This window comes from Trachemys scripta, chromosome 1, assembly GCF_013100865.1.
Source record: "Trachemys scripta elegans isolate TJP31775 chromosome 1, CAS_Tse_1.0, whole genome shotgun sequence".
Classification (NCBI taxonomy): Eukaryota; Metazoa; Chordata; order Testudines; family Emydidae; genus Trachemys; species Trachemys scripta.
The window spans coordinates 340677852-340749594 of NC_048298.1; the positions used below are offsets into that span (position 1 = coordinate 340677852).

Below are 71743 nucleotides of genomic sequence, written 5' to 3' on the forward strand. Positions count from 1 at the left end.
TACAAGTTCAGTGGCTTTGGGAAGTAATACTGCTGCTCTGTACAGGTCTCTCTTTGGATTGTAGCAGTTGTGAAACAGCATTTCCCATGTCCAGAATCTTTCTTTGGAGCCCAATGAGAAAAACAAAATTAAAAATTTCCATTAATTTCTTTAATGGTGAAGGCTCATAAAATTCAACCTCATTTTTGTTCAGGAGAATTATTTCTGTGGGTGCCTTCCTTGTGTCTAAATACTGAATCTGTGACGAAGGAGTGATTGATACTGGTTGTTGATCAATTGTGTAGTCAATTCCTTGACCAAGCTTTCATTTGTTATGAAATATGTTCACGAGGCCAAATGATCAATGTCAGGTTTACTGCTCTAACCCCATAATAAAATAGTAGAGGAAAAAGATTTTATGTGATACCAGTCTCTGGGAAGCCAACTCGTCCAGAGATCTTACGTTCCTCTTATGCAGAAAGCATGCTCTCAAAAGTTACACATTTCAGCTTTTATCGCTTATATGATGATTTCACAAGTTACACATCTCTTTACACGTCACTAAAATCCAACCCAATTAGTTTGTCCCATTTCCATAATGTAAACTGGGGAATGGTCCCTCTCTTGTGGGGAACTTTCCTGGCTTCAGCATTACCCCAGGATAGGGTGACCAGATCACTGAGGTCAAATATCGGGACATGGGGGGGGGCGAGGCGGAGGGGGCGGAGGAAAAAAAAAACGGCGGCAGAGCAAAAAAACACCCCCTGCCTTCCTCCTCCCTCCGCAAGCGCTGGAGGGAGGCCCCAGAGACGCAGGGGGAGTGCGGGGCCGGGGTGAGTGAGAGTCCGGCCTGGCCCCGAGCGCAGGCAGGACTCAGTCGGGTGGTACCTGGAGGGAGAGTAGGGGGGCGGCTCACGGGGCCAGGCGGTGGCTGTTCTCCCCACCTGGGCAGTGGAACTCGGAAGCAGCCGGCTCTGGCGCCCGGGCCCGAACCCCCCGAGCCCGGTCCTGTTGCGGGGACCCAGCAGCCCCAGCCCCCCCGTCCCACTCAGGTCCCGCAGGGGAACGAACGGGGCTGGGCTGCCGATGCCTCCGCCCCGGGGCCGCTGCGGGATTGCAGCAGCTGGGCAGCCAGCCCAGACACGACTGGCCAGGGGCTGGGTGCGAGCAGTGTGCACGCTGCTGGGTCCCCGCAACAGGCCCGGGTGGAGTTGGGGCCGGGGGGACGCGAGCTCTTCCGGGCTCCGGAGCCTTTGCTTGTTTGTCCAGTGTCCCGACCTAACATTGGTCGGGACGTGGGACAAACAAGCAAATATCAGGACAGTCCCGATAAAAACAGGACGTCTGGTCACCCTACCCCAGGAGAGTTTGCTAGCGAAAGGATCTGAATCCTCACTCCAACTCCAGCTCCCTTTACGTGGAGGCCTGCCTGACCTCGAGGACTCCCCTTCCATTCTCCCGTCCCGATAACCCTGACACGGCAGAGCCCAGGATTCCTGGTGGGTTGACTAGGGCCAGCCTTAGGGAAAAAGCTGTCTTGAGCAAACTTGTATTTTGGTGCCCTTTGAGTTAAATATGTAACAGTATTACCAAAACATTTCAGAGATAAAGCTGCAATCTCAAAAGGTTTTTTTTTTATAATTTACTAAAAAAAAATAAAAAAGGAGAAATGACACAAAATTCAATTAAATGAAATTCAGTTGTATTCAAATAATAAACTATGTCATAAATATAACATTATAGCTTAGTGACAAATGAACTAAACATTAAATTAAACACTAAATTAATAAATAACAACAACAAATAAAAAATGTTGTTCTGCAAGATTCTAAGACTCAGAAGGCAACTCTGCGTGATTTTGCTGCCACCAATTCTGATTAGGCTTGTGACAGATTTACATTTTGAGACACACAATGAAGGTCTTTACAGTGCTTCAGTAAAGTTTCTTCGTCATTTTGACACTAAGGATGATTTTGGATTCAAGTACAAGAGTTTGCAGAAGAAACAGTAAACCTTGTCAGTAAAGCAGCCAGCGTCGCTGCAGATCTTCGCCATTTTCAAGCTTTCTGTAGAAAAACATCATAGAAAAATGGTGATTCTGCTTATCCAGAGGAAAATCCATGTCCTTTACTTTTAATAGCCTGTTGGTCACTAGGACATCTCGAATTTTAGGCATTAGATTGGGCCATCAAGCAGGATCACAAATGTCATCACCAAGGGTCTCTTTGTTTCTCTTGAAATGATTCTTGAGTGTTGAATTGTGGATCACCTATGCATTTCTCCTCTGATGTCTCCGCTGTGACCTTCTCGCTAATACTGGGAGAGTTGCCGTTAACAGATTTGAAGTATTTTTTCATTGCATCTTCACCTTTCTTCATTGAAGTCATTTCCTCAGGTTTTCGTGTCCTGTTCTACACACCTGACATCTTCTTTTTATGTACTGGTGACATTTTGTTTCCTTCCAAGTTTCATAAAATACCAAAAAATACCAAATAACCACTAAGTTACAAGACATTTGTCACACTATATCGCATGTTTGTGTTTTAACATCTGTAAAGCTTGAACTCTTTGAATTTCAACTTCTACTGCCATGAAGAAAATTATCTGACCTCCCTCCATAATTTCCCACAACTGTGAAAAATAAAAAATTATAAAACTACAAAAAAGCTTTAAAATAAACAGTTGATATTATCCATCAGTTAAAAAAATATATAAAAACTGAATTCTGAGACGCCTGTTTATAAGCCACTAGAGTAACAGGGTTGAATCATGGGGAGAGGGGGAAAGGTGAGGGAAGAATCTATGCCCAGTAGAGTTATCTCGCTGTTTAAGGGCCTGAAATCTGTAAATCACAATCCCATATTGTCCTTACACTAGCAGCAGGAACCCAAGCCACTTCCAGAGGACAAAGAAGGCCTGTAGAATATGGGATTAAGTCAGAGATGGGAGTAAAGGAAGGAGTTTGTTTATTCTTCATGCAATATAGAAAAGTGCAGCGCTTGGCCCAACAGTGTAGCCAAAGTCTTGCCCCAGGAGTTTCAGTGTTCTGTGAAGTACAACTGGTGGAAACAGAAACAGTTACAAGCAGAAAGCCTGAGAATGGCGATAGGCAATCAGGGATTGAAAGAAAAGGAGACAAGTTTCAGGGACATCACAGCAGGCAGGCAGCACCTACTTAATAGTTAATCTCTCATTGTTGGGAACATCCCTAGGACAGAGCACAGCGCAGGGGCAGGGAGTCAGCTTTCTACTCCCCTACCCACTGTGGCCCCCATTCCCACACCTGTTCAAATCGGGGGGAGGCACATGGGGGAGCTGATCCCATATCCATTGATCTCCATTTATTTGGGGAGGCAGCCCCTGGGACCAAGCGAGTGAAACTTCCGAGCCGGGGAGCAGAGAGGACCCTTATCTGCTGACAGTGGGAGGGAACAATTTGAAGGTCCCCCAACAGCTCAAATCATTCCCCCACTCGCCAGGCAGCTTCCTCCTTACCCTCATTTCCCCTATGGGAAAGCAGTTGTTCCTCCCCTACCTCTCCCTGCAGAGCTAAAGCAACCGCCCCGCCCTGCGGCTCCCAGCTATTTGGTGCATGTGCTGTTTGCTTACCTCTCTACATCCCTGGCTCCAGCAAGTGCTGAGCGGGACGGAGGAGGGGAAGAAAACTGGGGGGGTTATATGACCCTGCATGACCCCCCCATGTGTCACCTCTCTGCTGGGAGGGATGGGAACAGGCTGCAGCATCCCTGGTTAGCGTGGTGCTTAACTGTGCAGAACAAAGTGTGTGCTCCCGTACCTGCTGGGAGTGCAGGGAAAGAGCAAGCCCTTCCCTGGGCAAGTGTGGGGCTGTTAGGGGATGATAGTGCAGGGCCACCTGACCCCTCGCAACCTAGACAGCAGGGAGGCTCCAAGCCCCCAGCCAGGACACAGAGCTGCTTGCACACATACCCCTCCTACTCTTCCCCCACACATACCTCAACCAGCCATCCAGAGATCAGATTGGGAGCCACTTCCAGCCCAACCCCACTCCAGGCATGGCTTCTAACACAGGGGGCCATCTGTCCTTGGAGAGTGGGGAGCCCTGAGCACCCCGCCTCCCACTGGAGGATTTTGCTGGCTTAGTGCCTGCCTGGTCAAGCTGAAGGTTGGGACCACTGTTTCCAGCACTGCAAATCTCTTGCCTATCTGGCTGGTTGCCTGCCTCCACAAGCCGAGCTGGTTCTTGGTCAGCAGTTCAGGTCACGTGGAAGATACCAAACCATGCCCCCTACAGTACCTAGCATTGGACCATCACTTGCACCGCCCACGTCAAAGGCCGGTGTTTGGCTTGACCCCCAGTCCCATTGTGATCACTTAAGACAGGTGCTAGCGTGGCCTCAGTCTGGGTGCTGTCTTCGCACCAGCCACTTCCCTAATCCACTGATCACTGCATGATGTTCAAACCACATACAATTCATCAAACAGCAAGGGTAAGAAAAATAAAGAAAAAAATGGAAAAGTTTAAGGGAAAAAGGAGACCCCGCTCTGTGGGCCTGGGGACACCACAAACAGCTGTCTCTGGGATGTAAGAAAAGTTCACAGTCTGCTCCTCATACATCCCAGGCCTCCCTCCCAGGCCCTAGCTGCACTGTGCTGATACATGGGGTCAGAAACCTGGTCTGGTGGGGGCCACACATCCTCAGGTTCTTGGTGGCAGAACACTTCTTCCCAGCATCTGTCCTCCCATTGTTTTCATGTCCTGCCCTCTCAGTCCAGCCTTCAAGGGCCTCCTGTATGGTAATGTCTCCCTGCTCTGGGCACTCTGCCCATGGCCCCACCTTGCTCTCCCCAGCTGCTCATCACGTTCGGCCGCCATATAACTTGTGCAAAACCGGCATCCACTATCCTAGATCTGGCCCCGCAGCTCCTCACTGTAGTTCAACCCTGGCTCCCCATTGGGGCAGATGGTTTGTGCTGCCCCATCTCCCGACTGATCCACTCCAGCTGCAACTCCCCAGCTCTGCCTCGTCACTGCTGCTCTGCCTTCAGCCCAGCTCTGCTTTCTGGGCTTCTTCTCTGGCCCCTCTGGTTCTGGCTGGGGTTGCCACATTTCCACTGCATTATATCCCAAAGTCACTGAAAAACTAACCTAAAAGTAGCCCAATCCATTTCTTGAAATGAAGGTTTTGTTAGATACCTATTACAGATTTGATTTAAAAAAACAGCTACAAGCCCCAGCAGAAGTTTGTCCACGTTAGCAACAAAGCTATCAAAGGCTAATAAAATTCAAATTCAAAACCCCAGTACTGGTACTTGTTTCCTGACTGAGGGTTGGCAGGAGTTTCAAACAAACTATGGCATCTGATGGTGTTAAAATAGCCCCAAAGCAGCTCAAAATATATGTAGTATAAAACCAACAAAAACATTATTATAGTATTTATTTCTAATTGCATTCAATGATGGTAGTCAATATCCACATTTTGTGTTGAATTAGTTGTTAGTGTTAGTCTTTATATGGTTTATCCTCCAGGTTTCCTGAAGGATTGGACGTAAAAATTTGCTTACTGAATAAAGAAATTCAGCATTGTAGATTCTTTCTTTTCTGTTTGGCTATCTGATAGTATATCTTCTGTTCATCAAACTGATCAGGAATCCTGTTCACACAGGGACTAAGAGAGAGTGACCTTGCATCAAAAATCTGCAGTAGCTTCTGGTAGTCTAGGATTTACAGGAAGGCCTTTGACATGGTGTGTGGGGTTGAGAGCTGGTGGGTGACAATGAAAGAGGATGGATGATGGTCAAAGACTGGTAATTTAGCAACAGAGAGTGCAGTGCTTGGTGATGGAGTGATAAGACATTAGATGAGAGGAATTTCTCAGACTGTGAACTTCCAAAGTGCTGAGCTCAGCCAAACTGCGACAGAGCACACTGGATTAATGAGGAGGCATCCTTTCACCCTCTTGTCACACAGGCTGAAAGTCAGTGACCTCCAATGATCACCTTCTGCAAGTGTATTTGCCCACTTTATCACGCAGCTCTTGGGTTTTGACCCCGTAAATGATGGGGTTGAGCATAGGAGGAATGAGGTAATAGAGGACATTCAAAATGATGCGAACAAGCGGAGTGATGCCCCCACTGAACCGGATTGTCAGGGTGGTGAAGAGGACGGGAATATAAAACATTAGCATCACACAGATGTGGGCTGTGCAGGTGTTGAGGGCTTTCTGGTGGGCTCTCTTGGAGGAGATTCTGAGGACAGCCCTTATGATGAGACCATAGGACAGAGCAATGAGCATCAGGTCTGACCCCATGAGTACATATGGTACCACAAAGCTGTACATCCTGTTGAAAGTGATATCCCCACACGATATCATTGCCAAAAGCATGTGCTCGCAGTGCGTGTGGGGAATAATGTGATTGTCACAGAATGGCAGCCTGCTAAGTGTCAGGGGTAGGGGCACCATGAAGAGTAAAGCTCTTACCAAACCCGCAAGCCCTAGCATAGCTATTCGTTCATTGGTGAGGATGGTGGTGTATCTCAGAGGATTACATATGGCAACATAGCGATCAAAGGCCATTATCATGAGAACAGCAGACTGCACGAAAGAAACTGAGTGAAGGAAGAAAATCTGGGTGAGGCAACCATGCACAGTAATGCCTTTCAAATTGAACCAAAATATACACAGTGCCTTTGGCACGACTGTGCTAGACTTGGTGATGTCTGTGAGCGCCAGCATGGAGATCAGCAGGTACATCGGCTTGTGCAGGGTCTCCTCTTTCCATACAACAAACAGAACTATGAAATTTCCCAACAGGCTGATAATGTAGGAGGTAGAGAAAGGGATGGAAATCCAGATGTGGGCATCTTCCATGCCAGGGACACCCATTAGGATGAAGATTGACGGGTCAGAGTGGGTGAGGTTCAAAGCTGCCATGAAGTTATCAATGTGTCGATCAGGCTCAGAAATGCTCAAAGTACCTGAGAAGGGAGAGGAGCACAGTGAAAGGGATTACAAAGTTTATACAATAATTAGTAGGGTAAATCTTTTATAGTTATTACCAATCTAGAAATGGGGGTGAGCAGTGAGGTGACAACATTTGTAGATGGAACCAGATTATTTAGGTCATAATCAAGTACAGAGAAGTTCTCAGAGGGAGCTAACCAAGCCATGTGAATGTGCAGCTTGTTGGCAGATGAACTTTGATGCCAATAATTGCCTCGTGTATGCCCATTGGAGGGAAAAACTTGAATTCCTCAAACACCTTACAAGGTTCTAATATAACTGTATGCCCTCAGGACAGGGATCTGGGTGTCATGGTACACAGCTCTGTGAAACCCTCCTCACTGTGCAAGCACAGACAGAAACTAAGTAAAATATTGGGATCCAGTAGGAGGGGGATGGGGAATCATACAGAAAATACAGTGTCCTGAGATCAGTCAGTCAATGTTTCACCCTCCTCTGGACTCCTCTGTGTAGTACCAAGCACCCTTCTCACATAGAATATTGCAGAAATAGGGGGTTTCAGGCAAGGGGAACAAGAATGATCAAGGGCCCGGGGAAACACTCAGAAGGAGAGAGGTTGAAAAGACTGGGATTATTACCTTACAAAGGAGATGAAGAAGAGGGGATATGAAAAAATTCTATAAAATACTGATTGGTAGAGAGTAGAATCATAAAATCATAGAATACCAGGGTTGGAAGGGATCACAGGAGGTCATCTAGTCCAACCTCCTGCTAAAAGCAGGACCAATCCCCAGACAGAGAATGTGATCTCCCATCTCATTACACAATATTAATAGGACATTGGATTAAACTGAAACATGGCAAATTCAAAACAGGTAAAAACGAATGCTATCTTCACTCAATCCCTAATTAGGCTGAGGAACTTGTTGCCACAAGAGGTAGTTGAGGCCATCAGCTAAGCAAGAATCAGGAAGGGTTTGGACTTTCAGATGGACAGTGAGACTATCCAGTTACAATAGTTATGGCTAAATAAATATTTTGGAAAGTCTATATGCCAATGTGATTCAGGGCACGAGCCAGTCTCTAGCTTTTACACATTAGGGTGAGACCCTCCTGATGGTCAAGTCACCTCCCCAATCCATCTACTGCTTGTTTTTTTATACATTCTTCTGCAACACCTGTGGCTGTCACTGTCACAGAAAGGACATTGGACTAGATAGACCATAGGTCTGATCCGCGATGCAGTTTCTATATTGGAAAGGAGCCAAGTTTTCCCCATGGAAAGAGACTTTATCATAGAATAAAAGACTATTAGGGTTGGAAGAGACCTTGGTAGTTCATCTAGTCCAATGACCTGCTCAAAGCAGGACCAACACCTACTAAATCATCCCAGCTAAGGCTTTGTCCAGCCAGGCCTTAAAAACCTCTAAGTATGGAGATTCCACCGCCTCCCTAGGTAACCCATTCCAGTGCTTCACCACCTCCTAGTGAAATAGTGTTTCCTAATATCCAACCTGGACCTCCCACACTGCAACTTGAGACCATTGCTCCTTGTTATGTCACCTGCCACCACTGAGAACAGCCGACCTCCATCCTCTTTGGAACCCCCCTTCAGGTAGTTAAAGGCTACTATCAAATCCCTCCTTACTCTTCTTTTCTGCAGACTAAATAACCCCAGTTCCCTCAGCCTCTCCTCGTAAGACATGTACCTTTGCCCCCTAATCATTTTAGCTGCCCTTCGCTGGACTCTCTCCAATTTGTCCACATTCCTTTTGTAGTGGGGGGACCAAAATTGGACACAAAATACTCCAGGTGTGACATCACCAGTGTCAAATAGATGGGAATAATCACTTCCTGCACTCTGCTGACAATGCTTCTACTAATACAGCCCAATATGCCATTGGTCGTCTTGGCAACTAAGGCACACTGCTGACTCATATCCAGCTTCTAATCCACAGTAATCCCCAGGTGCTTTCCTGGAGAACTGCTGCTTAGCGAGTCAGTACCCAGCCTGTGACGGTACTTGGAATTCTTCCTTCCTAAGTGCAGAACTCTGCACTTATCCTTCTTGAATCTCCAAGGACCTTGTTGGCCCAATCCTCCAATTTGTCTAGATCACTCTGGACCCTATCTCTACCCTCCAGTGTATCTACCTCTCCCATCAGCTTAGTGTCATCTTCAAACTTGCTGAGGGTGCAATTCATCCCAACTTCATAAAGATGTTGAACAAAACCAGCCCCAGGACTGACCTCCGGGGCACTCCTCTTGATACCGGCTGCCAACTAGCCATCGAGCCATTGATCACTACCCATTGAGCCTGACAATCTAGCCAGCTTTCTACACAACTTATAGTCCATTCATCCAACCCATACTTTTTTAACTTGCTGGCAAGTATACTGGGGAGACCGTATCAAAAGCTTTGCTAAAGTCAAGATATATCACATCCACCGCTTTCTCTATATCCACAGAGCCAGTTATCTCATCATAGAAGGCAATCAGGTTGGTGACTTGCCCTTGGTGAATCCGTGTTGACTGTTCCTGATCACCTTCCTCTCCTTCAAGTGCTTCAAAATGGATTCCTTGAGTACCTGCTCCATGATTTTCCCGGGGACTGAAGTGAATCTAGTTCCCCAGGTTCTGGGCTATGACTTTGTGCTGGGCTATGACTTTGGGCTCAACAGAATGGGCACGGAATGCACAAGGCTCTTGGTATTTAGTGCTACAGGCCTGCACCTCTGTTACTTCCCTTGTTTCTTTTAGTGAGACGATTTCTTGCAGGCACTCATATGTCTCTTGTCTGAGACATAAGTTAGTGGAGGTAACTGACAAGTGTAACAAAGACTCGTGTCAGCAACTCAGCCACTTATCCTCCAGATGTCTGAAAATCGATGAAGTTTGAAGATGACACAAAAATTCGGGGATTTTAAATAATGAAGAGGACAGGTCTCTGATTCAGAGCAATCTCTATTGGTTAGTAAACTGGTTTGAAGCAAACAATATGTGTTCTCATATAGCTATGTAGATATCTACATCTAGGAACAAAGAATGTAGGTGATGCTAATATGGTGGGGGATACTCGTGGGAAGCACAATGACTCTGAACAAGATTTGGGGGCATGAAGGGGTAATTATTTAACATGAGCTCCCAGTGTGACCCTGCAGCCAAAAGAACCAATGTGATCTTTGGATGATAACCAGGGAAATCTTAAGGAGAAGTAATTTTACCTCTGTATTTTGCATTGGTGTGACTGCTGCTGGAATCCTGTGTCCAGTTTTGATGTCCACTATCAAAGATGGATGTAGATTCATTGAAGAGTGTTCAGAGAAGAGGCACAAGTATTATTAAATGACTAGAAAACCTGCCTTATGATAGACTCAAAGATTTAAATCTATTTATTTTATCAAAGATGTCTATGAATTAACTTCTTAAAAGTCTGTAAGTACCTAAACAGGGAACCAATATGTAACAATACTCTCTTCAGCATAACATGATCCAATGGTTGGAAGTTGAACTTAAAGAAATTCTGACTGGCGATAAGGTGTACATTTTTTAACTGGTGAGAGTAATTAACCTTTGGAACAGTTTACCAGGGGTCTTCAGGCATTCCTCATGACTGAAAATGCTTAAATACAGGTTGGATGTTTCTCTAAAAGATCAGCTCTAGGAATAATTTTGGGGAAATTCTCAGGCCTGTGTTATAAAAACTAGATGATCACAATAATCCAGTCAGCTAGTAGAATTTTGGATCCAAGATCATACCTGAAGTTACTGAAGGCATTTTTTCTATTCATGACCCTGCTGAATTTAGCCCGGTGGGGAGAAATTCTCTTGTGACTGTGGTGGCTTGGAAATGCTACACTGGGTGTCTATTTCACGAGGCCGAGGGATCCCATGATGCACTGCATGTATGAATGTTTAAGGTGAGAAAAAGAATGACTTGTACCCATATAGTCTCTGCACTGAGGGATGAATGTATAACAACGCGTGGCATGAATGACTAAGAGCTGGCTAGCAAATGGTCCCAGAGCACCCTGAGTTTAATGTCACTGTTACAGTCAGCAGCCAGTGGCTCCTTCACGTGGCTCCTCTATTTATTGAGGCCCTAACCTGTCCCACAGTTGCCCCCTCTCATTATATAATTTGCAAACTTCTCAGCTTGTGAGTTGTTCTTGTGTAGCAAACCTTGAAGTACCATGGTGTGCATGGGTATAACATGAGAAGCCCACTGGTGCCTGCCTCGGCATTTGCCACTAATGAGATTTCTAACCAGTGAGATACATTCAATGATTGACCCCCAGCCAAGGGAGCAGGTGTGATGGGAGGCACCTCACTCCCCAGAAAGGAAAAGCTGTAGGTAGCGTGGGGCAGCTCGGAGGTTGTGGGAGCAAGGGATGACCATGGAGCATGGAGAAGACACTGGTGATAAGTGTGCTGTTGGAATTTGGGCAGCCTGGGATGCAGAAGTAGAGTATGGACAGGGTTCAGAGTATGATGGGAGATTGAAGCAACTGAGGAGCAAAGGTCAATGGTTCTTTCCACTGGTGAAATGGCTTAAGTTATGTAAATAATATACAACAACAACAACAACTGTTGGAAAGAAAACTGTGTAAAGTTTGTGACACCCAATCTGCAGTTCTGTGGCTTGACAGGGCAAAGAGACCCTGAAACCCCCCACAAACACACTCGGGGCCAGGAAATGTCCCAGTGCTGGCTTTGGACTAACAGTCACAAAGAAAAATTTAATTTCAACAGAGCTGCCCACCTGTCTGTGTACATGCCACTCCATGCCCCCACAACACCCAGAGCTGTTTGCGTGTCCCTGTTCACCCCTTGCCTCTCCCACAAACCTCAGCGCTGCCCACCTGTCCCTTTACATTCCATTCCCAGCTCCTAGAAACCACCAGCGCTGCCCGCCTGTCTGTGTACACCCCAATCCCACCCCCAAAACTCCAGCACTGCCCCCCTTCCTTGTAATCCCCCCCGCCTGCCGCACAACCCCCAGCATTGCCCACCTGTCCAGGTACACTCCACTCGCTGCTCCCACAACCCGCAGCACTTCCCGCCTGACTTGTGCACCCCCTGCCTGCCCCACAACCTCCAGAGCTTCCTGCCTGTCCCTGAACATCCCCTGCCTGCCCCACAATCCCCAGCACTGCCTGCCTATCCTTGTACACCCCTCTCCCAACCTCGATAATTCTCAGTGTACATCACACTCCCTGCCCCAGAACACCCAGTGCCCTGAATAGGCCCTTAAAACTATCTCTCTAGCCTGGCGGCATTTTGCCTAGAGGTGTTACCCAGCGGTAACTACTTTGAAATACAGATATGTAGTCAATATTCATAACTTCAGATACAAAAATGATACATGCCTACGAATAGGATACTTGACCTGTCTTGTATAAAATGTATCATAATTATGCCATAATCATATCATAATAACATCACTATGAAGACTATGGGGTGCAGTGTCACACAAAGATCAATGGTTCTTTCCACCAGTGAAATGCCTGAAGTTACGTAAATAATATTCAACAACAACAATTGGAAACACCCAGGCTGCAGTTCTGTGGCCTTCCAGGTAAAGAGACCCTGAGACCCTCAAAAATACTCTCGGGGCCAGGAAACATCCCAGCGCTGCCTGCCTGTCCGTGTACATGCTTTTCCATGCCCCCACAGCCCCCAGCCCTGCTCGCCTGTCCATGTACAACCCCTGCCTGCACCCACAACCACCAGCACTGCGCACCTGTCCATGTATACCCCCTTCCTCCCCACAACCCCCAGCACTGCTGGACTGTCCCTGTACACCAACTGCCTGTCCCCACAACCCTCAGCACCACCCGTCTGTCCGTATACACCCTGCTCCCCGCCCCAATAACCCGAAGTGCTGCCCTCCTACCCATGTACATCCCACTCCCTGCCCCACAACCCCACGTGCTGGCCACTTGTCCATGTAGGCCCCCCACCCACACAATTTCCAGCCCTGCCACACAGAGATACCCCTCACCCAGGACCAAAACCTGGTACCAGACCCCACAGCAACAGCTCATAGAAATACCTCCTCAGACTAGGTTAAACTCAGTGTCTGCCTTCACTGGGGAAAAGGGGAGGATCAGTCTGACCTGCCTTTCTGGGGGCAAAGGGAACCCCTACAGCAGTGCAGGCTGTGCAGAGAAGGAGAGAGGGACAGACCCGGCGGGAGGGAGAGAGGACGTGGAGACTAAAAGGAACCAGGGTGAGTAACTCTTCCTAAAAAATGTTGCACCCAAATACACTCATTTTGCTTTACTGGAAATCCCTCGGTGAGATTTCCAACACCATTTGGTTCCCTCAAATGCTAGAAACATGCTTTTATTTTTACTGCCTTTGTTGGTTCCTCTCCAGACCCAGAGATTCAGGGACACAGAGAGAGCAGACCCATCTCCCTCTCTGACTTTTTTTTTATCCCAATTGTTCTGAACCTCTAAGCCTGTGAGTATGAGATTTCAGCAACTCTTCTGTCAGTTCTTCCTTGGTCCAAATGACATCACCCACCCTGAGAGGCCACAGTATGACTCCAGTTGATGTCAGTGGAGGCTCATGGCTGGTGTAAATCAGGCCATTTATTTAAGTCCCTACATGTGGATTTAGAGTGAATTCCTGGTCGTGTTGGGAGTTTTGTCATTGAACTCAGGGGACCAGATTAAATCACAGCTTTGGGTCCTGCTACGGAGAGCGCTATTCCATTAGGGTGCTGAAAGAGTCTGAAGGAAACAGCCAGTGCGTGTGGTTTTCTGAGACCTGGCATAATAGATGGGAATTTCTAAACACTGGGGCCCTGATTTTCCTCTCAAGGAAGCCACTGTCAATTTTCAGTGACCCTCTCAAGGCAAAAGATGGGAGAAGAATCTGGCCAGTGTGCTACCCATTCTTGTTGTGAACCCTCTGGTAACACAGATACCCACTGCAGAGGCTTTGGCTGTACAACCTAACAGGGCAATGAAGTTCCTGAATTGGAAAAGTTGAATGAACCAGAGGATAAACCACACAGCCCCCCAAAAAGGGAAGCTACTGAGACAGATAGAAGGACAACTCACCAAAATCCTGGTCAACAGAGAGAGGAAATCTCCTTCCTGCGACAGAAAGGCAGAGCCCTGAGAATCATTAAATGAATCTCACATGTCTGACACAAGGCGTGCTGGACAGTTACCTTTATTATTCCCCTGTACAGTCCCTGCGGACGCTCAGATTGGCCAGGAATACCACACAATTCTCTTGGCTCCGTGAACAGCTGGAAGAGCAGAAAATAGACCCTGGAGAACTTCGACTTGAGAGTCTCCCCTGGGAGTGAAGAAATGATTTGCTGATAACAGCAGCTCATATTGTCAGGGCAAACTGAGTCTTGCAGACTGTTCAGTCTAGCAATTAATGATGGCTTTCTTTTTTGTGTTTAATGTGCTGCCATCTGCACTCTGTGTGGGAATGCTACCATAAGAGACAGGACCAATGTACCACTGCATGCCACCAATGCATTTGTAATATCCAGTCCATTAACCTCCGAAAAGTCACTGCCACTGTGTGCAGGCCAAATAATGTGATCCTGAATTAATTCAGGCCAAAGGGCCTGGGAAAGGCTTTCTTCTCCCGCGATACTGTCATCAAAGGTTTTTATCAGTATCCTGCTACTGGGGTGGCTTTCTCTGATCTTTTACTTCCTCCTTTGTGGTCAACATCTCCGGTTCCTCTGCCTGTGAAGAAATATTTCTTTTCCGGTACAACTTTAATTCTGTTAACATGACAGAATTTATCTACTTTTCCTGTTGTTTCTGATTCTGTATACAAAGGAACCAAGTCTATTCATAATATAATGTGGCCCAGTTTATTGGTTACATCAATTGTCTTCTGATACAGAATATAATCACCTGATTTTCAATTTCTCAAGCATTCTCTCTTTGGCTTTTATCAAAATAAACTTCTGCTTTCTGTTTGGATTTTCCCAGTTTTATAGCTTCCTGCAAGAGACCCTTATTCAAATGTTTTTGAAATGTAATGGTTTTCAGTTTGATTTCCTTTAGCTGTGTGCTACTGGTATGCCATAAAAGATGCTCTGGCATTCACATGATTCACCCAATCATCACCTCAAAGAGTGTACAATGTGTGGAGACAATGGGAGTTGTCCCAAGTGTCATTAAAATGAGAGGAATTAGAGTATTCCACTTGCATCCATTGGCATCTGCCAGTTTCTGCAGCATTAGGTTGCAATTTGTTTTCTCTAGTATTCCTGATGATTGAGGACTATATGAAATCATAGAATCATAGAATATCAGGGCTGGAAGGGACCTTAGGAGGTCATCTAGTCCAAGCCCCTGCTCAGAGCAGGACCAATCCCCAACTAAATCAATCTGGTTGCACTTCCAACAACTGTAAACATTTTTGGAACACGTGCCCAGTAAAATGTGTTCCTCTAGCTGAATCTACCCTAGCGAGGAGTTTCCAATGAGAGAAGACTTGTTTCACCAAGTGTTTTGTTGGGGCTAAAGCAGCATTTGCCTTAAGGAGAAATGTTTCCACCCATTTCGAGAATGGATCAAGAATAAGACAATATTAGTTTCTTCTGATCATAGTGGTTGGATTCATTTATGAAAGAGCAATATGCTTCTCAGATTTTTATTTTGGGAGATATTAATATGAAAAATTGGGTTAAGGGTTTTCCTTAATCAACATCTGGGCACCCATGGGGGTTTCCAGAATACAATAGGGCACCCAGCAACGGAGATAGGGTCCATACTGGGGTCATATACAGGGGCCTCCTGGGGGCCACAAGCAGGTTTTGTGGGGTCCATCAAACACAGCCAGTGTTAGGGTCACTGGGGACCAGGGCAGAAATATGAAGTCCATCACATGGGGTTGGAGCCCTGGGGCACTGAGCCCTTCCACCAGGGACAGAAGCCGAAGCCTGAGCAACTTAGCTTCCTGGGGGTCCCTGTGGCATGGTTGCTTGCTATCCCCTAATGCTGGTCCTGGCTTTTATGTGTAGAAAATTAGTTGTCGTGGCACTGGTGGGCAGTGGATTTTTTATAGCATATTGCGGGGGGTTCAGGGGTTGCCAGCTCTGAAAGAAAAAGGTTGAGAACCTCTGCTCTAAGTGATTTGGTTTGCTGGGATCTAGAGCAATCAGCACAGATGTTTGCATTCCTGCTTGCTTCAATTTTTACAAGTGCATTCACATGCTGGTCCATCCTGGCCCAAGAAATCCCTTTCTTTAAAAGTTTATACAGTGGACCTGCAATGGAAGCAAAGACAGGATTGACGTTTTGATGGTGTTCTGACAGTCCTACAAAAGGTTATAAATCAGTGATTTCAGTGGGCACAGACATTTCTTAAATTGCATTTGCCCTCTGTTGGGCTGGTGTTTGACCTTCTTAATACAAGGTAATACTTAAAAAGATAAACTTCTGGGGAGGAAAATTTTAGTCTATAATTACAATAGTTACTGCCATCTTTTTTCACTTATGCTTGTGTTTAGCAATAGCATTTATATATTTAGTTACTAAAGGGTATACATTTGCCCTTTTTTGCAATGTTTTCCTTTGGGGAAAAAAACTGCACAGGGCCTGGTGGCTTTATGTTATTTGTTATTATGTTTTCCTGCATTAAAACTGCTCCTACACCATGCTCGGTTGCATCTGTGGTTACGACGAACGGTTTGGTCGAAGTCAGGGGCTCTTAGTACAGGGTCAGACGTAAGGGCCGCCTTAAGCTAGTTAAAGGCTTCCTAACACTTCTCAGTCCACTGAACTGTATTTGGCTGCTTTTCCTGGTTAGGTCGGTCAATGGGGTGGCAATTTGGCTGTAGTGTGGTACAAATCATTGGTATTACCCGGCCAAGCCCAAGAAGGATTGGACCTGCTTCTTTGATTTAGGGACAGGCTAATTTTGGATAGCATTTACTTAAGCCTGTAGGGGATCAAAGGTCCGTTATCCTGTTTAGGCCTTTTTAACATTTTTGGCTTTAACAGTTAATCTTGACTCTCTTATGCACTGGAGGACAGCTTGGAGGCGTTCCAGGTGTTCTGCCCATGAATCTGAGAATATGGCCACATCATCAAGGTAGGCGACTGCAAATTCCCCAGGCAGAAGGCTAGCTACAGTCTCTGGAAAGTAATGGGTGCATTTTGCAGTCCAAAAGGGAGAACATTCAATTCATACAGTGCTACATGGGTGATGAAGGCTGATCTTTCCTTGTCTGGGTCATCTAGCAGCACTCACCAGTACCCCTTAGTTAAGTCTAAGGTCCTCCCATTGGGATCACATCCTGCCCTCTGAGTCCATCCTTCAAGGGCCTCCCGTATGGTAATGTCTCCCTGCACTGGGAACTCTGCCCATGGCCCCACCTTGCTCTCCCCAGCTGCTCATCACGTTCGCCTGCTATATAAGTTGTGGCACAGCCGGCATCCACTATCCTAGCTCTGCCCCCGCAGCTCCTCACTGTAGCTCAGCTCTGGCTCCTCACTGGGGCAGATGGTTTGTGCTGCCCCATCTCCCGACTGATCCGCTCCAGCTGCAACTCCCCAGCTCTGCCTCGTCACTGCTGCTCTGCCTTCAGCCCAGCTCTGCTTTCTGGGCTTCTTCTCTGGCCCCTCTGGTTCTGGGTGAGATTGCCAGAGTTCCACTGCATTATAGCCCAAAGTCACTGAAAAACTCACCTAAAAGTAGCCCAATCCGTTTCTTGAAACAATATTTTTTATTCACAGTTTGGTCTATACATCAAATAACAAAAGGAAGGTTTGTTTGATATGTAGTACAGATTTGATTAAAAAAAAAAAAAAACAGCTATAAGCCCCAACAGAAATTTGTCCACATTAGCAACAAAGGGCAGGTCTTCACTACAGGGGGGGGGTCAATTTAAGATACGCAAGTTCAGCTACGCGAATAGCGTAGCTGAATTCGACGTATCAGAGCCGACTTACCCCGCTGTGAGGACGGCGGCAAAATCGACCTCCGCGGCTCCCCGTCGACAGCGCTTACTCCCACCACCGCTGGTGGAGTAAGAGCGTCGATTCGGGGATCGATTGTCATGTCCTGACGAGACGCAATAATTTGATCCCCGAGAGATCGATTTCTACCCGCCAATGCAGGCGGGTAGTGTAGACCTAGCCAAAGCTATCAAAGGATAATAAAATTCAAATTCAAAACCCCAGTACTGGTACTTGTTTCCTAATTGAGGGTTGGCAGGAATTTCAAACAAACTACGGCAACTGACGGTGTTAAAATAGCCCCAAAATAGCCCCAAACATATGTAGTATAAAACCAACAAAAACATTATTATAGTATTTATTTTTAATTGCGTTCAATGATGGTAGTCAATGTCCACATTTTGTGTTGAATTAGTTTGTTACTATTAGTATTTACATGGTTTATCTCCCGGGTTTCCTGAAGGATTGGACGTGACAAAAAATTTACTCACTGTACATATGATAAAGAAATTCAGCATTGTAGTTTCTTTCTTTTCTGTTTGGCTATCTGAAAGTATAGCTTCTGTTCATCAAACTGATCAGGAATCCTGTTCACACAGGGTCTAAGAGAAAGTCACCTTGCATTAGAAATCTGCAGTATCTTCTGGTAGTCTAGGAGCTACAGAAAGGCCGAGTGACATGCTGTGTGGGGTTGAGGGCTGATGGGTGACAATGAAAGAGGATAGGTGATGGTCAAAGAGAGGGAACTTAGCAACAGAGAGTGCAGTGCTTGGTGATGGCATGATAAGACATTAGATGAGAGAAATTTCTCAGACTGTGAACTTCCAAAGTGCTGAGCTCAGCCAAACTGTGACAGAGCACCCTTGATTAATGAGGAGGCATCCTTTCACCCTCTTGTCACACAGATTGTAAGTCAGTGGCCTCCGGCCTTCACCTTCTGCAAGTGTATTTGCCGACTTTATCACGAAGCTCTTGGGTTTTGACCCCATAAATGATGGGGTTGAGCACAGGAGGAACAAGGTGATAGAGGATGGACAAGATGATGCGACCATGGGGAGTGATGTCTCCATTCAACCGGATTGTCAGGATGCTGAAGAGGACGGGAGTATAAAACATCAGCATCACAAAGATGTGGGCTGTGCAGGTGTTGAGGGCTTTCTGGTGGGCTCTCTTGGAGGAGATTCTGAGGATGGCCCTAATGATGAGACCATAGGACAGGGCAATGAGCATCAGATCTGACCCCATGAGTAAAAATGGCATCACAAAGCTGTATGTCCTGTTGAATGTGATATCCCCACACGATATCATTGCCAAAAGCATGTGCTCGCATTGTGTTTGGGGAATAACGTGGTTGTCACAGTATGGCAGCCTGCTCAGTGTCAGGGGTAGGGGCACCATGAAGAGAACAGCTCTTACCAAAACTGCAAGCCCTAGCATAGCTATTCGTGCATTGGTGAGGATGGTGGCGTATCTCAAAGGATTACATATGGCAACGTAGCGATCAAAGGCCATTATCATGAGAACAGCAGACTGCACAAAACCAACTGTGTGAAGGAAGAAAATCTGGGTGAGGCAGCCAACCATAGTAATGCCTTTCAAATTGAACCAAAATATACACAGTGCCTTTGGCATGATTGTGCTAGACTTGGTGATGTCTGTGAGTGCAAGCATGCAGATCAGCAGGTACATCGGCTTGTGCAGGGTCTCCTCTTTGCCTACAACAAACAGAACCATGAAATTTCCCAATAGGCTGCTAATGTAGGAGGTAGCGAAAGGGATGGAAATCCAGACGTGGGCATCTTCCATGCCAGGGATTCCCATTAGAATAAATGTTGACGGGTCCGAGTGGGTGAGGTTCAAAGCTGACATGAAGTCATCAATACGTCAATCGGGCATAGAAATGCTCAATATACCTGTGAAGGGAGAGGAGCACAGTTAGAGGGGTTACACGGGTTATACAGCAATTAGTAGGGTAAATATTTTATAGTTATTAGCAATCTAGAAAAGGGGGGGTTGATCAGTGAGGTGACAACATTTGAAGATGGCACCAGATTATTTAGGTCATAGTCAAGTACAGAGACGTTCCCAGAGGGAGCTAACCAAGCCACGTGAAAGTGCAGCATGTTGGCAGATGAACTTTGATGACAATAATTGCCCCATGTATTCCCATTGGAGGGAAAATCTTGAATTATTCAAACACCTTACAAGGTTCTAATTTAAATGTTTGCACTCAGGACAGGGATCTGGGTGTCATGGTACACAGCTCTGTGAAACCATGCTCACAGTGCAAGCACGGACAGAAACTAAACAAAATATTGGGATCCAGGAGGAGTGGAATGGGGAATCATACAGAAAATACAGTGTCATGAGATCAGTCAGTCAATGTTTCACCCTCCTCTGGACTCCTCTGTGTAGTACTGGGCACCCTTCTCACATAGAATATTGCAGAAATAGAGAGTTTCAGGCAAGGGGAACAAGAATGATCAAGGGCCCGGGAAGGAGAGAGGTTGAAAAGACTGGGATTATTACCTTACAAAGGAGATGAAGAAGAGGGGATATGAGAAAAGTCTATAAAATACTGATTGGTAGAGAGTAGATCGAGAATGTGATCTCCCGTCTCATTACACATGTTTAAGAGGACATTGGATTAAACTGAAACGTGGCAAATTCAAAACAGATAAAAACGAATGCTTTCTTCACTCAATGCCTAATTAGGCTGAGGAACTTGTTGCCACAAGAGGTAGTTGATGCCATGAGCTAAGCAAGAATCAGGAAGGGTTTGGACTTTCAGATGGACAGAGAGATATCCAGTTACAATAGTTACGGCTAAATAAATATTTTGGAAAGATTATATGCCAATGTGATTCAGGGCACAAACCAGTCTTTAGCTTTTAGACATTTGGGTGACACCCTCCTGATGGTCAAGTCACCTCCCCCATCCATCTACTGCTTGGTTTTTTACACATTCTTCTGCAAAACCTGTGACTGTCACTGTCACAGAGAGGACACTGGACTAGATAGACCATCGGTTTGATCCACAATGCAGTTCCTATATTGGAAAGGAGACAAGTTTTCCCCATGGAAACAGATATTATCATAGAATCATAGACTATTAGGGTTGGAAGAAACCTCAGGAGGTCATCTAGTCCAATCCCCTGCTCAAAGCAGGACCAACACCGACTAAATCATCCCAGCCAAAGCTTTATCAAGCCGGACCTTAAAAACCTCTAAGGATGGAGATTCCACCACCTCCCTACAGAACCCATCCCAGTGCTTCACCACTCTCCTAGTGACATAGCGTTTCCTAATATCCAACCTAGATCATCCAATCCATACTGTTTTAACTTGCTGGCAAGTATACTGTGGGAGACCATATCAAAAGCTTTGCTTAAGTCAAGATATATCACATCCACCACTTTCCCTATATCCACAGAACCAACTATCTCATCATAGAAGGCAATCAGGTTGTCAGGCATGACTTGCCCTTGGTGAATCCATGTTGATTGTTCCCAATCATCTTCCTCTCCTTCAAGTGCTTCAAAATGGATTCCTTGAGTACCTGCTCCATTATTTTGCTAGGGACTGAAGTGAAGCTGACGGGTCTGTAGTTCCCCAGGTTCTGAGCTTTGACTTTGTGCTGGGCTATGGCTTTATGCTCAACCGAATGGGCACAAAATGCACAAGGTTCTTGGTATTTATGGCTACAGGCCTGCACCTCTGTTTCTTCCCTTGTTTCTTTTAGTGAGACGATTTCTTGCAGGCACCCAGCTTTGTCTGAGACATAAGTTAACGGAGGTAACTGACAAGTGCAACAAAGACTTGTGTCAGCAACTCAGCCACTTATCCTCCTCATGCCTGAAAATCGATGAAGTTTGCAGATGACACAACAATTCAGGTATTTTAAATAATGAAGAGGAAAGGTCACTGATTCAGAGCAATCTCTATTGGTTGGTAAACTGGTCAGAAACAAACAATATGTGTTCCAATATAGCTATGTAGCTATCTACATCTAGGAACAAAGAATGTAGGTGATGCTAACATGATGGGGGACTCTCGTGGGAAGCACAATTGCTCTGAACAAGATTAGGGGGCTTGAAGGGATAATTAGTTAACATGAGCTCCCAGTGTGACCCTGTAGCCAAAAGAACCAATGTGATCCTTGGATGATAACCAGGGAAATCTTAAGGAGAAGTAGAGAAGTTATTTTACCTCTGTATTTGACATTGGTGTGACTGCTGCTGGAATCCTGTAATCAGTTCTGATGTCCACCATCAAAGACGAGTGTAGGTTCACTGAAGAGTGTTAAGAGAAGAGTCAGAAGTATTATTAAAAAGAAGAACAGGAGTACTTGTGGCACCTTAGAGACTAACAAATTTATTAGAGCATAAGCTTTCCTGGACTACAGCCCACTTCTTCGGATGCACTTTGTGGGCTGTAGTCCACGAAAGCTTATGCTCTAATAAATTTGTTAGTCTCTAAGGTGCCACAAGTACTTCTGTTCTTCTTTTTGCGGATACAGACTAACACGGCTGCTACTCTGAAACCTGTCAAGTATTATTAAATGATCAGAAATCCTGCCTTATGATTTAAATCTATTTATTTTATCAACAATGTCTAGGCGTTAACTTCTTCACAGTGTGTAAGTACCTACACAGGGAACCAATATGTAATAATAGGCTTTTCAGCATAACATGATCCACTGGCTGGAAGTTGAACTTAAAGAAATTCTGACTGGAGATAAGGCGTACATTTTTTAAATGGTGAGAGTAATTAACCATTGGAACAATTTACCAAGGATCTTCATGCATTCTTCATCACTGAGAATGTTTAAATAAATGTTGGATGTTTCTCTAAAAGACTTGCTCTAGAAATAATGTTGGGGAAATTCTCAGGCCTGTGTTATAAAGATTAGATGATCACAATGGTCTCTTCCAGCCTTTGAATCTGTGAGCATGTCCCCAGGAGTCAGCTAGAGGCATTTTGGCTCCAAGATCGTACCTGATCATACTAATGGCATTTTTGCTATTCATGACTCTGCTCAATTTAGCCCGGTGGGGAGAAATTCTCATGTGACTGTGGTGCCTTGGAAATGCTACACTACATGTTAATTCACGAGGCTGAGGGATCCCATGACACACTGCATGGAGGAATGTTTAAGGTGAGAAAAATAATGACTTGAGCCCATATAGTCTTCGCACTGAGGGATGAATGTATAATAACACTTGCCATGAATGACTGAGAGCTGGCTAGCAAATGGTCCCAGAGCACCCTGGGTTTAATGTCTGTGTAGCAGTGGCTTACTATTTCAGACAGTGGCCAGTGGATCCTCCACGTGGCATCTGTATTTATTGAGGCCCTAACCTGTCCCACAGTTGCCCCCTCTCATTACATAGTGTGCAAACTTCTCAGCTTGTGAGTTGTTCCTGTGTAGCAATCCTTGAAGCACCATGGTGTGTATGGGTGTAACAGGAGAAGCCATACTGGTGCCTGCCTTGGCATTTGCCACCAATGAGATTTCTCACCAATGAGACACAGTCACTGATTAACCCCCAGCCAAGGGAGCAGGTGTGATGGGAGGCACCTCACCCCCCCACAGAGGAACAGCTGTAGGTAGCTTGGGGCAGCTCGGAGGCTGTGGGAGTGAGAGGTGACTAGGGAGCATGGAGAAGACACCGGTGACCAGTGTGCTGCTGGAATTTGCGCAGCCTGGGATGTGGAAATAGAGTACGGACAGGGTTCAGAGTATGATGGGAGATTAAAGCAACTGAGGAGCAAAGGTCAATGGTTCTTTCCACTAGTGAAATGCCTGAAGTTATGTAAATAACATTCAACAACAACAAAAACAATTGTTGGAAACAAAACTCAGTAAAGTTTGTGACACCCAAACTGGAGTTCTATGGCTTGACAGGGCAAAGAGAACCTGAAACCCCCCAAAACACACTTGGGGCCAGGAAATGTCCCAGTCCTGGCTTTGAACCAACAGTCACAAAGAAAAATTTAATTTCAACAGAGCTGCCCACCTGTCTGTGTACATGCCACTCCATGCCCCCACAACACCCAGCGCTGCTCGCCTGTCCCTGTATACCACCTGCCTGTCCCACAACCCTGAACGCTGCCCGCTTCTCCCTTTATGCTCCATCCACAGCCCCCACAACCCCCCAGCACTTCCCCCTCTCCTTGTAAGCCCCCCTGCCTGCCCCACAACCCCCAGCATTGCCCACTTACTCTCTATTCGCTGCTCCCACAACCCGCAGTACTTCCCACCTGACTTGTGCACCCCCTGCCCGCACCACAACCTCCAGTGCTTCCTGCCTATCCCTGTACATCCCCTGCCTGCCCCACCATCCCCAGCACTACCTGCCTGCCTGTGTACACCCTTCCGCCACCCCACAACTCCCAATGCTGCCCTTCTGTCCCTGTATACCCGCTGCCTAGCCCCACAACCCCCATCACTGACCACCTCTCCAAGTACACCCCTCTCCCCACCTCAATAACCCTCAGTGTACATCACACTCCCTGCCCCAGAACACCCAGTGCCCTGAATAGGCCCTTAAAACCATCTGTCTAGCCTGAAAGCATTTTGCCTAGAGGTGTTACCTGGGTGTAACAACATTGAAATACAGATATGTAGTCAATATTCATAACTTCAGATACAAAAATGATACATGCCTATTAATAGGATACACGACCTGTCTTGCACAAAATGTATCATAATTATGCCATAATCATATCATAATAACATCACTATGGTTCTTTCCACCAGTGAAATGCCTGAAGTTATGTAAATAACATTCAAAAACAACAATTGGAAACACCAAGGCTGCAGTTCTGTGGGCTTCCAGGTAAAGAGACCCTGAGACCCTCAAAAACGCTCTCGGGTCCAGAAAAGGTTTCAGCGCTGCCCGCCTGTCCGTGTACATGCTGTTCCACGACCTCCCAGCACTGCCCGCCTGTCCATGTACACCCCCTGCCTGCACCCACAACCCCCAGCGCTGCCCACCTCTCCATGTATACCACCTGCCTGTCCCCACAACCCTCAGCACCACCCGTCTGTCCGTATACACCCTGCTCCCCGCCCCAATAACCTGCAGTGCTGCCCTCCTACCCATGTAAATCCCACTCCCTCCCCCACAACCCCACGTGCTGGTTACTTGTCCATGTAGGCCCCCCACCCACACAATTTCCAGCCCTGCCACACAGAGATACCCCTCACCCAGGACCAAAACCAGATGCCAGACCCCACAGCGACAGCTCATAGAAATATCTCCTCAGACTAGGATAAACTCAGTGTCTCCCTGCACTGGGGAAAAGGGGAGGATCAGTCTGATCTGCCTTTCAGGGAGCAAAGAGAACCCCAGCAGCAGCTCAGCCTGTGCAGGGAAGGAGAGAGGGACAGACCCGATGGGAGGGAGGGACGACGTGGAGACTAAAAGGAGCCAGGGTGAATAACTCTTCCTAAAAAAATGACACAAAGCTTTAATGTATTGCAGGCAGTTAGAAACCTGGACACACCTTCCTGAGGCTGCTTTTCTGTGTCGGCAATTGCTGGGATTACCACAAGGCTGTAGTGGGGTTGCTCTCAGGAGGAGGGATGGTTCGAATGGGGGAAGGTGTTAGAGACAATCTGCTACAGTGTGTCCACATTCCGTTACAGTCTGAGACACCCACCTACCACAAGAGGCCTCATTATGCCTCTTTGGTCTATGGAATAGGCAGGATGTCCATTCTTATTTCACCCAGTTTCAGGACTTGGAGCCACTGTGATTTGGATACCGCATGTGGCCCCCAAACACACTCATTTTGCTATCCTGGACATCCCTCGGTGAGAGTTCCAACACTGTCTGGTTTCCTCCAAGCCAGAAACTTACTTTTATTTTACTGCCTTTTGTTGGTTCCTGTCCTCTCCACACCCAGCGATGCAGGTGCATAGAGAGAGCAGACCCATCTCCCTCTCTGATTTTTTTTTATCCCAATTGTTCTGAACCTCTAAGCCTGTGAGTTTGAGATTTCAGCAACTCTCCTGTCAGTTCTTCCTTGGTCCAAATGACATCACCCACCCTGAGAGGCCATAGGACGACTCCAATTGATGTCATTGGAGGCTTATGGCTGGTGTAAATCAGGCCATTTATGTTAGTCCCTACACGTGGATTTAGAGTGAACTCCTGGCCTTGTTGGGAGTTTTGTCGTTGAACTCAAGGGGACCAGATTCACCCTCAGTGTTTAACTTTTGGCTTCAAGCTGCATAAATCACAGCTTCAAGTCCTGCTACAGAGAGCGCTATTCTCTTAGGGTGCTGAAAGAGTCTAAGGAAACCGCCAGTGCATGTGGAGTTCTGAGATCTGGCATAAAAGCTGGGAATTTCCAAACACAGGTGCCCCAATTTTGCTCTCAGGGAAGCCTGTCTCAATCTTCAGTGACCCACTGAAGTCAAAAGGAGGGAGAAAAATCTAGCCAGTGTGCTACCCATTCTTGTTGTGAACCCTCTGGTAACACAGATACCCACTGCAGAGGCTTTGGCTGTACTACCTAATGGGGCAATGGAAGTTCCTGAATTGGAAAACTTGAATGAATCAGAGGAAAAACCACCACCCCCCGCCACCGCCCGCAGTAAAGGAACCTACTGAGACAGATAGAAGGACAACTCACCAAAATCCTGCTCAGCAGAGAGAGGAAATCTCCTTACTGCAACAGAAAGGCAGAGCCCTGAGAATCACTATATGAATCTCACATGTCTGTCACTCGGCGTGCTGGACAGTGATCTATATTATTCCCCTGTACAGTCCCTACGGACTCTCTGATTGGCCAGGACTCCCAGACAATTCCCTTGGCTCCGTGAGCAGAGGGAAGAGCAGAAAATAGACCCTGGAGAACTTCGACTTGAGAGCCTCCCCTGGGAGTGAAGAAATGATTTACTGACCTCCCTTGGTGTTCACACCTCAACTGCTAGCAGAGGACCTGACCCTCCCTGATTGAACTAACCTCGTTATCTCCAGACTGATCCCTGTCTGCATATTTATACCTGCCTCTGGAAATTTCCATTACATGCATCTGACAAAGTGGGTATTCACCCATGAAAGCTTATGCTCCATAAGAACATAAGAACGGCCGTACTGGGTCAGACCAAAGGTCCATCTAGCCCAGTATCCTGTCTACCGACAGTGGCCAATGCCAGGTGCCCCAGAGGGAGTGAACCTAACAGGTAATGATCAAGTGATCTCTCTCCTGCCATCCATCTCCACCCTCTGACAAACAGAGTCTAGGGATACCATTCCTTACCCATCCTGGCTAATAGCCATTAATGGACTTAACCTCTATGAATTTATCCAGTTCTCTTTTAATCGCTGTTATAGTCCTAGCCTTCACAACCTCCTCAGGCAAGGAGTTCCACAAGTTGACTGTGCGCTGCGTGAAGAAGAACTTCCTTTTATTTGTTGTAAACCTGCTGCCTATTAATTTCATTTGATGACCCCTAGTTCTTGTATTATGGCAATAAGTAAATAACTTTTCCTTATCTACTTTCTCCACATCACTCATGATTTTATATAGCTCTATCATATCCCCCCTTAGTTTCCTCTTTTCCAAGCTCAAGAGTCCTAGCCTCTTTAATCTCTCCTCATATGGGACCCGTTCCAACCCCTAATCATTTTAGTTGCCCTTCTCTGAACCTTTTCTAATGCCAGTATATCTTTTTTGAGATGAGGAGACCATATCTGTACGCAGTATTCGAGATGTGGGCGTACCATCGATTTCTATAAGGGCAATAATATATTCTCAGTCTTATTCTCTATCCACTTTTTAATGATTCCTAACATCCTGTTTGCTTTTTTGACCGCCTCTGCACACTGCGTGGACATCTTCAGAGAACTATCCACGATGACTCCAAGATCTTTTCCCTGACTTGTTGTAGCTAAATTAGCTCCAATACCTCTCTTAGTCTTAAACGTGCCACAGGACTCTCTGTTACTTTTTACCGATACCAGGGACTCATATTGTCAAGGCAAACTGAGTTTTGCAGACTGTTCACTCTAGCAATTGATGATGGCGTTTTTGTGTGTGTGTGTGTGTTTAATGTACTGCCATCTTCACTCTGTCTGGGAATGCTAGCATAATAGACAGGACCAGCGTACCACTGCATACCATCCATGCAGTTGTAATATCCAGTCCATTAATTGCCAAAAAGTCACTGCCACTGTGTGGAGGCCAAATGATGTGATCCTGAATTAATGCAGGCCAAAGGGCCTGGGAAAGGCTTTCTTCTCCCACAATACTGTCATCAAAGGTTTTTACCAGTATCTCTTTGTGAGGTCGAAAGTGGATATATATCTGGCAACTCCCAAGTGTTCCAATTGTTCATCTACTCTCTGCATCAGGTAAACGTCAAATTTCAATAATGTTTTGATGTTTCAGAAATTGATGCAGAAAAAAGTTGTGTTATCTTGTGTCAGAACTGGTACAATGGGACCTCTCCACTCTGTGATTCCTCCACCACTCCCAGGACCAAAATGACCTGGAGTTCATCTCACATGGTATCCCAGATTTTATGAGGGAAGGGCCATGAAGTTTGCCTGATCTGTTGCCCTGGGGCCATTTCAGTGTGGTGATATTTTAGGTAGATGTGCCCTGCTGGGGTCAGAACACAGTGGTAAATGAATCAAACCACTGCAACATCTCTATATTTTGTTCACGTTACAGTCCCTCAACCATGCTTGCGTGACAGGTGCCTGGGGGCCTAATTTGGGGTCTGGAGGTATGATATTCATAAGTTGTCAGCCCTGGGGTGCAGTCTGGGAGTCATGGTAGATGCTGTGTCCCCTTAAACACTCAGCTGGGCTGGCCATTTTCACACTGCTTTGCTGGTGATTCAGCCTCTCCAGGCCCTGCTATCACCCAAAACGACATCAGATGCACTACAAACCCAAACGAAGCTACCTGAGGGCTTAGCTGGGCCACCCAAATACAAAGAGCAGACACCAGACAATTTCCCAGGCTCCCCAGGCTCACCCCCCCACCACTGGAGAATAAACCCAAATTGATACTGTCTTGACATACACAGGGAGCTGTACAATGTAAGCTTATTAACAGAGTTTTCCCTCCCCAGATCAAAGCAGAGTACCTAGCAAATAAACAAAACTGCAAACCAAACCTAAGATACTAGCTAGATTGGATATGAATTAGCCATTTTTTTACCCTGGCTGGTGATACAAACCATCCACCAGGTTTTCATATACTGGCTAGATATCTTTTTAACCTTGGAGCAGGACTTCCTCCAGTTCAGTCTTTGTTCCTTGGAAAAAGAACAGGAGTACTTGTGGCACCTTAGAGACGAACAAATTTATTAGAGCATAAGCTTTCGTGGACTACAGCCCACTTCATCGGATGCATATAGAGTGGAACATATATTGAGGAGATATATATAAACACATACAGAGAGCATGAACAGGTGGGAGTTGTCTTACCAACTCTGAGAGGCCAATTAAGTAAGAGAAAAAAAAACCTTTTGAAGTGATAATCAAGCTAGCCCAGTACAGACAGTTTGATAAGAAGTGTGAGAATACTTACAAGGGGAGATAGATTCAATGTTTGTAATGGCTCAGCCATTCCCAGTCCTTATTCAATCCTGAGTTGATTGTATCTAGTTTGCATATCAATTCCAGCTCAGCAGTCTCTCCTTGGAGTCTGTTTTTGAAGTTTTTCTGTTGTAAGATAGCCACCCGCAGGTCTGTCATTGAATGCTCTAATAAATTTGTTAGTCTCTAAGGTGCCACAAGTACTCCTGTTCTTTTTGCAGATACAGACTAACACGGCTGCTATTCTGAAACCTGTCTTTGTTCCTTGGGTATTCCCAGGAGTTCTCTTTGGTGGAGAGTGAGTCCAGTAGATGATGTCACACTCCACACTCCATCTTACATAGGTTTAACATATGGCAGAAATCCTTTGTTCCAAAAACAGTTCCCAGTCCAGTTTGTGGAAAAATACAGGTACCCAAAATGGAGTTTGGTGTCATGTGGTCTGGGCACATGCCCTTGCACGCCCTGCTGAGTCCTAGCAGCCATTATCCATAGGCTGTCTGAAGTGTTCTAAGCAACGTTCAACAGGTTGGGGATAAGCTTGTGCTAAAGCCCATTGTTTCCCCTAATGGCCCATTATCCTGAGTAGGCCCTTCACAACCAGCTGTCTATCCTGGAAGCATTTTGCCTAGTGGGTGTCACCCGGGTGTAACTACATTTGAAATACAGATGCATAGTCAGTATTCATATCTTCACATATGAAAATGATACATGCACACAAATAGGATAATCCATTTCAGCAAATCATAACTTTTCCTATGATACCGGACAAGACATATCTTGTACAAAATGTATCATAATTATATCATAATCATATAACTATGGAGAATATGGAATGCAGCATCACAATGAGGTTATGAGGAGATCCTTATCTAGGCTTTTAAAAGGTTCAAATGAGAGCAGCATGAACATTAGAAAACATAAACCCCAACCAGACATACAAAATGATGGGGTCTAAATTAGCTGTTTCCCACTCAAGGAAGAGATCTTGGGGTCATCGTAGATCATTCTCTGAAAACATCCGCTCAGTGTGCTGCAGCAGTCAGAAAAGCTAACAGGATGTTGGGAACCATTAGGAAAGGGATAGAAAGNTTCATAAATGAACCCAACCACTATGATCAGGAGAAAGTAATATCGTCTTGTTCTTGATCCATTCTCCAAATGGGTGGAAGCATTTCTCCTTAAGGCAAATGCTGCTTTAGCCCCAACAAAACACTTGGTGAAACAAATCTTCTCTCATTGGAAACTCCTCGCTAGGGTAGAGTCAGCTAGAGGAACACATTTTACTGGGCACGTGTTCCAAAAATGTTTACAGTTGTTGGAAGTGCAACAAAATTGATCTAGTAGGGGATTGGTCCTGCTCCGAGCAGAGGGTTGAACTAGATGACCTCCTGAGGTCCCTTGCGTCCCTGATATTCTAAGATTCATATAGACCTCAATCATCAGGAATACTAGAGAAAACAAATTGCAAATTAATGCTGCAGAAACTGGTAGATCCAAATGGATGAAAGTGGAATACTCTAATTCCACTCATTTTAATGACACTCAGGACAACTCTCACTGTCTCCACAGATCATAAACTCTTGGCGGTGATGATTGGGTGAACCATGTGAATGCCAGAGCAACTTTTGTGGCATACCAGTGGCACACAGCTAGAGGAAGTCAAACTGAACACCTATCTGCGAGCATTACATAAACGTTTGAATCAGGTACTCTTGCATGAAGCTATAAAATTGGGAAAATCCAAACAGAAAGCAAAAGTTTATTTTGATAAAAGCCAATGAAAAAATGCTTGAGAAATTGAAAATCAGGTGATGATACTCTGTATCAGAAGACAATTTATGTAACCAATAAACTGATGATATTAGAAATAGACTCGGTTCCTCTGTATACAGAATCAGAAACAAAAGGAAAGGTAGATAAATTCTATCATGTTAATAGAACTAAAGTTGTACCGGAAAAGAAATATTTCTTTACAGGTAGAGGAACCAAAGACGTTGACCACAAAAGAGGAAGTAAAAGATCAGAGAAAGCCACCGCAGTAGCAGGATACTGATAAAAACCTTGGAGGACAGTATCGCGGGAGAAGAAAGCCTTTCCCAGGCCCTTGGGCCTGCATTAATTCAGGATCACATCCTTTGGCCTCCACACGGTGGCAGTGAGTTTTCGGAGGTTAATGGACTGGATATTACAACTGCATGGTTGGTATGCACTGGTACGCTGGTCCTGGCTCTTATGGTAGCATTCCCACACAGAGTGCAGATGGCATTAAACACAAAAGAGAAAGTCATCATCAATTGCTAGATTGAACAGTCTGCAAGACTCAGTTTGCCCTGACAATATGAGTCCCTGGTATCAGCGAATCATTTCTTCACTCCCAGGGGAGGCTCTCAAGTCAAAGTTCTCCGGGGTCCATTTTCTACTCTTCCAGCTGCTCAAGGATCCAAGGGAATTGTCTGGTATTCTTGGCCAATCAGAGAGTCCGCAGGGACTGTACAGGGAAATAATAAAGGTTACTGTCCAGCACGCCGAGTGTCAGACAGGTGAGATTCATATAGTGATTCTCAGGGCTCTGCCTTTCTATTTCAGTAAGGAGATTTCCTCTCTCTGCTGACCAGGATTTTGGTGAGTTGTACTTCTATCTGTCTCAGTAGGTTCCTTTTTTGTGGGAGCTGTGTGGTTTTTCCTCTGGTTCGTTCAAGTTTTCCAATTCAAGAACTTCCATTGCCCTCTTAGGTAGTACAGCCAAAGCCTCTGCAGTGGGTATCTGTGTTACCAGAGGGTTCAAAACAAGAATGGGCCTCACATTGGCCAGATTCTTCTCCCATCCTTTGCCTTCAGTGGGTCACTGAAGATTGAGACAGGCTTCCCTGAGAGCAAAATCGGGGCCCTTGTGTTTGGAAATTCCCATATTTTATGCCAGGTCTCAGAAGGCCACATGCACTGTTTGTTTCCTTCAGACTCTTTCAGCACCCTAAGAGAATAGCGCTCTCTGTAGCAGGACTCGAAGCTGTGATTTATGCAGCTTGAAACCAAAAGTTAAACACTAAGGGTGAATCTGGTCCCCTTGAGATCAACGACAAAACTCCCAACAAGGCCAGGAGTTCACTCTAAATCCACGTGTAGGAACTTAAATAAATGGCCTGATTTACACTGGCCATGAGCCTCCAACAACATTAACTGGAGTCATCCTGTGGCCTGTCAGGGTGGGTGATGTCATTTGGACCAAGGAAGAACTGACAGGAGAGTTGCTGAAATCTCAAACTCACAGGCTTACAGGTTCAGAACAATTGGGATTAAAAAAGAGAACAAAATCAGAGAGTGAGATGTGTCTGCTCTCTCTGTGCCCCTGCATCTCTGGGTCTGGAGAGGACAGGAACCAACAAAAGGCAGTAAAAATAAAAAAAAAAATGTTTCTGGCTTGGAGGAAACCAAGTGGTGTTGGAAATCTCACACAGGGATGTCCAGGAAAGCAAAATGAGTGTGTTTGGGGGCCCCAGGCAGTATTCAGATCACAGTGGCTCCAAATCCTGAAACTGGATGAAATACGGACTGGACATCCTGCCTAATGCACAGACCAAAGAGGCATCATGATGCCTTCTGTGATGGGGGTGTCTCAGACTGTAACGGAATGAAGATAACACTGTAGCAGATTGTCTCTGACACCTTCCCTCATTCGGACCATCCCTCCTGTGAGCAACCCCACTACAGCCTTCTGGTAATGTCAGCAATTGCCGACAAAGAAAAGCAGCATCAGGAAGGTGTGTCCAGGTTTCGAACTGGCTGCAGTACACTCAACCTTTGTGTTGTTTTTTTAGGAAGTAAGCAACAAAGAGTCCTGTGGCACCTTATAGACTAACAGATTTATTGGAGCATAAGCTTTCGTGGGTGAATACTCACTTCGTCAGACGCGTCTTCACCCACGAAAGCTCATGCTCCAATACATGTTAGTCAATAAGGTGCCACAGGACTCTGTGTTAATTTTTACACATCCAGAATAACATGGCCACCCCTCTGATACTTTTTAGAAAGAGTTACTCATGCTGGCTCCTTTTAGTCTACACGTCCTCTCTCCCTCCCGCCGGGTCTGTCCCTTTCTCCTTCCCTGCACAGGCTACACTGCTTCAGGGTTTCCCTTTGCTCCCAGAAAGGCAGGTCAGACTGATCCTTCCCTTTCCCCTAGTGCAGACAGACACTGAGTTTAACCTAGTCTGAGGAGGTATTTCTGTTGGCTCTTGCTGTGGGGTCTGGCATCTAGTTTTGGTCCTGGGTGACAGTTATCACTGTGTGGCAGGGCTGGAAATTGTGGGGGTGGGGGACCTACATGGACAAGTGGCCAGCACTGGGGGTTGTGGGGCAGGGAGTGGGATGTATGTAGGCAGGCGGGCAGCACTGAGGGTTATTGGGATGGGGAGCTATTGGGTCTAAATTAGCTATTTCCGCTCAAGGAAGAGATCTTGGTGTCATCATAGATAATTCTCTGAAAACATCCGCTCAGTGTGCTGCAGCAGTCAGAAAAGCTAACAGAATGTTGGGAACCATTAGGAAAGGGATAGAAAGGAAAACCAAAAATATAATATTGCCACTATATTGTAGCCTTTTATTTTATTTAAAGTGAATTTTATAGCATGGTATTACATGCCTGTGGGTTCAGCTCTGGCGGCTACAGTTTCAAGCTTAAGAGAGTGGAAGTCACCTTTGCTACTTGCTTCAGAGTGAAAGTCTCTAGGAATACATAACGACCAAGGGCAGTGACCATCTATATATTCACCAGTACACAGTCTAGTCTATTTTATAAGTTTGATTAAAGTTATGATTAAAGTTATGATTACGCAATCATACAGACATTCTATGAAGACCTATGCACAAGTTACAAACATAGTTATATTCACATCCTTAACAACAGAGTTAGGGTCTCATGAGTCTGATCATCAGTATAGGGACGATTCCTGCTGGAATCTCCCAGAGGGAGCTCAGTTTTCCCATTCTGTGTATCCATTTTTTCTAATGTGGTTCTGTCTACACCAGGGGTGAGCAAACTTTTTGGCCTGAGCGCAACATGGGGGTTCTGAAACTGTATGGAGGGCTGGGTAGGGAAGGTTGTGCCACCCCAAACAGCATGGCACCTGCCCCCTATCTGCCCCCTCCCCACTTTCTGCCCCCCTCATAACCCCTGACCCATCCAACCCTCCCCCTGCTCTTTGTCCCCTGACTGCCCCCTCCCAGGACCCCCTACCCATAACCACCACCTGGGGACCCCAACACCTATCCAACCCCCGTGTTCCCTATCCCCTAACGGCCCCACAGGACTCCTTGCCCCTTATCCAACCCTCCAGATCCCCGCCCCCTTACCACTCACAGCAACAGGACTTGCATCCGCGCCGCGCTGCACAGCCATGCTGCCGCTCAGTCTAGAACACCAGAGCAGTCCCACGGCTCTCACAGCCACGCTGCCTGGCAGGAGCTCGCAGCCCCACCACCCAGAGCACTGGCGGCACAGCGAGCTGAGGCTGCGGGGGATGGGGGACATCAGGGGCTGGGAGCTAGCGTACCTGGCCGGGAGCTCAAGGGCCGGGCAGGACAGCCCTGCGGGCCGGATGTGACCCACGGGCGGTAGTTTGTCCATCTCTGGTTTTACACCTTCATTCTGCATGTGTCCATGAAAGTGTCCACCATCTTTTCTCTTACTGGCCTGTTTCCCCTGGAAACTTAAGGGACCTCAATTTTCTATAGACTGTGTAAGTTCCCTTTGTTCCCATTAGCATTGACACACAACCTGTGTTCCATGATTAAGAAACATGTCTGAGACAGATGCACCGTTACAGTATTTTTATGATCTAATATTAATTTTCTGGGTAATTTTGTGCAATTTTACCAGTCGGTACCTCTTTTCCCACAATCTTAGGGCATCGGGTTATTTCTCAATTTCTTGTCTCCAAGGACTAAAATAGCTAAGCTAAAGTCTTTCAGTCCTCAATTTATAGGTCTTGCATTTCAGCTGGTCTTGCTCATGTCTAATATTTGGTTCCTCTAAATACTGATGAATCTGATACTTTCAGAATCCTACAAATTAACTCTAATTAACATACAATTAGTATATGTAACATAACAAATTGAATAAAAATAACATCACACAATAAATGGATGTTAAACTAAAGTCATTGGTTACATCCCCACCTTGACAGGATGAATGTTATCTCATTATCATTGATCATAGAATCATAGAATATCAGGGTTGGAATGGACCTCAGGAGGTCATCTAGTCCAACCCCCTGCTCAAAGCAGGACCAATCCCCAACTAAATCAACCCAACCAGGGCTTTGTCATGACTGACCTTAAAAACCTCCAAGGAAGGAGATTCCACCACCTCCATAGTTAACCCATTCCAGTGCTTCACCACCCTCCTAGTGAAACAGTTTTTCCTAATAACCTCCTCCACGGCAACTTGAGACCATTACTCCTTATTCTGTCATCTGGTACCACTGAGACAAGTCTAGATCCATCCTCTTTGGAACCCCCTTTCAGGTAGTTGAAAGTAGCTATCAAATCCCCACTCATTCTTCTCTTCTGCAGACTAAACAATTCCAGTTCTCTCAGCCTCTCCTCATAAGTCATATGCTCCAGCCCCCTAATCATTTTTGTTGCCCTCTGCTGGACTCTTTCCAGTTTTTTTCACATCCTAATCACTATAATTAATCACTAATCACTGCTGGATACTGGCATGTAATATATATGTGACAGGGCTCTTATTATCTAATCATCAAAGGATGATTAGAGGATGTGTAAAAAGCTAACATACTCAATGCTTCTTTTTTGGTGCCTTTGTCTCTAGCTGTGCACCACTGGTATGCCACAAAAGCTGCTCTGGCATTCATATGGTTCACCCAATCATCACTTCAAAGAGTGTATGATCTGTAGAGACAGTGGGAGTTGTCCCGAATGTCATTAAAATGATGGAATTAGAATATTCCACTTGCATCCATTGGCATCTGCCAGTTTCCAATGCATTCATTTGCAATTTGTTTTCTGTAGTATTCTTGAGTGCAGGGACTGAAGACCGCCTGTCCCCCGAACGGGGGAGACAGCGGGTTGGGGCACAGCCAGACGACCATGTCCCAAAGAGGACGCTGTGCTCCAGGAGCGATCCGGGTCCAGATGGTGGAGACGGCTGAGGCAAGTAGAGACACTGCTAGTAAAAGGCACCCTCGTGGTCCCAGCACGATCAGAAGGAGGCACCGTGACAGTGAGTCAGCACCATTACAAGGACTCTGCACGTGTCCTTGTTGAACCTCATCAGATTTCTTTTGGCCCAGCCTCCAATTTGTCTAGGACACTCTGGAATCTATCCCTACCCTCCAGCGTATCTACCTCTCCCCACAGCTTAGTGTCATCTGTGAACTTGCTGAGGGTGCAATTAATCCCATCATCCAGATCACTAATAAAGATGTTGAATGTTTTATGCCTTGGCCTTTCTAATTTTGTCCCTACATATTGTGTTATTTGTTTATCTTCATCCTTCGTAATTTTACCTAGTTTCCACTTATTGTAGGACACTTCTTTTAATTTTTATATCATTGAAGATCTCCTGGTTAAGCCAGGGTGATATGAATATTAAGATTTAATTGAAGTTACTCTGGATTTACACTGCAGTAACAGAGATCCAGATCAAGTCCCAGGAGTTTGAATCTTGTGTAATTTAAGTGGCAAAAGAAGAGAATTTCACATGCAGCCTACTGAACCCAGTAGGGTATAACATTCTCCTCTTTTGTTAAAAGCAGGAGTATCCTGCCAATGATGGTCTCCCAAACCCATAAACAATAGCTGTATCAGTGGCAGGATGGGAAGACAGCATAGAGCAGGAGCGTGATAAATGAAGGAGTGATAGCTCCCTTTTATGGACACCCACCCAGCCAGTAGCTATAAAATAACTCTTAGTAGCTGTTCTTTAATTGCTCTACCTGTAAAGAGTTGAAACGTCTCACTGTTCTGCATAGAGAAAAGGAAGTGATTGGGTACCTGGCCAAAAGAGCCAATGGGAAGGCTAGAATTTTTTCAAATTGAAAAAAAGACTCGCCTTTTGTCTGACTGTTGTTGTTCTCCCAGGGAGAGGAGGACAGGGCTGCAGCTATGCTGTAGGAAGGTTGGGCCAAGTATGAAAAAATTATCAATATCATACCTAGAAACTACTCATTTAAAACTCAAGATATGTAAGTAGATCAGGAAATGTCTAGGAAGACGCAATTAGGTTTATCCCTTTTCTTTTGTTATGGCTTGTTGAATTCCTCTGTGCTAATCCCAGGTGCTTTTGTTTTCCTTATAACCTTTAAGATGGACCTCAAGAAAGCTATTATTGGTTCTTAATCCTTGTAGTTGCTCTTTTAAAATCTAGCAATATTCTGAGTTCCCAGATGTATTTTCTTGCTTTTTTTTAATTAATGAAATTTACCGTGTTTAAGAACAGAATTGGATTTTTGTGTCTTAAGACGTTTGTGCCCATGTTGTTTAATTAGCTGGTGGCAGCAGCTGATTTCCTTGGTTTTTTTTTTCTTTCTCAACTCTTCCCTGGAGGGGGGGGTGAAGGGCTTGTGGGCACCCCAAAGGAAGGAATTCCCAAGTGCTCCTTCCTAGGCTCTCAAAGGGGTTCTGCACTTGGGTGGTGGCAGCATCTACCCATCCAAGGTCAGAGAAAAGCTGTAAGCTTGGGAGCTTAATAGAAGCCTGGAGTGGCCAATATTAATTTATAGAATCCTTGTGGGGCCCCCCACTTCTGCACTCAAAGTGCCAGAATGGGGAATTAGCCTTGACAAGGGGACTTTCCCAAATAGCGTGTGTTTGTATGTTTACTCTGTAAAGGGCTGATTATCATAGGCAGGAAAAACTCAGCCTTTTAAACCACTCCTTGGTAACCCAGCCCCTTCCCAATGAAAAAGAATCTCAATACTGAGCATTTATACAACAGGAGCACCAGATCTTAAACTGAGCACCCAGACTCAAGCCAGTTATTGGGGTTGTGCACTAGAGAGAAATTACTGGGACATCCAAAGCGCAGGAACTGCCTCTCTCAGGCTCATGTGGCAGTATATATATAATACATATCTAGGTCCCCTAATCACCACAGGGTTTCCTGACCTCCAGAGAATTTGCAGCTGTGAATGTTCTTCTTCCTCTCTTTAGCTGCCACCTGGGTATTTATCTGTATCAGACATTTGCATGAGATATGCACTTTATTTAACTATTTCATAGGATTTGTATAAGAGATTTATATTGTATCCCCCAAGACGACTTGGTCTCTCACAGGGCTGGTGATGCTAATTTCAGCTTTTCACCTCTAAGGCATTGGTTGAAATTGGGCTCAGTGGGATAGGGATAGTAACTGATTAATACACAACATACCCCACTTCAGAGAGCACTTCCCATCTACAAAGGGTTTTACAAACATTTACTTAATAACTCTGCCCTAGTGGATCAGATCAGAATCCGTGATAGTGAACAGAACCAGATGCTTCAGAGGGATCAGATGCTGGCCTCTGAACTCTGTGTGCTCAGCTGCTCCTCTGTAGGGCTTTGGTGCCACTCACAGAAGTTTGTGGATATCTTCGTTATCCATGTTTAACAGTGGAATAGTTCACAAGGTCACTGTTTCAATGACCATCGCTGGGATTCCCTGGTAACACCTCGATAGGATGCACAGGGGCTCAGCAATTGTCTCAGGCTGTACACAAACAACTGAAAGCCAAATGCAGAAATGATATCAATAATGGTATGAGTGTTAGGCACTGGCCAGTCAATGTACAATGCTGTACCTGTTCTACCTGGCTCATGAGTGGGGAAGTCCCTTTGCAAATAGATGCTCTAAAGACTTTACAGTTATTTTTTTTTAATTAAAGCTGGGATTGTGGCACACAACATGCAACTTCCAGAGAATCGGACTAGCTCACTGAGGCACGTGAAATAGGGCCAATTGGAGTCTTGTTATTCAGAACTTGAAATCAGCGTCTGGGATGAGCATGGCTCAAAACCTCATCAAAGCATGGGAACCTCAACAAAGCATAAAATCCTTCCTCAACTGCCACGTTCATGCCTGTGTGTCTTGCTCCCAGCACTGGAAACTTAACCATGTACCCCAGCCAAACCCACAATCTCTACATAGCGGCCTCTCATGTGCCGAGCAGGTTGAGGAATTGTGCCAACAAAGGCTGCTACAGTTCAGAATTGGGGGAAGCATGGTTTCCACATTATATCTGAAATCCTTCTAACAACAAAAGTTTCACCTGTAGGATGGATGGGGCTGGAGTGGGTGTTTGAAAGAGGCAGCCAGGGCTGTAACTGTTGACACCCACTGGCAATTCACCTTGAGGCTTTGTTGACAATAAACCTGGCTGGGTGCCTTCGTACCTTAACGGATATTGTGGTCATTGCACGGTTCGCTGGAGGTCTGCTGTGCCACGTGTCTGCGCAGAACTGGGAGAACACATATATAGAACCAAACATCTGCGCACAACTGGGACCACTAGTATTCAACATATTCATAAATGGTCTGGAGAAAGGGGTAAATGAAGTCTGAAAAGAATTACTATGGGATCCCACTGTGACGAACTGGGACTGTTCTTGCTGGGGTGTGAGAATGCTGACAGGGGAGTGTGACTAGGATGGTCTGCATCGGAGGATGGGAGTCGGCCCGAGGGAACATACCTGAGCTTGTAACATGAGAACCCAGGAGGGGTTGGAGGTCAGGTGACTCCGGGGCCCGGGAAACTGAACAAAGGCTGTGGGAGGGGTCGCTGAAGGCAGAGTGCTGGAAGCAGGCTGGAGAGATGGCTGGGAGGCAGAGATGGCTCTGACCCCCCAAGGGGGGTGGGCTGGCATGCCCTGGGACCCCAAGCTGGACCTAACTGAGGGGGGCCCTGTTGTCTGTGCCTGCAAGACCTGTCTTGGACTGTATTCCTGTCATCCAAATAAACCTTCTGCTTTACTGGCTGGCTGAGAGTCATGGTGAATCGCAGGAAGCCGGGGGTGCAGGGCCCTGAGTCCCCCAATACTCCGTGACAACTGGTGGCAGCGGTGTGATCTACTGCACCCCGTGGACGGCGCTTCCTGCAGTAAGTGACTGGGGAGCAGTAAAACGAAGGGGGATTGACGGGGACCAGGCGTGCTGAAGAGTGAGAGAGAGACGGTTATTACCCCTGGGAGTGTGTGACCAGTGAGAAGGACTTTTGCAGTAACAGGGTCCCCCGGGGGGATCGCAGCGAGTGGTCCCAGGGGCGGAGGAGTCTGCAGCTCGACCCTGGCAGAGAGGCGGTGACCTCGAGAAGGGCTGGCACACTAGGGGTCCCCCTGGGAACTGTGGGGAGCTGTGAGCACACAGGCCGGTGAGTGGCCAGCAGGAAGATGTATGCCAAGCGGCTTAAGAGCGACCTGGTGGAGCTGTGCAAGCAGAGGCGGCTGCGCATTGGGAGGCTCACCAAAGAACAGCTCATTGCCCAGCTGGAGGCGGAAGATCGCGCGAATGAACTGATCCCTGTGTCTCAGGGAAGCAGCCTGGCAAATGCAGCGCAGGCACCAGTGTCTGTCTCAGCTGGGAGTGGTCAGCTGGCTGCTGAGGGCTTCCCGAGACCCCTCCTTCCTATGCCTAGGGGAAGGGTGGGGAGGAGCCCAGCAAATACCGAAGGCGCCGTGACCCCCCCGGCCAGCAGGGGATCCCCCCGGCGAAGCCCGCCGGCCAGCAGAGGATCCTCCCGGCGACGTTCGGCATCCGTGGAGCGGAATTGGCTGGAATTGGAGAAAGAGCTAAAACTGAGAGAGTTGGAGGATCGTGAACGACAGAGACAGCATGAAGAGAGACAGCATCAGCATGAAGAGAGACAGCGTCAGCATGAACGGGAGGAGAATGAGAGACAGAGACAGCATGGAGAGAGACAGAGACAGGAGAATGAGAGACAGCGTCAGCATGACCTGGAACTGGCGAGATTGAAGGGCAGCGAACCCCCGGCTGCGGTGAGTGAGGGGGGACCCAGGACTGCACGGAGCTTTGATAAGTGCATCATGGCCCCATACAAGGAGGGGGAGGACATGGATGACTTCCTGGAGGCCTTTGAGACGGCCTGCGAGCTGCACCGGGTTGATCCCGCGGACAGACTCCGGGTCCTTACCCCCTTACTGGACCCCAAAGCCGTGGCATTGTACCGCCAACTGGGAGAGGCAGAGAAAGGGGACTACGAACTATTCAAAAAGGCCCTGCTACATGAGTTTGGGCTGACTCCTGAGATGTACCGGGAAAGGTTCCGGAGTCAAGATAAAACCCCTGAGATCTCATATCTGCAACTAGCCGTCCGCATGGAAAGATACGCCAGCAAGTGGGCTGGTGGGGCCCAGACGAAGGAGGACCTGATTAAACTGCTGGTACTGGAGCAACTGTATGAGCGGTGCCCATCCGACCTGAGGCTGTGGTTGGTGGACAGAAAGCCAGAGAACCCGCGACACGCCGGGCAGCTGCCTGATGAGTTTGTAAAGAGCCGGTCAGGGGGTGGCAGGGAGGAGCCCCAAAGGAACAGGCCCGCCGCGATGCAGAGAGAGAGTCACCCTGGGACCTCCCAAAGGGGGAATATGGGGAATCCCCTCCCACGGGGAATGCCCAGCGTCAGGGACAACCGACCGGCTCGAGGGGACCCACAGGACATGAGCTGCTATTACTGCGGCCGAAGAGGCCACGTTCGGGCCCAGTGCCCCAAGCTCAAGGACAGACTGAGCAGACCGAACCCGCATAGGGTTAACTTGGTAGAGGCCCAGACGGACGAGGGGCAGGCTTCTCACGCCAGAGGGGCTGGCAGCTTATCAACTGCTCAAGAGAGAGAAGGGCCCCAGGCCAGCTCCTCTAGGGGGCTGGATGCCCCAGACTCAGGGTTTTTGGTTTATACGGTGGGCGCGGGGCTGTCCCTCCGGAGAGAGTACCTTGTTCCCCTGGAGGTGGATGGGAGGAAGGTCAATGGATACTTGGATACGGGCGCAGAGGTGACGCTGGCCCGGCCCGAGGTGGTGGCCCCAGATCAGGTGGTGCCCAACTCCTACCTGACCCTGACGGGGGTGGGCGGAACACCAGTCAAAGTGCCCGCGGCAAGGGTACACCTGAAGTGGGGGGCCAAGGAGGGCCCCAAGGATGTGGGGGTACACCCGTATTTGCCCACTGAGGTATTGATGGATCACTTGATGATTACTTATTTGGTTCATTCCCTCTGAAGCACCTGGCATTGGCCATTTTGGAGGACAGGATACTGGTCTAGATAGACCATTGGTCTGACTCAGGATGGCCGCTCTTATAAAGAGCAAATTTTGTGGGGTTTCTTTGTCAGAGGTTTTCCTTACTCATCTAGAACAAACAGTGAACAGGGGAAAGTGCTGGTCCCAGGCTAAAATGTTTTCTAGCCTGTGTATGGAAACCTGGTGGACTGCTTGTATCATCAGCCAGGGTGAGAAATTGCTAATTCATATTTAATATATGTAGTAACAAATCTATCTAGTATCCGATCTATCTAGTCTGTGGTTTTGTTTATTTGCTAAGTAATTTGCTAGGTAATCTCTTTGCTATCACTTATAATCACTTAAAATCTAACTTTCTGTTCTTAAAGTTGTTTTCCGCTTTCTCAAAACTACGCCTTTGAGTGACGTGACTGGGAAAAATCCCAGCTTGGTTAATACAGGCTTGTTGCATATCCTTCCCACATCAAGAGGAGGGAAAACTCTATTAATGAGCTTACATTGTAAAGATCACCTTGTTTATACTCCAGTGGGCCTTGTGATCCTGGGGAGCTGGGAAATTGGCAGGTGTCTCCTTTTTGTCCTTGAGTGGCTTAGGTAAACCCTTGGGTAGCTCAGTTGGATTTGTGGCACCATATGCTGTTGTGTTGGGTGGTAACAGGACCTGGAGAGGTTGAATCACCAGTAAGGCATTGTGAAAAAGAGCCAGCCCAGATGCGTGGTTAGAGGGGTTTCAGCAGTTCGCATAGCTCCCGGACTGCACCCCAGGGTGATAACCCATCACACTGATACCCTCCAGAGCCCAGATTAGGCCCCTCGACACCTGTGACACAAGCATGGGGGAAGGACTGTAGCCCAAACAAAAGATCCAGATGTAGCAGTTGTTTGATTCCTTTACCACTGTGTTCTCACTCTAGTAGGGCACATCTACTTAAAATACCACCATTCTGAATGGGCCCAAGGCCACAGATCAGGGAAACTCTGTGGCTTTTCCCTCGTGAAACGTGGGATACCATGTGAGACGCACTCCAGGTCATTTTGGCCCTGGGAGTGGTGAAGGAATCACACTGTTAGTGGAGAAGTCCCATGGTATTAGTTCTGATGCAGGATAACACAACCCATTTCTGCATAGATTTCTGAAAGATGAACACAGTATTGAAATTTGATGCCTTCCCGATGCAGAGAGTAAATGAACTATTAGAACATTTTGAGCTGCCAGATAAATATCCACTTTACACCTCACAAAGGGATACTGGCAAATACCTGTGATACCAGAATCCTGGGAGAAGAAAGCATTTTCCATGCCCTTCGGTGCCAGTGACTTTTAAGAGGCTAATGGACTGGATATTACAACTGCATGGGTGGTATGCAGCGCTATGCTGCTCCGATCAATTGAAAATGGGTTTTGGTCCTGTATCTCATAACAGCATTCCCAAACATAGAGCAGATGGCGGTACATTACACACAGAAGAGAAAGCCATCATCAACTTCTAGGCTAAACAGTCTGCAAGACTCTGATTGCCCTGAGAATCTGAGTCCCTGCTATCGGCAAATCATTTCTTCACTCCCAGGGGATGCTCTCAAGCTGACGTTCTCCTTGGTTTATTTTCTGCTCTTCCTGCTGATCACGGAGCCAAGGGAATTGTCAGGGAGTCCCATCCAACCTGAGAGTCCACAGGGACTGTTCGGTGGAATCATAAAGGATGCTGTCCAGCACGCAGAGTGTCAGGCATGTGAGATCCATACGCTGATACTCAGGGCTCTGCCTTCCGTTCGCAGAAAGGAGATGAGCAGGATTTCGGTGAGTTGCCTGTTTCTGCATTGAAGATAGTGCTAAGGGCTCAGGAAGAGTTCCAGGGTTCATGTCAAGAACCATCTGGGCAGGAATTCACCAGGACAGCGACTTAAACTGTTTAGGATTGTCTGAAACACCAAGGGAATTACCTGGTAAAATTGGAACCAGAAATGTAGTGGAAATAGCTTAGACAAATCTTTGTCTTTAAGATCAGTTCTTTGTCTCTTACTGTGTCCTTCTATCTGTCTCAGTAGCTTCCTTTTTGGGAGCTGTGTGTTTTTTCCTCTTGTTCACTCAAGTTTTCCAATTCAGGAACTTCAGTGTGCTTTTAGGTAGAATAGCCAAAGCCTATGCAGTCAGTATCTGTGTTACCAGATGGTTCAGTACAAGAATGGACTGCACGCTGGCCAGATTCTGCTCTCACATTCTGCCATCACTGGGTCACTCCAGATTGACAAAGGCTTCCCTGTTTTGAAATCCACTTCTTTAGTGCCCGGTCTCAGAATGCCACATAAACAGGGTGTTTCCTTCAGACTCTTTCAGCTCCCTTACAGAATAGCACTTTCTGTAGAAGGACCCGAAGACAAAAGTTAAACACTAAGGGTGAAACCTTGGCCCCATTGAGATCACTCTAAGTCCACATGTAGGGACTTATATAACTGACGCCATTTACACAAACCATGAGCCTCCAGTGACTTCAACTGGAGATGTCTGTGACCTCTAAGGACAGATAAGCTCGTTTGGATGAAAGAAAAACTGACAGAAGAGTTGCTCAGATCTCAAACTCACAGGCTTAAAGGTTCAGAACAATTAGGATAACTTATTTTTCATGGGGGAGAGGGGTCTGCTCTCGGTGCCTCTACATCTCTGGGTCTGGAGGGGATGTGAAGCACCAAAAGGAAGTAAAAAGAAAAGCATGTTTCTGGCTTAGAGGAAACCAGGAGGTTCAGGAACACACAGTGTGTGGGATGGGGGTCGGGGGAGGCTTGATGCGCAGTATCCAGATCACAATGGCGTGGAGTCCTGAAACTGGGTGAAATAGGAAATGGACATCCTGCCTAACGCACAGACCCAAAAGCTGTAACGAGGCCTCCTGGGGAAGAGGTGTCTGTCAGACTGTAACTTTATGTGGACCACGCTGTAACAGATTGTCTCTGACACCATCCCCCATCCACACCATCCCTCCCCCTGTGAGCAACCCCACTACAGCCTTCTGGTAACATCAGCAATTGCCAACATGGAAAAGCAGCCTCAGGAAAGTATGTCCAGGTTTCTAACGGGCTGCAATATGTTAAACCTGTGTGTCATTTTGAGGAAGAATTAGTCATGCTGGCTACTTGCAATCTCCATGTCCTCTTTCCCTCCCACTGGGTTTGCTCCACTCTCCTTCCCTCTGACAGAGTGAGCTGCATCTGATGCAACTGCTGGGATTCCCTTTGCCCCCAGAAAGGATCTTCAGGCTGATCCCCCACTTTTCCCCAGTGCAAGGAGACCCTGAGTTTAACCTACTCTTAGNAGAAGTTCCTCACACTTAGTGTCTTATCACTCCATCACCAAGCACTGCTTTCTCCATTGCTGAGATCCCTCTCTCTGACTGTCATCTGATCTCTCCCCCACCCCTGGAAGCCATGTCACTCAGCCTTTCCATGACTTCTAGACCACCAGAAGATACTGCACCTTTCTGACACAATGTGGATCCTGTGTGAACAAGTTTCTTGATTTGTTCAACGAACTGAAGCTACATTTTCGATAACCCAAGACAAGGAAAGAAACTATAATGCTGGACTTCTTTATCATCTATGCCGTATTCCGGTTGTGATGGGTTGGATCACAGAAACCCCCTTAGTGTTGTCAACTGATGTGCCAAGACTACTTATGCCCCTGCTTTCCCTGCCAGCTTGGGACTCCAGCACCCTGTCTTGTTGAGCAAGACACCCCAGTCTGCTCCAACACAGACCCAGTGTCTGAACCACGTGCCCCAAAGCTGCAGACTTAACTGAAAGCAACTTAAGAAGTGTTCCTGTCTTTAACACTGACATGCCCAACTCCCAATGGGATCCAAACCCCAAATAAATCTGTTTTACGCTGTATAAAGCATATACACAATAAACTCATAAATTGTTCGCCCTCTATAACACTGATAGAGAGATATGCACAGCTGTTTGTCCCCCCCCCAGGTATTAATACATACTCTGAGTTAATTAATAAGTAAAAAGTGATTTTACAGAAAGTAGGATTTAAGTGGTATCAAGTAGTAACAGACAGAACAAAGTGAATTGCTAAGTAAAATAAAATAAAACATGCAAGTCTGAGTCTAATTCCGTAAGAATGGCCCCAGGGCAACACATGAGGCAAACTCTGTGGCTGTTCCCTCATAAAACATGGGTTACAATGTGAGATGAACTCCAGATAATTTAGGCCTTGGGAGTGGTGAAGAAATCACACAGTAAGTGGAGAAGTCCCAGGGTATTAGTGCTGATGCAGGATAACACAGCCCATTTCTGCATAGATTTCTGAAAGATGAACACAGTATTGAAAAGTGATGCCTTCCCGATGCAGAAAATAAAAGAACTATTAGAAAATGTTGAGCTGACAGATAAATATCCACTTTACACCTCTCAAAGGGATACTGGCAAATACCTTTCAAATTGAAAATGGGTTTTGGTCCTGTATCTCTTAGAAGCATTCCCAAACATAGAGCAGATGGCGGTACATTACACACAGAAAAGAAAGCCATCATCAGCTGCTAAGCTGAACATTCTGCAAGAAACATTTTTCCCTGGTAATCGAAGTCCCTGCTGTCAGCGAATCATTTCTTCACTCCCAGGGGAAGCTCTCAAGCTGACATTCCACTGGGTCTATTTTCCACTCTTCCTGATGCTCGCGGAGATAAGGGAATTGTCCAGGAGTCCTGCCCAACCCGAGAGTCCGCAGGGAATGTTCAGGGGAATTATAAAGGACACTGCCCAGCACACCGAATATCAGACACGCGAGATCCATACGCTGATTCTCAGGGCTCTGCCTTCCGGTCACAGTAAGGAGATTTCCTCTCTGTGCTGAGTGGGATTTCGGTGAGTTGCCTGTTTCTGCATTGAATATAGTGCAAAGGGCTCAGGAAGAGTTCCAGGGTTCATGTCAACAACCATCTGGGCAGGAATTCACCAGGACAGCGACTCAATCTGTTTAGTATTGTCTGAAACACCAAGGGATTTACCTGGTAAAATTGGAACTAGAAATGTACTGGAAATAGCCTAGACAAATCTTTGTCTTTAAAATCAGTTCTTTGTCTCTTACTGTGTCCTTCTATCTGTCTCAGTAGCTTCCTTTTTGGGGGTTGTGTGTTTTTTCCTCTGGTTAGCTCAAGTTTTCCAAGTCAGTAACTTCAGTGTGCTTTTAGGTAGACTAGCCAGAGCCTCTGCAGTTGGTATCTGTGTTACCGGAGGGTTCACAACAAGAATGGGTCACACACTGGCCAGATTCTGCTCTTACATTCTGCCTTCACTGGGAGACTCCAGATTGACAAAGGCTTCCCTGAGAGCAAAATCAGGGCCCAAATGTTTTTAAATCCCCATCTTTCATGTCTGGTCTCAGAATGCCACATAAACTGGGGGTTTCCTTCATACTCTTTCGGCGCCCATACAGAATAGCGCTCTCTGTAGAAGGATCTGAAGCCAAAAGTTAAACACTAAGGGTGACACCTTGGCCCCATTGAGATCACCCTAAATCCACATGTAGGGACTTACATAATTGATGTCATTTACACCAACCATGAGCCTCCAGTGACTTTAACTGGAGTCATCCTGTGGCCTCTAAGGACGGGTGAGCTCATTTGGACCAAAGCCGAACTGAGAGGAGAGTTGCTCAGATCTCAAACTCACAGGCTTAAAGGTTCAAAACAACAAGGATAACAATTTTTTTTCAGGGAGGGAGAGAGGCTTTTTTTTTCAGGGAGGCTCTCGGCATGCCCCTGCATCTCTGGGTTGCAAAGTCTGTGAAGCACCAAAAGGGCCAAAAGGCAGTAAAAATAAAAGCATATTTCTGGTTTAGAGGAAACCAGGCGATGTTGGAAAACTCACCAGGAGGTCCGGGAACACACAATGTGTTTGTGGGGATGGGGGAGGCTTGACAGCATGATGCACAGTATCCAGATCACAATGGCCTGGAGCCAGCATGAGTAAACCTTCCTGAAAATGACACACAGCTTTAACATATTGCAGCCTGTTAGAAACCTGGACATACTTTCCTGAGGCTGCTTTTCCCTGCTGGCAATTGCTGATGTTATCTGAAAGCTGTAGTGGGGTTGCTCATGGAGGAGGGATTGTCTGGGGAAGCGGTGTGTGTAATCAGACTGTAATGCAATGTGGACCACTCTAGCAGATTGTCTCTGACACCGTCCCCCATCCAGACCATCCCACCTCCCGTGACAAACCCCATTAAAGCCTTCTGGTAAAATCAGCAATTGTCAATACGAAAAAGCAGCCTCAGGGAAGTATGTGTGTGTTTGTAAGGGGCTGCACTACGTGGACAGGTGGGCAGCACTGTTGGTTATGGGGTATAAGGGGGGGTGTACATGGACAGATGGGCAGTGATGGGGGTTGTGGAATGTACACAGGCAGGAAGGCAGTGCTGGGGTTTGTGGGGGGGGGGCAGGCAGGGGGTTTACACAGAGAAACAGGTAGCGCTGAGTGTTGTCCGTGCAATCCCGGGGTATAAAGAGACAGGTGAGCAGTGCTGGGTGTTGTGGATGCTGAAATTAAATTTTACCTTGTGATTGTTGGTCCAGCGCTGTGACTTTTCCTAGCCCTGCGTGCATTTGGGCTCAGGGTATCTTTTCCCTGGCAAGCAACAAAACTGCAGCCTGGGTGTTTCCAATTGTTGTTGTTAAATGTTATTTACATAACTTCCAGCTATTGAATTCTGTTACACCTCTTCATGGTAGCCTGAAAAGCATATGATTAAATATTTGTTCCCTGTGTATGTACTTACAGACCGTTATCAAGTCACCCATTAACCATCTTATAGATTGAGCTACCAAGTCTATCTCTATAATGCAGGTTTTCCAATCTTTTACTAATTCTTGTGACTCTTCTCTGAACCCTCTTCAGTGCATCAACATCCATCTTTAATCCTGGACACCAGAACTGGACACAGGATTCCAGCAGCAGTTACGCCAAATACAGAGGTAAAATAACTCCCCTACCTCTCCTTGAGATTCTCCTGGTTATCGTTCAAGGATCACAGTCGCTCTTTTGGACACAGGGTCACACACATGGGAGCTCATGTTTAGTTAGTTTCCCGTTCATGCCCCCAATTCTTCCTCATATTCACTGCAGTTCCCAGGATAGTCCCGCATCGTGTTAGCATCGCCTACATTCTTTGTTCCTAGATGTAGGTATCTACACAGCTATATTAGAACACACATGGTCTGCTTCGACTTAGTTTACCAACCAATCCAGATTGCTCGGAGTCAGTGACCTGTCCTCTGCATTATTTATGATCCCACAATTTCCATGTCATCTGCAAATTTAATCAATATTCAGGCATGAGAATTGTTAGCAGCTAAGCTGCTGACACATGTCTCTGCTTAAACTTGTTAGTTAACACCTGTAACTTATGTCTCAGACAAAGCTGGGTGCTTGCAAGAAAGTGTCTCACCAAAAGAAATGAGGGAAGTAATAGAGGTGTAGACCCATAGCCCTAAATACCAAGACCGATGTGCCCTTCATGCCCATTCTGTTTAGCAAAAGGCATAGCCCAGCAGGATAATGTTTGTTTCCATAAGTTAACTTGGCTCCTATCCAATATAGCAATTCCATCATGGATCAGAACTATGGTCCATATAGTCCAGTGTCCTCTGTCTTACAGTGGCAGCCACAGGTGCTGCAGAATAAGGTGGAAGAAACCCAGCCATAGGTGGATGGGAGGAAAACCATCATAAGGGTATTACCCTAATGCCTGACAGCTAGAGATTGGCTTTTACCCTGAAACACGTGGGCCTATAGGATTTCCAAAATATTTATTTAGCTGTAACAATTGTTACTGGATAGTCTCACTATTCATGGAAATGTCCAAACCCTTCCTAATCCTTGCTTGCCTCATGGCCTCAATTACCTCTTGTGGGAAGGAGTTCCTCAGTCTAATTAAGCAGTGAGTGAAGAAAGCATTTTGTTTTTATCTGATCTGACTTTGCCACATTTCAGCTTGAATGAATATCTTCTTGATTTTGTATTATGAGTCAGGGAGAACACATTCTAGAGCTACTCTCCACCAGTCAGTAATTTATACACTTTTCTCATATCCCCTCTTATTCATCTCCATTCTATGGTAAAAATACCAGTCCCAGTCCATATGAGACCCCGGCCTTTGATCATTCTCATTGCCCTTCCCTGGACCACTCTAATTCTGCAATATCTTGTGTGAGAAGCATGCTCAGTACTACGCAGAGGAGCCCAGCGGAGTGTGAAACATCGACTGACTGATATTATGGCATTGTATTGTCTGTATGATTTCCCATGTCACTCCTCATGGATCCAAAGGTTTTGCTTAGTTTCTGTCCAGGCTTCCACTGTGAGAAGGGCTTCACAGAACTGTGTACCATAATGCCCATATCCCCCTCCTGTGTTCAGACAGTTACATTAGACCCTTGTAAGCTGTTTGAGGAATTCAAGCTTTTCCCTCCAATGGGCGGACACGTTGCAGTTATTGACATTGAAGTATATCTGCCATCATGCGGACCATTCACCTGGCTTTTTTAGCTCCCTCTGAGGACTTCTCTGAACTTTGCTATGACCTACATAATCTGGTGCCATCTGTAAATGTTACTACCTCATTGCTCACCCCCCTTTCTATATTGCTTATAACTATAAAATATTTACTGTATTATTTTTTTAAAACTGTGTAATCACCCTTCACTGTGCTTTTCTCTCTCCACAGGCACCTTGAGCCTTTCTGAGCCCGTTTGACACATCCACCACCTCATGGCAGCTTTCAACCTCACCCCCTCTGACCCTTCAACATTCATCCTAACGGGCATTCCTGGCCTGGAAGCTGCCCACATCTGGATTTCCATCCCTTTCTCTATGTTCTATATTATTGGCCTATTGGGAAATTTCATGGTTCTGTGTGTAGTAGGGAAAGAGCAAACCCTGCACAAGCCGATGTATCTGCTGCTCTGCATGTTGGCATTCACAGACATCACCATGTCTACCTCTGTCGTGCCAAAGGCACTGTGTATATTTTGGTTCAATTTGAAAGGCATTACTGTGGGTGGCTGCCTCACCCAGTTGTTCTTCCTGCATGCGGGATCTATGACACACTCAGCCGTCCTCGTGACAATGGCCTTTGATCGCTATGTTGCCATATGTAACCCTCTGCAATACACCACCATCCTCACCAATACACGAATAGCTAAGCTAGGGCTTGTGGGTTTGACAAGAGCTGTTCTCTTAATTCTGCCAATTCCCCTTCTCCTGAACAGGCAGCCATTCTGTGCCAACCACATTATCCCCCACACGTACTGTGAGCACATGGCTGTGTCGAAAATGTCATGTGGGGACACCACACTCAACAGGACGTACGGCTTGGTGATAACATTTGTAGTCATCGGGTTAGACCTGACGCTCATTGCCCTGTCCTACGGTCAGATCACCAGGGCCGTCCTCAGAATCTCCTCCAAGGCAGCCCACCAGAAAGCCCTCAACACCTGCACAGCCCATATCTGTGTGATGCTGACATCTTGTACTCCCTTCCTCTTCACGACTCTGACACACCGGTTCGGTCAAGGCATTGCTCCTCATGTTCACATCCTTTTGGCCAACCTCTATTTCCTCCTTCCCCCCATGCTCAACCCTATCATTTATGGGGTCAAAACCAAAGAGCTTTGTGACAAAGTGGGCAAATACCCCTGCAGAATGTGATTGCCGAGGGCCACTGACTTTAAACTTGTGTGACAAGAGGGGGAAAGAATATCTCCTCCTTAATCAAGGGTGCTGTGTCCCCGTTTGGCTGAGCTCAGCATTNACTGATCTTATGGCATTGTATTGTCTGTATGATTCCCCATGTCACTCCTCACGGATCCAAAGGTTTTGCTTAGTTTCTGTCCAGGCTTCCACTGTGAGCAGGCTTCACAGAACTGTGTACCATAATGCCCATGTCCCCCTCCTGTGTTCAAACAGTTACATTAGAACCTTGTAAGCTGTTTGAGGAATTCAAGCTTTTCCCTCCAATGGGCGGACACGTTGCAGTTATTGACATTGAAGTATATCTGCCATCGTGCGGACCATTCACCTGGCTTTTATAGCTCCCTCTGAGGACTTGTCTGGACTTTGCTATGACCTACATAATCTGGTGCCATCTGTGAATGTTGCCACCTCACTGCTCAACCCCATTTCAAGATCGTTAATAACTAAAATATTTACTGGACTATTTATTATAAAGTGTGTAACCCCCTCGCTGTGCTTCTCTCCCTTCGCAGACACCAGGAGCATTTCTGAGCGGAGTGACACATCGACCACCTCATGGCATCTTTCAACCTCACCCCTTCAGACCCTCCAACATTCATCCTAATGGGCATCCCTGGCCTGGAAGCTGCCCACATCTGGATTTCCATCCCTTTCTCTACGTCCTACATTATCGGCCTCTTGGGAAATTTCATAGTTCTGTTTATTGTAGGGAAAGAAGAAACCCTGCACAAGCCGATGTACCTGCTGCTCTGCATGCTGGCGGTCACAGACATTGGCATATCTACCTCAGTCATGCCAAAGGCACTGTGTATATTTTGGTTCAATTTGAAAAGCATTACCTTTGGTGGCTGCCTCACCCAATTATTCTTCCTTCATGCGGGTTCTATGACACATTCAGCCATCCTTGTGACAATGGCCTTTGATCGCTATGTTGCCATATGTANGAGTGGGGGGACAACATAGACAGGCGGGAAGTGCTGTTGGATCTGGGGTAGGCAGGGGGTGTACATGGACAGGCGGGCACCAGTGCGGGTTGTGGAGTAGGGAGTAAGATGTAAATGGGCAGGAAGGCATTGCTGGAGTTGAAGGAGGCAGGCCGGGGGTGTACACAGAGAAACAGCCAGCGCTGAGGGTTGTCAGTGCAATCAGGGGGTATACAGGGACAGGTGAGTAGTGCTGGGGGTTGTGGATGCTGAAATTAAATGTTACCTTGAGATTGTTGGTTCAAGGCCAGCACTGGGACTTTTCCTAGCCCCGAGTGCACGGGTTGGGCTCAGGGTATGTTTTTCCTGGCAAAAAACAAAACTGCAGCCGGAGTGTTTCCAATTGTTGTTGAATGTTATTTATGTAGCTTCCAGATATTGCATTCTGTTACCTCTTTGTATGCTAATCATATGAGTAAATATTGGTTCCCCGTGTATGTACTTACAGACTGTGATCAAGTCACCCATTAACCATCTTTGTTAAACTACATAGATTGAGCTCCTTGAGTCTATCACTGTAAGGCAGGTTTTCTAATCTTTTACTAATTCTTGTGACTCTTCTCTGAACCCTCTTCAGTGCATCAACATCCATCTTTAATCCTGGACACCAGAACTCGACACAGGATTCCAGCAGCAGTTACGCCAGTGCCAAATACAGAGGTAAAATAACTCCTCTACTTCTCCTTGAGATTCTCCTGGTTATCATCCCAGGATCACATTGGCTCTTTTGGACACAGGGTCACACACATGGGAGCTCATGTTTAGCTGGTTTCCCCTTCATGTCCCCAATTCTTGTTCAGATTCACTGCACTTACACAATAGTCCTCATCTTGTTAGCACCACCTACATTCTTTGTTCCTAGATGCAGATATCTACATAGCTATATTAGAACACACATTGTTTCTAACCAATCCAGATTGCTCTGAGTCACTGACCTGTCCTCTTCATTATTTATGATCCCCCAATTTTCGCGTCATATGCAAACGTCAATATTCAGGCATGAGAAGCGTTAGCAGCTGAGTTGCTGACACATGTCTCTGCTTACCCATGTCAGTTAACCCCTGTAATTTATGTCTCAGACAAAGCTGATTGCCTGCAAAAAAGTGTCTCACCAAAAGAAATGAGGGAAGTAACAGAGGTGCAGACCCATAGCCCTAAAAACCAAGTCCCATGTGCCCTTCATGCCCATTCTGTTTAGCACAAAGTCATAGTCCAGCAGGATAATGTCTGTTTCCATAAGGTAACTTGGCTCCTTTACAATATAGCAATTGCACCGTGGAACAGACCTACGGTCCATCTAGTCAAGTGTCTTCTCTCTATGACAGTGACAGCCTCAGGTGCTGCAGAACAAGGTGGCAGAAACACAGTCGTAGTTGTATTGGAGGAAAACCGTCATGAGGGTCTCACCCTAATGCCTAACAGCTAGAGATTAGCTTTTCCCCACAAACATGTGGGCATATAGACTTTCCAAACTATTTATTTATCTGTAACAATTGTTACTGGACAGTCTCACTATCCATGGACATAGCCAAACTCCATCGTGATTCTGGCTTACCTCATGGCCTCAAATACCTCTTGTGGCAAAGACTTCCTCAGTCTAATTAGGCAGTGAGTGAAGAAAGGGTTTTGTTTTTATCCGTTTTGAATTTGCTACATTTCAGCTTAATTGAATGTCTTCTTGATCTTGTGTTATGAGTCAGGGAGAACACGTTCTCCATCAGTCAGTAATTTCTACACTTTTCTCATATTCCCTCTTATTCGTTTCAGTTCTAAGGTAAAAATACCAGTCCCAGTCCGTATGAGCCCCCGGCCTTTGATCATTCTCATTGCCCTTCCCTGGACCACTCTAATTCTGCAATATCCTGTGTAAGAAGGATGCTCAGTACTACACAGAGGAGCCCACAGGAGTGTGAAACATTGACTGACAGATCTCATGACACTGTATTTTCTGTATGATTCCCCATCCCACTCCTCCTGGATCCCAATGTTTTGCTTAGTTTCTCTCCATGCTTGCACTGTGAGCAGGGTTGTACTGAGCTGTGAACCATGATGCCCAGGTCCCACGCCAGCATTCGTAGAGTGAAATTAGAACCTTGTAAGCTGTTTGAGGAATTCAAGCTTTTCCCTCCAATGGCATACAGGTTGCCGTTATTGACATAGAAGTTCATCTGCCATCATGCTGACCATTCACCTGGTTTGGTTAGCTCCTGTTGATGACTTCTTTGGACTTCACTATGATCTACATAATCTGGTGCCATCTGTAAATGTTACTACCTCATTGCTCACCCCCCTTTCTATATTGCTTATAACTATAAAATATTTACTGTATTATTTTTTTAAAACTGTGTAACCACCCCTCACTGTGCTTCTCTCTCTCCACAGGCACCTTGAGCCTTTCTTAGCCCGTTTGACACATCCACCAACTCATGGCAGCTTTCAACCTCACCCCCTCTGACCCTTCAACATTCATCTTAACGGGCATTCCTGGCCTGGAAGCTGCCCACATCTGGATTTCCATCCCTTTCTCTATGTTCTATATTATTGGCCTATTGGGAAATTTCATGGTTCTGTGTGTTGTAGGGAAAGAGCAAACCCTGCACAAGCCGATGTATCTGCTGCTCTGCATGTTGGCATTCACAGACATCACCATGTCTACCTCTGTCGTGCCAAAGGCACTGTGTATATTTTGGTTCAATTTGAAAGGCATTACTGTGGATGGCTGCCTCACCCAATTGTTCTTCCTGCATGCGGGGTCTATGACACATTCAGCCGTCCTCGTGACAATGGCCTTTGATCGCTATGTTGCCATATGTAACCCTCTGAGATATACCACCATCCTCACCAACACACGGATAGCTAAACTAGGGCTAGTGGGTTTGATGAGAGCTGTTCTCCTCGTTCTGCCAATTCCCCTTCTCCTGAGCAGGCTGTCATTCTGTGCCAATCACATTATCCCCCACACGTATTGTGAGCACATGGCTGTGTTGAAAATGTCATGTGGGGACACCACACTCAACAGGACGTACGGCTTGGTGGTAACATTTGTAGTCATGGGGTTAGACCTGACGCTCATTGCCTTCTCCTACGGTCTGATCATCAGGGCCATCCTTAAAATCTCCCATAAGGAAGCCCACCAGAAAGCCATCAACACCTGCACAGCCCACATCTGTGTGATGCTGACAACTTATACTCCCTTCCTCTTCTCCATTCTGACACACAGGTTTGGTCAGGGCATCGCTCCCCATGTTCACATCATCTTGGCCAACCTATATGTCCTCATCTCCCCCATGCTCAACCCTATCATTTATGGAGTCAAAACCAAAGAGCTTCGTGACAAAGTGGGCAAATGCCCCTGCAGAATATGATCGCCTGGGACCACTAACTTTAAACCTGTGTGACAAGAGGGGGAAAGAATAGCTCCTCCTTAATCAAGGGTGCTGTGTCCCCGTTTGGCTGAGCTCAGCATTGCGGAAGTTCACAGTATGAGAAGTTCCTCACACTTAGCATCTTATCACTCCATCAGCAAGTACTGCTCTCTCCATTGCTGAGATCCCTCTCTCTGGCCATCATCTGATCTCTTTCTACATCAACTGTCAGCCCCCACCCCTGCATGCATGTCACGCAGCCTTTCCGTGACTTCCAGACAACCGGATAACACTGCAGCTTTCTGACACAAGGTGGACCCTGTGTGAACAAGTTTCTTGATCTGTTCAATGAACTGAAGCTATATTTTCAGATAACCAAAGACAAAGAAAGAAACTACAATGCTGAGCTTCTTTATCATATGTGCAGTGGTCCAGTGAACCAAATTTTCCTGATTTTTCTACTTCCAATCCTTCAGGGATCCTGGAGGATAAACCAAATGTTTCTGTAGGAAAGTGGTAATTTGGGAAATCTGCTGAAGGAATTGAAGAAATTCTACTAGTACTTGTTGGTGAGAGTAATGGAACTGTGTATTTTTGAGAACTGGACTGCTGTGTTAAACTATGTCATCAACTTTAAGTCAAATAATTTACCGATTTTCACAGTTGATATTCGAGTCACTTTTCAGCTGGAACTTTCAAAATACACACTAACTTTTCTCGTCATCGAAGAAGTCAAATCTTGGTGTTGAGATTTTATGTTGGAGTTTGTGAAACAGCTGAAACAGGGATTACCACCAAAGATCCAGGTGATTGAATTGCTTCCAGTGCAAAGTGATTGTACTTTGCTCAGCTCTTCAAGACATAGATTGGCAGAGATCTCATTTTTGCCATTGTTTGGTGGAGTCCTTAGATAGCTGAAGTAGCAATGGAGAGTTTTGCCTATGGTCCTCTGGCCTCATACTCAGGACAACCTAGTTGAGCAGTTTGGGTTGGGTCAAACACAAGTATGTCACTGAGGGCAAAGATTTTAGTGAACTTGGCTGATTTGCTCTTTCATTGCTGTTGCTACCTTTTGGCAACGCTGCAGCTGAAAGATAGTTTGCTCAGATGAACTTGATAAAAACAAAACTTCTAAAAAATAAATCTGTACTAGGTATCTAACAAAATATTTCATTTGTTACTTGATGAATAGGTCTCTGTGTTACTAAAAAAACAAAACTGCACAACAAGATGCAAGAGGAGCTTTTAGAAAATATTCTTCTTGCTAGGGCATATATGCAACGATACAAAATCTGTTGTGAACAGTTTACAGTAACAAAAGAAATGATTGCACTGGTCACTGCTGAGGTATGACCCTGAGCAGAAACATTCTATTTCTGATGTAGNAAAGAACAGGTTAAGGACTATTTAGAAAAGCTGGACATGCACAAGTCCATGGTGTCAGATGCAATGCATCTGAAGATGGTGAGGGAGTTGGCTGATGTGATTTCAGAGCCATTGGCAATTATCTTTGAAAATTCATGGTGATATAGGGGACGTCCCTGATGATTGTACCACACTACAGCCAAATTGCCACCCCACTGACCGACCTAACCAGGAAAAAGCAAGCATTGCAATTTCCTGGGGCCCCAGGCCATGGGGCCCCCAGGAAGCTAAGTTGCTCATGCTTCGACTTCAGTCCCAGGTGGAAATGCTCAGAGCCCCGGTGCTCCACCCCCATGTGATGGACTTCATATTTCTGCCCTGGTGCCCAGCGAGCCTAACATTGGACATGCTTGGGGGACCCCATGAAACCTGCTTGTGGCCCCCCGACCCCTGGTTGAGAACCACTGACTAAGAAGGTCTTTAAGTGCAATTGCACTTGTTACAATAACTTCTAAAGAGCGGCATGAAAAAATACAGACCAATAGCCAATGTTCTAAAAAAAATGAGCCTAGTGGAACTTAATATTACATGTGTGAAAAATATTTATTGGTCACCAGCTGAACAACCAAGCATTTTGCATTTGAATGGTTTAAACCCAATAGCTCTACATCCACACACACACACATCCCTCTCTAGTTCTTGCTTTCTAGTCCAACGAAGGATGAACAAGTGTCTAATGCTCAACTAGCACATTGGACTTTGTTAGTGCATGATAAAGATATAACAATGACCCCAGTACGGACACTATCTCAATTGCTGGATGCCCTGTTGTATTGTGGGAACACCGATGTGTGCCCAGATGTTGATTAAGAAAAACCCTTAACCCAGTTTTTCCCATTAATACCTCCCCAAATAAAAATCTGAGAAGCATATTGCTCTTTCATAAATGAACCCAACCACTATGATCAGGAGAAAGTAATATCGTCTTGNAGAAGTTCCTCACACTTAGTGTCTTATCACTCCATCACCAAGCACTGCTTTCTCCATTGCTGAGATCCCTCTCTCTGACTGTCATCTGATCTCTCCCCCACCCCTGGAAGCCATGTCACTCAGCCTTTCCATGACTTCTAGACCACCAGAAGATACTGCACCTTTCTGACACAATGTGGATCCTGTGTGAACAAGTTTCTTGATTTGTTCAACGAACTGAAGCTACATTTTCGATAACCCAAGACAAGGAAAGAAACTATAATGCTGGACTTCTTTATCATCTATGCCGTATTCCGGTTGTGATGGGTTGGATCACAGAAACCCCCTTAGTGTTGTCAACTGATGTGCCAAGACTACTTATGCCCCTGCTTTCCCTGCCAGCTTGGGACTCCAGCACCCTGTCTTGTTGAGCAAGACACCCCAGTCTGCTCCAACACAGACCCAGTGTCTGAACCACGTGCCCCAAAGCTGCAGACTTAACTGAAAGCAACTTAAGAAGTGTTCCTGTCTTTAACACTGACATGCCCAACTCCCAATGGGATCCAAACCCCAAATAAATCTGTTTTACGCTGTATAAAGCATATACACAATAAACTCATAAATTGTTCGCCCTCTATAACACTGATAGAGAGATATGCACAGCTGTTTGTCCCCCCCCCAGGTATTAATACATACTCTGAGTTAATTAATAAGTAAAAAGTGATTTTACAGAAAGTAGGATTTAAGTGGTATCAAGTAGTAACAGACAGAACAAAGTGAATTGCTAAGTAAAATAAAATAAAACATGCAAGTCTGAGTCTAATTCCGTAAGAATGGCCCCAGGGCAACACATGAGGCAAACTCTGTGGCTGTTCCCTCATAAAACATGGGTTACAATGTGAGATGAACTCCAGATAATTTAGGCCTTGGGAGTGGTGAAGAAATCACACAGTAAGTGGAGAAGTCCCAGGGTATTAGTGCTGATGCAGGATAACACAGCCCATTTCTGCATAGATTTCTGAAAGATGAACACAGTATTGAAAAGTGATGCCTTCCCGATGCAGAAAATAAAAGAACTATTAGAAAATGTTGAGCTGACAGATAAATATCCACTTTACACCTCTCAAAGGGATACTGGCAAATACCTTTCAAATTGAAAATGGGTTTTGGTCCTGTATCTCTTAGAAGCATTCCCAAACATAGAGCAGATGGCGGTACATTACACACAGAAAAGAAAGCCATCATCAGCTGCTAAGCTGAACATTCTGCAAGAAACATTTTTCCCTGGTAATCGAAGTCCCTGCTGTCAGCGAATCATTTCTTCACTCCCAGGGGAAGCTCTCAAGCTGACATTCCACTGGGTCTATTTTCCACTCTTCCTGATGCTCGCGGAGATAAGGGAATTGTCCAGGAGTCCTGCCCAACCCGAGAGTCCGCAGGGAATGTTCAGGGGAATTATAAAGGACACTGCCCAGCACACCGAATATCAGACACGCGAGATCCATACGCTGATTCTCAGGGCTCTGCCTTCCGGTCACAGTAAGGAGATTTCCTCTCTGTGCTGAGTGGGATTTCGGTGAGTTGCCTGTTTCTGCATTGAATATAGTGCAAAGGGCTCAGGAAGAGTTCCAGGGTTCATGTCAACAACCATCTGGGCAGGAATTCACCAGGACAGCGACTCAATCTGTTTAGTATTGTCTGAAACACCAAGGGATTTACCTGGTAAAATTGGAACTAGAAATGTACTGGAAATAGCCTAGACAAATCTTTGTCTTTAAAATCAGTTCTTTGTCTCTTACTGTGTCCTTCTATCTGTCTCAGTAGCTTCCTTTTTGGGGGTTGTGTGTTTTTTCCTCTGGTTAGCTCAAGTTTTCCAAGTCAGTAACTTCAGTGTGCTTTTAGGTAGACTAGCCAGAGCCTCTGCAGTTGGTATCTGTGTTACCGGAGGGTTCACAACAAGAATGGGTCACACACTGGCCAGATTCTGCTCTTACATTCTGCCTTCACTGGGAGACTCCAGATTGACAAAGGCTTCCCTGAGAGCAAAATCAGGGCCCAAATGTTTTTAAATCCCCATCTTTCATGTCTGGTCTCAGAATGCCACATAAACTGGGGGTTTCCTTCATACTCTTTCGGCGCCCATACAGAATAGCGCTCTCTGTAGAAGGATCTGAAGCCAAAAGTTAAACACTAAGGGTGACACCTTGGCCCCATTGAGATCACCCTAAATCCACATGTAGGGACTTACATAATTGATGTCATTTACACCAACCATGAGCCTCCAGTGACTTTAACTGGAGTCATCCTGTGGCCTCTAAGGACGGGTGAGCTCATTTGGACCAAAGCCGAACTGAGAGGAGAGTTGCTCAGATCTCAAACTCACAGGCTTAAAGGTTCAAAACAACAAGGATAACAATTTTTTTTCAGGGAGGGAGAGAGGCTTTTTTTTTCAGGGAGGCTCTCGGCATGCCCCTGCATCTCTGGGTTGCAAAGTCTGTGAAGCACCAAAAGGGCCAAAAGGCAGTAAAAATAAAAGCATATTTCTGGTTTAGAGGAAACCAGGCGATGTTGGAAAACTCACCAGGAGGTCCGGGAACACACAATGTGTTTGTGGGGATGGGGGAGGCTTGACAGCATGATGCACAGTATCCAGATCACAATGGCCTGGAGCCAGCATGAGTAAACCTTCCTGAAAATGACACACAGCTTTAACATATTGCAGCCTGTTAGAAACCTGGACATACTTTCCTGAGGCTGCTTTTCCCTGCTGGCAATTGCTGATGTTATCTGAAAGCTGTAGTGGGGTTGCTCATGGAGGAGGGATTGTCTGGGGAAGCGGTGTGTGTAATCAGACTGTAATGCAATGTGGACCACTCTAGCAGATTGTCTCTGACACCGTCCCCCATCCAGACCATCCCACCTCCCGTGACAAACCCCATTAAAGCCTTCTGGTAAAATCAGCAATTGTCAATACGAAAAAGCAGCCTCAGGGAAGTATGTGTGTGTTTGTAAGGGGCTGCACTACGTGGACAGGTGGGCAGCACTGTTGGTTATGGGGTATAAGGGGGGGTGTACATGGACAGATGGGCAGTGATGGGGGTTGTGGAATGTACACAGGCAGGAAGGCAGTGCTGGGGTTTGTGGGGGGGGGGCAGGCAGGGGGTTTACACAGAGAAACAGGTAGCGCTGAGTGTTGTCCGTGCAATCCCGGGGTATAAAGAGACAGGTGAGCAGTGCTGGGTGTTGTGGATGCTGAAATTAAATTTTACCTTGTGATTGTTGGTCCAGCGCTGTGACTTTTCCTAGCCCTGCGTGCATTTGGGCTCAGGGTATCTTTTCCCTGGCAAGCAACAAAACTGCAGCCTGGGTGTTTCCAATTGTTGTTGTTAAATGTTATTTACATAACTTCCAGCTATTGAATTCTGTTACACCTCTTCATGGTAGCCTGAAAAGCATATGATTAAATATTTGTTCCCTGTGTATGTACTTACAGACCGTTATCAAGTCACCCATTAACCATCTTATAGATTGAGCTACCAAGTCTATCTCTATAATGCAGGTTTTCCAATCTTTTACTAATTCTTGTGACTCTTCTCTGAACCCTCTTCAGTGCATCAACATCCATCTTTAATCCTGGACACCAGAACTGGACACAGGATTCCAGCAGCAGTTACGCCAAATACAGAGGTAAAATAACTCCCCTACCTCTCCTTGAGATTCTCCTGGTTATCGTTCAAGGATCACAGTCGCTCTTTTGGACACAGGGTCACACACATGGGAGCTCATGTTTAGTTAGTTTCCCGTTCATGCCCCCAATTCTTCCTCATATTCACTGCAGTTCCCAGGATAGTCCCGCATCGTGTTAGCATCGCCTACATTCTTTGTTCCTAGATGTAGGTATCTACACAGCTATATTAGAACACACATGGTCTGCTTCGACTTAGTTTACCAACCAATCCAGATTGCTCGGAGTCAGTGACCTGTCCTCTGCATTATTTATGATCCCACAATTTCCATGTCATCTGCAAATTTAATCAATATTCAGGCATGAGAATTGTTAGCAGCTAAGCTGCTGACACATGTCTCTGCTTAAACTTGTTAGTTAACACCTGTAACTTATGTCTCAGACAAAGCTGGGTGCTTGCAAGAAAGTGTCTCACCAAAAGAAATGAGGGAAGTAATAGAGGTGTAGACCCATAGCCCTAAATACCAAGACCGATGTGCCCTTCATGCCCATTCTGTTTAGCAAAAGGCATAGCCCAGCAGGATAATGTTTGTTTCCATAAGTTAACTTGGCTCCTATCCAATATAGCAATTCCATCATGGATCAGAACTATGGTCCATATAGTCCAGTGTCCTCTGTCTTACAGTGGCAGCCACAGGTGCTGCAGAATAAGGTGGAAGAAACCCAGCCATAGGTGGATGGGAGGAAAACCATCATAAGGGTATTACCCTAATGCCTGACAGCTAGAGATTGGCTTTTACCCTGAAACACGTGGGCCTATAGGATTTCCAAAATATTTATTTAGCTGTAACAATTGTTACTGGATAGTCTCACTATTCATGGAAATGTCCAAACCCTTCCTAATCCTTGCTTGCCTCATGGCCTCAATTACCTCTTGTGGGAAGGAGTTCCTCAGTCTAATTAAGCAGTGAGTGAAGAAAGCATTTTGTTTTTATCTGATCTGACTTTGCCACATTTCAGCTTGAATGAATATCTTCTTGATTTTGTATTATGAGTCAGGGAGAACACATTCTAGAGCTACTCTCCACCAGTCAGTAATTTATACACTTTTCTCATATCCCCTCTTATTCATCTCCATTCTATGGTAAAAATACCAGTCCCAGTCCATATGAGACCCCGGCCTTTGATCATTCTCATTGCCCTTCCCTGGACCACTCTAATTCTGCAATATCTTGTGTGAGAAGCATGCTCAGTACTACGCAGAGGAGCCCAGCGGAGTGTGAAACATCGACTGACTGATATTATGGCATTGTATTGTCTGTATGATTTCCCATGTCACTCCTCATGGATCCAAAGGTTTTGCTTAGTTTCTGTCCAGGCTTCCACTGTGAGAAGGGCTTCACAGAACTGTGTACCATAATGCCCATATCCCCCTCCTGTGTTCAGACAGTTACATTAGACCCTTGTAAGCTGTTTGAGGAATTCAAGCTTTTCCCTCCAATGGGCGGACACGTTGCAGTTATTGACATTGAAGTATATCTGCCATCATGCGGACCATTCACCTGGCTTTTTTAGCTCCCTCTGAGGACTTCTCTGAACTTTGCTATGACCTACATAATCTGGTGCCATCTGTAAATGTTACTACCTCATTGCTCACCCCCCTTTCTATATTGCTTATAACTATAAAATATTTACTGTATTATTTTTTTAAAACTGTGTAATCACCCTTCACTGTGCTTTTCTCTCTCCACAGGCACCTTGAGCCTTTCTGAGCCCGTTTGACACATCCACCACCTCATGGCAGCTTTCAACCTCACCCCCTCTGACCCTTCAACATTCATCCTAACGGGCATTCCTGGCCTGGAAGCTGCCCACATCTGGATTTCCATCCCTTTCTCTATGTTCTATATTATTGGCCTATTGGGAAATTTCATGGTTCTGTGTGTAGTAGGGAAAGAGCAAACCCTGCACAAGCCGATGTATCTGCTGCTCTGCATGTTGGCATTCACAGACATCACCATGTCTACCTCTGTCGTGCCAAAGGCACTGTGTATATTTTGGTTCAATTTGAAAGGCATTACTGTGGGTGGCTGCCTCACCCAGTTGTTCTTCCTGCATGCGGGATCTATGACACACTCAGCCGTCCTCGTGACAATGGCCTTTGATCGCTATGTTGCCATATGTAACCCTCTGCAATACACCACCATCCTCACCAATACACGAATAGCTAAGCTAGGGCTTGTGGGTTTGACAAGAGCTGTTCTCTTAATTCTGCCAATTCCCCTTCTCCTGAACAGGCAGCCATTCTGTGCCAACCACATTATCCCCCACACGTACTGTGAGCACATGGCTGTGTCGAAAATGTCATGTGGGGACACCACACTCAACAGGACGTACGGCTTGGTGATAACATTTGTAGTCATCGGGTTAGACCTGACGCTCATTGCCCTGTCCTACGGTCAGATCACCAGGGCCGTCCTCAGAATCTCCTCCAAGGCAGCCCACCAGAAAGCCCTCAACACCTGCACAGCCCATATCTGTGTGATGCTGACATCTTGTACTCCCTTCCTCTTCACGACTCTGACACACCGGTTCGGTCAAGGCATTGCTCCTCATGTTCACATCCTTTTGGCCAACCTCTATTTCCTCCTTCCCCCCATGCTCAACCCTATCATTTATGGGGTCAAAACCAAAGAGCTTTGTGACAAAGTGGGCAAATACCCCTGCAGAATGTGATTGCCGAGGGCCACTGACTTTAAACTTGTGTGACAAGAGGGGGAAAGAATATCTCCTCCTTAATCAAGGGTGCTGTGTCCCCGTTTGGCTGAGCTCAGCATTNATTGCACTGGTCACTGCTGAGGTATGACCCTGAGCAGAAACATTCTATTTCTGATGTAGACAGTGAGGGTGAAATGTTGCCTTTTAGAGACAAACAGTAACAAATTAATTCAACACAAAATATGGGCATTGACTACTATCATTAAATGCAATCAGAAATAAATAATAGAATAATGTTATTTTTGTTTTTACACTACCTATGTTTTGGGCACCTTTTTAGCTCTTTTTATTATCGTTATTCACCATTTTCTGTTTGAAACACCTGCCAACCCTCAATCGGGATACAAGGAATAGATTGGGCTACTCTTAGGTTAGTTTTTAAGTGATTTGGGGCTATTCATGCAGTAGAAATCTGGCAATTTTTGTTTTTACACTACATATGTTTTGGGCTCCTTTGGGGCTATTTCTAACAACCTCATTTGCCATTTTTTGTTTGAAACAGCTGCCACCCCTCAATCAGGATACAAGTACCAGTATTGGGGTTTTGAATGTGAATTTGATTTTCATCTCATCACTTTTTTGCTAATGTGGACGAGCTCCTGCTGGGGCTTGTAACTTTAAAAAAAAATCAAATCTGTATTAGGTATCTAAAAAAAGATTTCATTTGTTACTTGATGAATAGACCACTGTGTTAATAATAACAATAAAAAAACATTTGTTTCAATAAATAGATTGGACTATTTTGGGTTCTTTTTTAAGTGCCTTTGGGCTATTAATTCATTAGACATCTGGCAACCAGCCTGGGCCAGAGAAGCACCCCAGAAGAGTCAGAGCTGGGCTGGAGGCAGAGCTGGAGGGTTGGAGCAGACAAGAGCCAGGACCTGGGGCAGCGGAGACCCGCTGCTCCTATGAGGAGTCAGGGTTGAGTTACAGAATGGAGCTGCGGGGACAGCGCCAGGATAGTGGACGCTGGCTGTGCCACAAATAACACGGCAGCCGAGCGTGATGAGCAGCTGGGGAGATCAAAGTGGGGCCATGGGCAGAGAGCCCAGGACAGGGAGAGGCTGCTAGACAGCAGGGCTATGAAGGCTGGACTCAGAAGGGGGGACATGAACCCAATGGGAGGGCAGATGCTGGGCACAAGGGTCCTGGTACCTCGACCCTGAGGGACCGTGGCCACTGCCAGAGCAGGTGTCTTTCCTGTGGTATCACCACAATGCAGCCAGGGCTGGGAGGGAGACCTGGGACATGTGGGGAACATACTGTGAACTTTTCTCCTATCCCAGAAACAGCCATTTGTGGGGTTTCCCATGCCCACAAATGGGTTCCTTGTTTCCCTGAACTTTTCCATTTGTTCCTTGTTTTTCTTATAGCTGCTGTTTAATAAATTGTATGTGGTTTTAACATCATGCAGTGATCAGTGGGTCAAGGAAGTGGCTGGTGCAGAAAGAGCACCCAGAGTGGGGACACCGTAGCCCCTGTCCTAAGTGATCATAATGAGACTGGGGGGGTCAACCCCAGGCCAGCATTTGCCATGGGTGGTCCAGGCAATGGCCCAGAGTGACGTGCTGAAGGGGGCATGGTTTGATACCTCCTACATGACCTGACCTGCCGACCAAGAGCCACTGGGCTTATGGAGGCAGGCAGGCAGCCAGCTGAGAGAGATGCACCAGCAGATCCAAGCAGCAGCTTGACCAGGCAGGCACTCAGCCAGGTAACTCTTGCAGTGGGAGCAGGGGTGTCCAGGGCTCCCCACTCTCCAGGGACAGAGGGCCCCCTTCCCTAGAAGCCATGCCTAGAATGGGGCTGGGCTGGAAGAGGCTTCTGATCTGATGTCTGGGATGGGCGGTTGAGGTTGGTGGGGTGAGGAAACAGGAGGAGATGCACCTGTGCCAGCATCTCTGTGTCCTGGCTGGTGCCTTGGCACCTCCCTGCTATCTAGGTTGTGCTGAAGGTTGTCATGCACTATCACCCCCTAAGAGCCCCAAACTTGCCCCTGGCAATCTCGGCAGGCAGGAGAGCGCACACTTGGCTCCACACAGGTGAGAACCACACTCACCAGGGGTGCTTCAGACTGCTTCCATTCCTAACCTGCAGACAAGTAACACACGGGGGAGCAAACAAGGTCACAGAACCGCCCCCCCTCAGTTTTCTGCCAGGGTTTGGGTGCTGCCCCCCCACACACACTGTACCTGCAGGGTTTGTCTGCCGAGCCCTCCATTCCCCCTGCCCATGGCACTTACTGGAGCTGGGAACTGAGACAGACAAACAAACAGCACATGCACCAAATAGCTGGGAGATGTAGGGAGGGGCTCCTGCTTTAGATCTGCAGGGAGAGAAAGCTGAGGAACAGCTGCTTTCCCATAGGGGGACTGAGGGTAAGGAGGACACTGCCTGGGGAGGGGGGGGGCATGACTCGAGCTGTTGGGGGGAATGTTTAAATTCCCCCCCACCACTATCAGCAGGTAAGGGTCCTCTCTGCTCCCCAAGATAAGAAGCTTCACTCTATTGGCCTCTCCAAAGTCAGCAGAGGAGATCAATGGGTGTGAGATCAGCTCCCCCATGAGCCTCCCCCACCCATCGGAACAGGAGTGGGAATGGGGGTCACAGTGGGTAGGGGAGAAGCGTGCTGTCTCCCTGGGCTGTGCCCTGTCCCAGGGGTGTTCCCAACACAGTGGTTCTGGAGTTTTTATGTTTGATTAACCATTAAGGAGGCGGTGCCTGCTCCGATCACCTTGAAACCCTTCTCCCTTTCTTTCAATCCCTGATCGCATTTCCAGACCCTCAGGCTTTCTCTTTGTAACTGCTTCTGTTTCCACCAGTTGTATTTCACAGAACACCGAAACTCCTGGGGCAAGGCCTTGGCTAGGCTGTTGGGCAAAGCACTGTGCACATTTCTATACTGCATCAAGAATAAACAAACTCCTTCCTTTACTCCCATCTTTAATTTAATTCCATATCCTGCAAACCTCGTTCAGCCTCTGGAATTCACTGGAGTTCCTGCTGTTAGTGTGAGGAGAATGTGGGATTGTGATTTAGAGGTTTCAGGCCTTTCAACTAGGAGATAACTCTGGTGGGGATAGGATCTGCCCTTCTCTCCACAGAGATGTTTCAACCCTGCTGCTTATCAAGTGACTTATCAATAGGTTTGGCAGAATTCAGCTTTTAGTGACAAGAGGGTGAAAGGATGCCTCCTCATTAATCAAGGGTGCTGTCACAGTTTGACTGAGCTCAGCACTTGGGAGCGGTTTAAAAGGCTGAGTTTTTCCTGCCTGTGAATTATCTGGCCCTTTACAGAGTAAGCGTAAACACACATTCTATTTCGCAAAGTGCCCTGCTCTGTGCTCTCTACCCCTGTGTTGGTAGTGTCATCGGTAGGAAAGAAATAAAATGTGGCAAAAGACCACCTTGGCTTCACCACGAGATCTTGCATGATCTAAAAAATAAAAAGGAGTCATATAGAAAATGGAAACTAGGACAGATTACAAAGGATGAATATAGGCAAACAACACAGGAATGCAGGGGCAAGATTAGAAAGGCAAAGGCACAGAATGAGCTCAAACTAGCTACAGGAATAAAAGGAAACAAGAAGACTTTTTATCAATACATTAGAAGCAAGAGGAAGACCAAAGACAGGGTAGGCCCACTGCTCAGTGAAGAGGGAGAAACAGTAACAGGAAACTTGGAAATGGCAGAGATGCTTAATGACTTCTTTGTTTCAGTCTTCACCGAGAAGTCTGAAGGAATGCCTAACATAGTGAATGCTAATGGGAAGGGGGTAGATTTAGCAGATAAAATAGAAAGAAGAAGAAGTTAAAAATAACTTAGAAAAGTTAGATGCCTGCAAGTCACCCGGGCCTGATGAAATGCATCCTAGAATACTCAAGGAGCTAATAGAGGAGGTATCTGAGCCTCTAGCTATTATCTTTGGAAAATCATGGGAGATGGGAGAGATTCCAGAAGACTGGAAAAGGGCAAATATAGTGCCCATCTATAAAAAGGGAAATAAAAACAACCCAGGAAACTACAGAGCAGTTAGTTGAACTTCTGTGCCAGGGAAAATAATGGAGCAACTAATTAAGGAAATCATCTGCAAACACTTGGAAGGTGGTATGGTGACAGTGAATAGCCAGCATGGATTTGTAAAGAACAAATCATGTCAAACCAATCTGATAGCTTTCTTTGATAGTATAACGAGTCTTGTGGATAAGGGAGAAGCAGTCTATGTGGTATACCTAGACTTTAGTAAGGCATTTGATATGGTCTCGCATGATATTCTTATCGATAAACTAGGCAAATACAACTTAGATGGGGCTACTATAAGGTGGGTGCATAACTGGCTGGATAACCGTACTCAGAGGGTTGTTATTAATGGTTCCCAATCCTGCTGGAAAGGCATAACGAGTGGGGTTCCGCAGGGGTCTGTTTTGGGACCAGCTCTGTTCAATATCTTCATTAAAGACATAGATATTGGCATAGAAAGTACGCTTATTAAGTTTGCAGATGATACCAAACTGGGAGGGATTGCAACTGCTTTGGACGACAGGATCATAATTCAAAATGATCTGGACAAATTGGAGAAATGGTCTGAGTTAAACAGGATGAAGTTTAACAAAGACAAATGCAAAGTGCTCAACTTAGGAAGAAAAAATCAGTTTCACACATAAGAATGGGAAGAGATTGTCTAGGAAGGAGTACGGCAGAAAGGGATTAGGGGTTATAGTGGACCACGAGCTAAATATGAGTCAACTGTGTGATGCTGTTGCAAAAAAAGCAAACATGATTCTGGGATGCATTAACAGGTTTGTTCTGAGCAAGACACGAGAAGTCATTCTTCAGCTCTACTCTGCACTGGTTAGGCCTCAACTGGAGTATTGTGTGCAGTTCTGGGCACCGCATTTCAAGAAAGATGTGGAGAAATTGGAGAGGGTCCAGAGAAGAGCAACAAGAATGATTAAAGGTCTTGAGAACATGACCTATGAAGGAAGGCTGAAAGAATTGGGTTTGTTTAGTTTGGAAAAGAGACTGAGAGGGGACATGATAGCAGTTTTCAGGTATCTAAAAGGGTGTGATAAGGAGGAGGGAGAAAACTTATTCACCTCAGGCTCTAAGGATAGAACAAGAAGCAATGGGCTTAAACTGCAGCAAGGGAGGTTTAGATTGGACATTTGGAAAAAGTTCCTAACTGTCAGGGTGGTTAAACACTGGAATAAATTGCCTAGGGAGGTTGTGGAATCTCCATCTCTGGAGATATTTAAGAGTAGGTTAGAGAAAAGTCTATCAGGGATGGTCTGGACAGTATTTGGTCTTGCCATGAGGGCAGGGGACTGGACTCGATGACCTCTCGAGGTTCCTTCCAGTCCTAGAATCTATGAATCTATGAATATGTGTGGGAAAGGAGGCGAGGAGAGCTGGCTGTATTTTAAAGAAGCCTTATTGAGGGCACAGGAAAAAAGCATCCCGATGTGCAGAAATAATACCAAATATAGCAGGTGACCAGCTTGGCTTAACAGTGAAATCTTCAGGGACTTAAACATGAAAAGGAAATTTACAAGAATTGGAAACTTGGACAGATGACTAGGGAGGAGTATAAACATATTGCTTGAGCATACTGGGTGTAATTAGGAAGTCAAAAGCACAACTGGAGTGGAAGCTAGCAAGCGATGTGAAGGGCAACAAGAAGGGTTTCTACAGGTATGTTAGCAACAAGAAGAAGGTCAGAGGAAGTGTGGGACCCTTACTGAATGGGAGAGGCAACCTAGTAACAGATGATGTGGAAAAAGATGGAGAACCCAATGTCTATTTTGTCTCAGTTGTCACAGACAAGGTAGGNATTGCACTGGTCACTGCTGAGGTATGACCCTGAGCAGAAACATTCTACTTCTGATGTAGACAGTGAGGGTGAAATGTTGCCTTTTAGAGACAAACTGTAACAAATTAATTCAACACAAAATATGGGCATTGACTACTATCATTGAATGCAATCAGAAATAAATAATAGAATAATGTTATTTTTGTTTTTACACTACCTATGTTTTGGGCACCTTTTTGGCTATTTTTATTACCATTATTCACCATTTTCTGTTTGAAACACCTGCCAACCCTCAATCGGGATACAAGGAATAGATTGGGCTACTCTTAGGTTAGTT

General features: G+C 46.1%; 5 protein-coding genes across 5 annotated transcripts; 3 read left to right on the forward strand and 2 right to left on the reverse strand.

Moving 5' to 3' along the window:
• Positions 1-5954: 5954 nt before the first annotated feature.
• Positions 5955-11118, reverse strand: LOC117885094 (olfactory receptor 52K1-like). The gene is made up of 2 exons (XM_034786275.1): positions 11031-11118; positions 5955-6937 (listed from the first exon to the last, which is right to left on the reverse strand). Exons 1-2 carry the CDS (start codon positions 11116-11118, stop codon positions 5955-5957), a joined length of 1071 nt encoding a protein of 356 aa, XP_034642166.1.
• A 7687-nt stretch (positions 11119-18805) lies between these two features.
• On the reverse strand, positions 18806-19744 carry LOC117885157 (olfactory receptor 52N4-like). The gene has a single exon (XM_034786396.1). It carries the CDS (start codon positions 19742-19744, stop codon positions 18806-18808), a length of 939 nt encoding a protein of 312 aa, XP_034642287.1.
• Positions 19745-51465: 31721 nt separating this feature from the next.
• On the forward strand, positions 51466-52404 carry LOC117872539 (putative olfactory receptor 52P1). The gene has a single exon (XM_034761115.1). It carries the CDS (start codon positions 51466-51468, stop codon positions 52402-52404), a length of 939 nt encoding a protein of 312 aa, XP_034617006.1.
• A 3454-nt stretch (positions 52405-55858) lies between these two features.
• Positions 55859-56797, forward strand: LOC117885232 (putative olfactory receptor 52P1). Its single transcript, XM_034786519.1, has one exon. The coding sequence runs from the start codon at positions 55859-55861 to the stop codon at positions 56795-56797; it is 939 nt and encodes a 312-aa protein (XP_034642410.1).
• Positions 56798-64613: 7816 nt separating this feature from the next.
• On the forward strand, positions 64614-65552 carry LOC117872541 (putative olfactory receptor 52P1). Its single transcript, XM_034761129.1, has one exon. The coding sequence runs from the start codon at positions 64614-64616 to the stop codon at positions 65550-65552; it is 939 nt and encodes a 312-aa protein (XP_034617020.1).
• The last annotated feature ends 6191 nt before the right edge of the window (positions 65553-71743 follow it).

Excerpts from the sequence above, each read along its gene's own strand:
- LOC117885094 (XM_034786275.1), bottom strand. The coding sequence starts at position 11,118 with ATGGTACTTCAAGGTTTGCTACACAAGAACAACTCACAAGCTGAGAAG. Across the intron at positions 6,938-11,030 it reads AGGGGGCAACTGTGGGACAG|GTACTTTGAGCATTTCTGAG; the intron begins GTTAGGGCCTCA and ends CTCCCTTCTCAG.
- LOC117885157 (XM_034786396.1), bottom strand. The coding sequence starts at position 19,744 with ATGTCAGCTTTGAACCTCACCCACTCGGACCCGTCAACATTTATTCTA.
- LOC117872539 (XM_034761115.1), top strand. The coding sequence starts at position 51,466 with ATGGCAGCTTTCAACCTCACCCCCTCTGACCCTTCAACATTCATCCTA.
- LOC117885232 (XM_034786519.1), top strand. The coding sequence starts at position 55,859 with ATGGCAGCTTTCAACCTCACCCCCTCTGACCCTTCAACATTCATCTTA.
- LOC117872541 (XM_034761129.1), top strand. The coding sequence starts at position 64,614 with ATGGCAGCTTTCAACCTCACCCCCTCTGACCCTTCAACATTCATCCTA.